Here is a 72,089-nt window from a genome sequence, read left to right as displayed (position 1 = left end):
ATATGAAGGTATTACTGAATATGAAGGTATTACTGAATATGAAGGTCTACTGAATATGAAGGTATTACTGAATATGAAGGTATTACTGAATATGAAGGTATTACTGAATATGAAGGTCTACTGAATATGAAGGTATTACTGAATATGAAGGTCTACTGAATATGAAGGTATTACTGAATATGAAGGTCTACTGAATATGAAGGTATTACTGAATATGAAGGTATTACTGAATATGAAGGTATTACTGAATATGAAGGTCTACTGAATATGAAGGTATTACTGAATATGAAGGTATTACTGAATATGAAGGTATTACTGAATATGAAGGTATTACTGAATATGAAGGTTTACTGAATATGAAGGTATTACTGAATATGAAGGTATTACTGAATATGAAGGTATTACTGAATATGAAGGTCTACTGAATATGAAGGTATTACTGAATATGAAGGTATTACTGAATATGAAGGTATTACTGAATATGAAGGTATTACTGAATATGAAGGTATTACTGAATATGAAGGTATTACTGAATATGAAGGTATTACTGAATATGAAGGTCTACTGAATATGAAGGTATTACTGAATATGAAGGTATTACTGAATATGAAGGTATTACTGAATATGAAGGTCTACTGAATATGAAGGTATTACTGAATATGAAGGTATTACTGAATATGAAGGTATTACTGAATATGAAGGTCTACTGAATATGAAGGTATTACTGAATATGAAGGTCTACTGAATATGAAGGTATTACTGAATATGAAGGTATTACTAAATATAAAGGTATTACTGAATATGAAGGTATTACTGAATATGAAGGTATTACTGAATATGAAGGTCTACTGAATATGAAGGTATTACTGAATATGAAGGTATTACTGAATATGAAGGTATTACTGAATATGAAGGTCTACTGAATATGAAGGTATTACTGAATATGAAGGTATTACTGAATATGAAGGTATTACTGAATATGAAGGTCTACTGAATATGAAGGTATTACTGAATATGAAGGTATTACTGAATATGAAGGTATTACTGAATATGAAGGTATTACTGAATATGAAGGTCTACTGAATATGAAGGTATTACTGAATATGAAGGTCTACTGAATATGAAGGTATTACTGAATATGAAGGTATTACTGAATATGAAGGTATTACTGAATATGAAGGTCTACTGAATATGAAGGTATTACTGAATATGAAGGTCTACTGAATATGAAGGTATTACTGAATATGAAGGTATTACTAAATATAAAGGTATTACTGAATATGAAGGTATTACTGAATATGAAGGTATTACTGAATATGAAGGTCTACTGAATATGAAGGTATTACTGAATATGAAGGTATTACTGAATATGAAGGTATTACTGAATATGAAGGTCTACTGAATATGAAGGTATTACTGAATATGAAGGTATTACTGAATATGAAGGTATTACTGAATATGAAGGTCTACTGAATATGAAGGTATTACTGAATATGAAGGTATTACTGAATATGAAGGTATTACTGAATATGAAGGTCTACTGAATATGAAGGTATTACTGAATATGAAGGTCTACTGAATATGAAGGTATTACTGAATATGAAGGTATTACTGAATATGAAGGTATTACTGAATATGAAGGTCTACTGAATATGAAGGTATTACTGAATATGAAGGTCTACTGAATATGAAGGTATTACTGAATATGAAGGTATTACTGAATATGAAGGTATTACTGAATATGAAGGTATTACTGAATATGAAGGTCTACTGAATATGAAGGTATTACTGAATATGAAGGTATTACTGAATATGAAGGTATTACTGAATATGAAGGTATTACTGAATATGAAGGTCTACTGAATATGAAGGTATTACTGAATATGAAGGTATTACTGAATATGAAGGTATTACTGAATATGAAGGTCTACTGAATATGAAGGTATTACTGAATATGAAGGTATTACTGAATATGAAGGTATTACTGAATATGAAGGTATTACTGAATATGAAGGTCTACTGAATATGAAGGTATTACTGAATATGAAGGTATTACTGAATATGAAGGTATTACTGAATATGAAGGTCTACTGAATATGAATGTTTACCATCGTGAATATGTTGTCCACAATATATTTGTAAGTTAATCAGAGAAAATGCAGATAAGATAAGATACTCCTTTATTGATCCCCTTAGGGACATCCAGGTGTCATAGCAGCATGGGGAGGGGAGAGGGGAGGTACAGGTATGGGCATGGGAGAAAACAGACCATTCTGAATGAAATGGCACCATGTAAAATACGTTATTTGTCAATGGCGATAGTATTTCAAATCAAATCAAATGTATTTGTAAGGCCCGACAACACACGTTAACACTTTCTCTGCCACGCTTATATCCATCAATGTTTGATCACTGCCAGCACTGTAAGTCTATGGAGATGTTTACCTTCTTTGCAGGGCTATAACTTTTTAAATTGTATTGCTAAATTGACATTACTATGGCCTATTCAACATCGATTAGCTATCGTTCAGGATGTAGGAACGTTTTACTTTTTCATTCACACATTCATACGAAAATACCGTCTAGAGTATGAATATGTTTTTTTTTTTTTTTTTTTTTTTTTATATTTTTCCCCCTCTATTTTCCTCCGATTTTTCTCCCATCCCAATGTTAGTCGTATGCCAATTCCCAATCCCCTTCCTGGTCGCTGCGCACTTACCCCCCACAGTCAGATCATCTGGGAGAGTGGAGGCTATCACGTGCTTCCTCCGACACACGTCCAGCCAATCAACCGCTTCTTTTCACCTGGCAGCGCGGATCCTCCCTGAGAGGGCGTAGCGTGTGGAAGGATCACACTATCCCACTCAGGTCCTATCCGCGCTTAGCAGGCGCCCCGACCGAACTGTAGGAGTCGCTGTTTACAACGACCCGGACCCACCCCGCCAGCTTCTCCCACCCTCTAATACAGTATTAGTGTGAGCGGCCAGCCAAGCTGGTGACAACCCCGGAGCTGTGAGCTGGATTCGAACAGGCGAATCCAGCTCACAGCTCCGGGGTTGGTGACGAACGCAATCTCCGCTACGCCACCTAACCGCCCTGTATGAATATGTTTTTATTGTTTTCTGCAGTATTTCCTAGAACGTGAGATATAGGCATAAATGCATATTAGATTATCAAATGCCGTTTCGATACCGATCCACGCTATATTAAAAATGTCAACTGTACATGGTCCTAAACGTTATGACTGATCATGCGCCGGTGAACGGAGGGCGGGGGGGTCGTTTATAATTCCGTGATCGTCGTTAAATGATTTATGTAGTATGGGTGATATATAGATCAGAGCAGTTTGTATGGATAATAATAAATAAAAATGCTGAAACTCACGGCATCCTCCTCTTAGCGTTGGGCGATGATACTGGAGCAAACAGATCCCAGTTATGTGATGGGGATCGAGGCGATCCATTTCTGGTTTGTATAATACGAATACACGGCCAAATCATGACGACTATTGAGTTATGGCAACGATCCATATCCACGGTGTGTGTCTTGAGTCCCGCGACGATATACGAGTGGCCGGACGGATTTGGGAGACGCACCGAGCTCCAACGGGCATATCCGGTTTGGCAACTCGCCGATCAGCCACCAGGTGGCAGTATTGAAGCGTTGCAGAGTTGTGCCGGCTCACACAGCATCAGACAAGGCTCCGTGAGTGAAATATGAATACCATGGCGAAAATATGAAATATGAATAACGTTGTACGCCGTGATCTGGCAGAATTCGCATGAACTTGAAACCCGTTGTATGACGTTTCTGGCGGAGAAAGTGTTAATGTCCCCATGGGCCGGACACATCTTCTTTAAACAGGTCAAGAAGAAACATCACAATAAGTCAAGAACAAAACAAAAACACCATAAAGTCCAAAAATACATACCCCACGTGAAGGTAAGGAAAAACTCACTAAAACCTAGCAATAGGAAAAAATGCACCACGGGCAATGTGGAGGAGAGAAACCTTAGAAGGGCCAATTCAATTCAATAGTATTGATCGTACCTTCTGTCTCTTTCAAGGCCGCTGATCTCCTACCTGAGAAAGTTCTATTACTACGATGCGGAGGAGGAGATGTACCTGTCAATCAAGAGCGTCCGGCCTGCGGAGGCGGTGGTGGCGGAGCAGGAGGCGGGGTCTCAGACGTAGCACTGGACCTCCTCCTTCCGGCTCAAGTGAGGGAACTCCCCGGAACCATCTGGAGTCTTTGTCACATGTCTTTAGACTCCGTCCCGTGTCTTTACACTCCATCCCGTGTCTTTACACTCCATCCCGTGTCTTTACACTCCATCCCGTGTCTTTAGACTCCATCCTGTGTCTTTAGACTCCATCCCGTGTCTTTACACTCCATCCCATGTCTTTAGACTCCATCCCATGTCTTTACACTCCATCCCATGTCTTTAGACTCCATCCCGTGTCTTTAGACTCCATCCCGTGTCTTTACACTCCATCCCGTGTCTTTACACTCCATCCCGTGTCTTTAGACTCCATCCCATGTCTTTACACTCCATCCCTTGTCTTTAGACTCCATCCCGTGTCTTTAGACTCCATCCCATGTCTTTACACTCCATCCCATGTCTTTAGACTCCATCCCGTGTCTTTAGACTCCATCCCATGTCTTTACACTCCATCCCTTGTCTTTAGACTCCATCCTGTGTCTTTAGACTCCATCCCGTGTCTTTACACTCCATCCCGTGTCTTTAGACTCCATCCCTTGTCTTTACACTCCATCCTGTGTCTTTACACTCCATCCTCCATCCCGTGTCTTTACACTCCATCCCGTGTCTTTACACTCCATCCCGTGTCTTTACACTCCATCCCGTGTCTTTACACTCCATCCCGTGTCTTTAGACTCCATCCCGTGTCTTTAGACTCCATCCCGTGTCTTTAGACTCCATCCTGTGTCTTTACACTCCATCCCGTGTCTTTAGACTCCATCCTGTGTCTTTAGACTCCATCCCGTGTCTTTAGACTCATCCTGTGTCTTTAGACTTTTGCTGATACAACAAAGTATTTAGACTTTGTTGTATCAGCAACAAAGCAAGTAACGAATGATAATATTTGCTTTACAAAAGCCAATAATAAAGAAATGCCAGGTACATAATTAAACCAAGGAGCTTTTGTAGCTTGGCAGGGTTCAGGTTGGTGCATGTAGGCCTACATCTAACCCACCTTCCTCGTTCCACTCCAGGTTTCTGTGTGGAGGACTGAACTCTACTGGTCTGTCAGTCTTCCAGCATCAGCCAATCAAAAGTCCTCGAAATCCCAGCATCCGTTGTGGGATTCAGATGACCCCGCCCCCTCTATTGACTTGGACTAACTTGGAGGGGAGGGAAGCAGAGAAGAAGAAAAGAGACGCAGAAGAAGAGACTGGAGACATCCTCTATCCTGCAAACTCACTGGAGGGGGAGAAAACAGAGCTTGAATTCTGAACTGACTTGATTCGCAGTTGGATATTTACCTTCTGAACTGGAGTTTTAAAACACAATGCAATGGTCTATTTCTGAACTGGAGTTTTAAAACACAATGCACTGGTCTATTTCTGAACTGGAGTTTTAAAACACAATGCACTGGTCTATTTCTGAACTGGAGTTTTAAAACACAATGCACTGGTCTATTTCTGAACTGGCGTTTTAAAACACAATGCACTGGTCTATTTCTGAACTGGAGTTTTAAAACACAATGCACCAGTCTATTTCTGAACTGGAGTTTTAAAACACAATGCACCAGTCTATTTCTGAACTGGAGTTTTAAAACACTGGTCTATTTCTGAACTGGAGTTTTAAAACACAATGCACCAGTCTATTTCTGAACTGGCGTTTTAAAACACAATGCACCAGTCTATTTCTGAACTGGAGTTTTAAAACACTGGTCTCTTTCTGAACTGGAGTTTTAAAACACAATGCACTGGTCTATTTCTGAACTGGAGTTTTAAAACACAATGCACTGGTCTATTTCTGAACTGGCGTTTTTAAAACACAATGCACCAGTCTATTTCTGAACTGGAGTTTTAAAACACAATGCACCAGTCTATTTCTGAACTGGAGTTTTAAAACACAATGCAATGGTCTATTTCTGAACTGGAGTTTTAAAACACAATGCACCGGTCTATTTCTGAACTGGCGTTTTAAAACACAATGCAATGGTCTATTTCTGAACTGGAGTTTTAAACACAATGCACCAGTCTATTTCTGAACTGGAGTTTTAAAACACAATGCAATGGTCTATTTCTGAACTGGAATTTTAAACACAATGCACCAGTCTATTTCTGAACTGGAGTTTAAAACACAATGCACCAGTCTATTTCTGAACTGGCGTTTTAAAACACAATGCACCAGTCTATTTCTGAACTGGCGTTTTAAAACACAATGCACTGGTCTATTTCTGAACTGGAGTTTTAAAACACAATGCACTGGTCTATTTCTGAACTGGAGTTTTAAAACACAATGCACTTGTCTATTTGTAACCACTATTGTTTGCGGCCATTTTCTTGTTGGTTTCCCTCCATTCAGTCAAAATGAGGGCTGTTGGACTTGAAAGAGGCTCTCAGGATAGGACAGATACACACAGAGAGGCGGGACATCCAGCCAGGGAAAAGCAGAGATTGTGTTTAGATCCTATAGCAGGGAAGGATGTTTGTACGTTTATTTGATTATTCTTTTTTTTTAGATGGTTAAGGTTAGGGTTAAGGTAAGGGATACATTTATAAACAACTGTTTAGGTGAAGATTATGATGAGTTACGGCTAAGTCAAAAAGTTATGATTCCCATGGAAATGTCCTTCCCAACTATGTGATCTAGACACTACCCCAGAGGCTGGGCACACTGGGCGCTTTCACACCGGCAGGGCTCGGGGTTCAAGCTCCGGCTAGGTTCTGGAGCCTCTGAACCTTGGTGCTTTCTGGCGAACCAGCCCGCATTTACACCTATTTAAGGAGAACCAACGTTCCACCGTCCTCCGTCATCAACGGGGGGGGGGTTACTCAGGCGGAGGTGAACACAACCATAATGAACACGACAGTGGCAAAATGTGCCGTATATAAAACAGCTTCACAGGGTCGGCATTGCACCACGCTGATCCACTCAACAGGTACAGTAGCAATCTCAAAATGAGATTCGATTAAAATGTATTGTCATCATACAGCACAAGTACAATACACCATCCAACCAGAGTGGATAAATAAATGCATAAATTAATTAAATTAAATTAAAAAGTTGTGTAACCGAGAGATTTGAACCTGGGACCATAGGATCCACAGGCAGCCGCCCTAACCAGGTGAGCTAAAGGGTCCGACGTTGACTGTGACCCACTAATCCATCGTTTACACTTGTCAAGAGCCAATTGCGCAGTCGTTCAGTATTGGCATTAATAAATGAGATGTCATGCTAACATGTCATGTTCTACAGTAGGACTTACTACTATGATACCCAAATAAAACAAGTCATTAGAATAATAGAAGCCTACTTTGCTGGAACGATTCATTTTGCATGTATACACAGTACACGTGTGTGTTTGTGCGCTCGCACGCTGAGGCTCACTAAGCCTTTATTTCTGGAGCATTTATTTATCCACTCTGGTTGGATGGTGTATTGTACTTGTGCTGTATAAGAACAATACATTTGAATCTAATCTCGTTTTGAGATCACTCGCAAATCGCTTCCCGTCGAATTACTATATAGGCTACAGTTCAAAAAAGTGTGCAGAGCAATACAATAAATGTATCTAAGACAACTAGACTAGACTAACTCTCGCCCCAAATCCAAAAACTCAAATTTGTTACGTCATCAAGTATAGAGTCTGAAGCTGCATGTAATAATAATAATAATAATAATACACTTTATTTGTATAGCACCTTTCATACAAGAATTGCAGCTCAAAGTGCTTCACAGCAGTAAAAAAAAATGCAAAATTGGCAGATCAAGCGCAATGCATAAAGTGCAGACATAAAATAGATAGGCATAGAACAAATAAGAACACATCGTTTTTCATATTAGGATCTAACATCTTAATAGGCATCTTTGTTTACGGTTTGATTATCACTGATACACATCCTTTTAACTTTAGCTTTTGTGATTTATGATCACAGGGACTCGAACCCACACGGTGGTCTAGTAATTTATACCCCAAAAATGACTTATTATTGCATAACAAAAGATTTCTATGTAAGCTGGAGAGATGGTGAAGAGGACACAGAGGGCACCCAGGACCACACCACAGTAGAATAAAGCTCATTTGGGTTTAAAAAAAGAAAAGACAAACATTCCGTGGGTTTCGACTAAATCAAGTCTCGCCATTAATTTGTCTGCGGAGTGGCTCTAGACTTCGTACCTAATGATATCACAGATTTATAATCTGGCTTCTGGGAGAGAGTAGCTCATGTTCACACATTTAACTTTGAGAGGAGAACAAATTGGAATTGTTAATTTGGGTGGTGGCTCCCTTTAAGGAAGCCTGGTAGCATTGACAGCTTTCATCACTGTCCTAAATGACCAATACTACATACTGTAACAACAACAGACCCTAGACTCACTAAGCCCTCGGCTAACAGGTCAGACCGGCGACCCGGGTTCGATACCTGGCTGCCCCCTGAACAACAACAATACTATGATTCAAAACATTACTACGAAATATAATTTGTTCATTGGTATTCAGCAGTGACAGCATATATAGTAAACAGAAACAGCGACTATAAGAGTCATCTCTTACCTCAACAGGGCTGGGAGCTAGAGACCTTTTCACAACTATAAGAGTCACCATACTGTACTTCAACAGGGCTGGGAGCTAGAGACCTTTTCACAACTGTAAGAGTCACCATACTGTACCTCAACAGGGCTGGGAGCTAGAGACCTTTTCACAACTATAAGAGTCACCATACCATACTGTAACAACTATAAGGGTGTGTTCACACCTGAAAGTCTGTGGATAGTCCGGACTTTCTGGTGGACCAAATGTGAAAATGATACATTGTTTGATTTTGGTCTGCGTTCACACTACCCTCTCACAAACGTAAACAGTTGCCGACAGCGTCTCTTGTGATAAAGCAGAGAGATACTGTCATTACGAGCGTGGTGCAAGTCGACTAGAGAGAGAGAGAGACTGTCCGCGCGCGGCGCCAGTCTAGAGAGACAGAGAGAGGAAGAGAGAGAGGAAGAGAGAGACTGTCCGCGGGACTCCGCGCGCCTGTCATTCATTTGAGTTGGGTCGCGCGACCGCCGCCACTAGGCACCTGTCACTCATTTGCTCTAGATTAGATACTATATAAAGTTCGTTTTGCGTTCACACCAACAGCAAACGAACCATGGTCCACTTTGAAACGAACCGAGTCCCAACTTTTCAAGAGGACCATGGTTCGGTTGTTTGGTCCTCATTATAGTTCGGTTTGCGTTCATACAAACCAAACGGACTATCGATCTAAGGGTAGGTGTGAACGCGCCCTAAGAGTCACCATACTGTACAGTCACCATACTGTACCTCAATGTGACCGATCGTATCGGACTCCTTTGCGCTGTGTTACAGTTTGATGCCCCGAGGGAGTTTCGAACCCGGGTCGGCCGCACCGCGGGCCACAGCACAGACCACTATACCAAGAGGTGAATTCACTCCTTGGTAACGTGTCTTGTGTGTCTTTTAAGAAGGGGAAGTGAGTTTAACTCGCAGTACCGCTTACTGCCACGAGTGCCACGGTCACTTCATCACAACACACGTCCATCGTGACGACTGTGCATATGACTCACGGACCTCCGCTACATCAAAATAGGAGTGGGAGGTAGAGACCTTTTCACAAAGCTTCTATTTTGGCGCCAGATTGTTTGCCGACATGGTCCCCCGGGGGGCCAAGCTGTGCTACCGTCATGGATCCATACAAAGGTATGGGTTCCTACTACTACTACGACTACTACTACACTGTGGTCAATAATATATACAAATCATAAAGTATTCGCATTGGCTCGTTCATTAGGCCTGCCCCACTAAATATTTACATAAACGGTGCATTTACTGTATATAGAGCTTCTATCCAAAGTTATACAAGAAATAATGTGGCTCTCACCAACGCGAGAGACACTGGTATCGAATCCGGCTGTCAGCGTTGCCTCCGGCTTGGCCGACCGTCATACTGGCTCAATTGGCAGAGTCAGCGGGAGGGAAGCCGATGGGTGGTAATCTGGTCATTGTAAACAGCGACTCCTACAGGTCGGTCAGGGCGCCTGCACAGCGAGGAAGGGAGATGGTGAGGGTAGTGTGAGCCTCCCACGCGTTACACCTCACCAATGAGAGTCCGCGCTGGCAGGTGAAAAGAAGTGGCTGGCTGACTCTGCATGTATCGGAGGGGACATGCGATAGTATCTATCAACCCTCCCTAGACCGACCAGTGGGGGGCACATGCGAGCAACGACCAGGAAGGGGAGGGAGGAATTGGCACAACTAAATTGGGATGGGAGAAAAACACAGAAAAACAGGAGGAGAAAAAGTGGAAAAAAATTAAAGAAATAATACATGTGGGGAAATAAAGTAAACATAAATATTTTTCTAAAACACTAGAATAGACAACAAAAAATTTTTAATAAAAAAAACATGGGGACCAAACAAGCTGCTGGGAAATAAACACGGACGCTCGCAGTGAGTGAATGAATGAATGAATGAATGAATGAAAACTTTATTTAACAGATTGCAGAATGGGTACAATACAGTACGGCTCAATACATACAATTGTTAAGGGGATGCAGACCTGAGAAAGACGTTTGTCTTGTTTCCATCAGGGTCCCCCATTTTCAATAAAAAAATGTATTCATTAAATTTTTTTCTTTTTTTTATACAACATTATTATATTTAAGCCAAATAATATTGTGACAAAATACACCTTTCAAGTGTAAACAATAGATACAGCTAGCTACTACTGACATTATCACAATGTCAGTAGCCTAGCTATATCTATTATATTGTGATGAAATATTATAGTAATGCATAATTTATGCACCTTTAGTTTATTTCGTTTATGAAGGACAGTGTGTGCACCAGGGGCGTTTTTAGGGTTAGAAAACATTGGGGGCTTCAGCCCGGGGGGGTGGAGGGGGGCTCCCCCCCCCCCCCCTTTTTTTTTTTTTTTTTTTAAACACAGAAATACGCAATTTTAGAGTAATTAGAGATGAATACTGAAGAACTCGAATCATTAGAGGTTCTCAAAGTGAGGTCCATGTCCATGAGAGGGATCTGGGCAGTTAACCTTTATTTTGCCAGATAAAACATTGATCTGGTCCAAGAGGCCCCAACAGGAGTACAAATATACATATATACACATATATATACATATATATATAATATATATACATATACTGTACATACATACACACATATACACCAATAACAAAATAAAAACAGTTAAGAATCATACACATGAGCAAATAAACAAACAAACAAACAAACATTATGCACAGCCTATGTACAAAAGAAATAAACAGTTCATCTCTAGTCTTTACAGTTTTCTTCAATTGCATAAACACTCAAATCAAAAGTATTACACAATTATCAAAACCTTACACTCAAGGAGCAAAACGTAGGCCCAGATTTGCACCCCTATAAGCACAATGTCAGCCTCACACTTTTTGCAAAACAATACACACAGTGATTTGCAAAACACTAAACACACTTCCATTACATTAGACACAGAATGTCAAATTACCACACATATGAGCCAATTGGTTAAACACAGCCATCAGATGCACAAACACACCATTGCTTAATTGTAGATACACCAATCAGGTTTAAGCACTATAAAAATGCAGCAGGTGAGTTCACCTGTCTTCAACCAAAATGGAAAGAGAGTGAAGTACTGTACACAGAGAACGTGAACATATACAATACATTCACCAAACAACACAAGACAACCAATGATGCAGACTGATGAAAATATACATTTTCTCCCATTTTCCCAAATCAGTCAACATGTCAACATGGAGAATCACAACAAAAAATTATCTTGCCAGATCCATAGGCAAAGAGATAATGTCTAGTATTTTCTGTACTCTATTTAAATGTCTTCAAAATTGTTTTTGTTTTACTGTAATTTTAACCTGTACTGGATACAGTATTTTATGTTTGTCTGATATTTGCTGAGCTTACAGTGTTATGCACATAGTAGCATGAAAACTGGGACATGTTTTGTTGTGATTCTCCATGTTGAAATGTTGACTGATTTGGTTATATGGAGAGAACATTTATATTTTCATCAGTCTGCATCATTGATTTGGGTATATGGAGAGAAAATGTTTTTTTTAGCAGTCTGCATCATTGATTTGGGTATATGTAGATAAATAAAAAAAAAAGTATTACACAAAAAAAAGAAAAAAAAAAAAAAAAAAAAATCTAACCCTAACTAACCATACTGTCATGCACTTGTCCTAATAAACTAACCTACACTGTAGCACTCAACACTTTGATGAACATTGTTACTCAGCTGATAGAGTTGTGCTCTTCCTGATGGCTTGTCGTACAGAACTTGTAAGTCGCTTTGGATAAAAGCGTCAGCTAAATGACTAAATGTAAATGTGAATGTAAATGTAGATAAATAAATTATATTTTCATCAGTCTACTCTACAGCATTGGTCTTGTGTAGTGTTTGGTGAATGTATTGTATATTTGCACATTCTCTGCGTACTTCACTTACAGTACTCTAATCACTGAGAAGTAGAATTGCTAAATGTGTTTTAGGTTAAGCACAGCAGTGTGTGTAACTGGTTCAAACAGAATTGAGTCATATGAAACGTGTGTTTCATATGGTAACAAAATGTAGTTTTTATAAATTAGTGTATGGTTTTGACAAGTGTTTAATTTAGCAAAGGATCTGAGGTGTTCTGATAATTGTGTGTGTGGTTGTGCTAATTGTGTGTTTTGAAACACCGGGCCCCGTTTTCAAAATCATGCTTAAGCAATCGAAAAAAAACTATTGTGTGTTTCATTATAATTATGTTTCAGTCTTCTCATAAAAGAAATATTCGATTTTTGGGTCTTTTCCTGCCTTTGGTCCGCTTTGCATTCACATCTCAAATGAACCGTAGCAGGGTTCACTTGCAAGAGTGAATGAGCTTTCACACCACCAACAAACCAACCGGACTATCCTAGGAAAGCTTATTATAGTTTATCACAGTATCATGAGCATGTCTTTGTCAGTGGACACTGGACATGGGTATGGATGGCTCCAGGTGCTGCTGTGTTAAAGTGCACATCTTCAAGTCCACAAATAGGTGAATGAAAGAATGATATAGGATCAAATGAAAACTACTTACTAAAAATGGATTAAAAGTACTAAAAACCAACAAAAAATACCAAACACTAACAAACATTCAGCACAGACAATGGGGATGCTGACAAAAAAAAAAAAGTAAAGTAAAGTAAAAAAAAAAAAAAAAAAATGTAATTTTTTTTTTTTTTTTTTTTTTGGTCCGGGGCTAGGAGAAAAACATCCGGGGCTAAAGCCCCGGAAGCCCAGGGCTAACGACGCCACTGGTGTGCACTGACAATCATTTGCATTAAACAAATAGATGAGTGCACCAGATTTAGCAAGAAGCTATCATTTCAATCTATAGTCCTATGTACTGTACTGTACATAGCTATTTAATCAGTGATTAGCCTCGCCCTCTAGCTGTATCTATTGTGATCACCAGATATCATCATTATCACACTTTGCATGCTGACAAGGGCTCTGCTACTAGCTGGAAGACAACGGCGATTTTAATGTGATTTGATTGGTCTAGAACTTCTGAGGCAGGCTGGCAGGTAGTGCACAGGCAGTATAGGCCGCTTACAGACTGTAAACCTGATGAACATCATAGCTATTGTAACCGAGGAAGAGTCCGCCTATACTTTTACACTATAGTAATATAAAATCACGGGAGACTTGATAGGTTATCATCAACAAAAGAGGGTTTCCTTTATTTAATTTACAGTTGAATGTGACTTGTGTAATGTTAATTGTGACCCAGTCTAGCGAAAATGCCTACAAGTCTCCATTTTCATTTTCCAGATATTTCCAGATTGTGAAAGTACAGAATGTAAGCTTTCAAATGATGTGTCATACTTTGAAATCTGAGAATGTTTTGAATATTATATATTCATTTAAATATTGTAAAGCAGTCTGTTTTCTAGAACACTCAAGGGGAGAAAATGGCCTGGCAAAGATGTTCACAGTTGAGCTAGTTTGGGCTGAATAGCATTAACATAATTAAGTGCTGTCACAGTAATGACTGTGAAAAGTCTACATGACATTATACAGCAGATAACTATAATCATAATAATAATAATGCAGGACCTGTTGCAGAGGTCTTTATTCGGCATAGTGAGATACTGCGAGAGCACTAACTATAATCATAGTTACATAGTGGTGAGAGCACTAACTATAATCACACAGTCCTCATATCCTTATCCTTTCCAAAGCAAAATTAAAGCACTTTTCATGCATTTTCAAGGTGCCTTTTCAAGCTTTTCCAACATCTAACTATAACTATAATCAAATATATAAATTAGTACTACTGGGTGTAGTGCTAATCAGATGCATGTACAGAGTTGTATCAATATGTACAGTGATACAGTAAAGTATAAAAACAATAGTTTTCTCCATTATTATTAGCCTAGCTTAGCACAATGAATGGAAGCGGATGTGCTGGTTAGCTAGGCGAATAACGCAGCCAGATAGCTTTCTACTGAATCCACAGAGACACACACACACATTTTAATACTTTATTTGGTTCCACAAATTATATTACATAAACAGGGAATCAAATGTATCGGGGCCAAGCAGCACTGAACACTTACGGGTACACATGGCACCTCCTTCTCCACGTGGCTAAGCTGCCAATAATAGCTGAGACAGAGCAATTTTTGGCAATTTGTTTGGCTTTTCTTTTAGACATTGCAGCAATTCTCACACACACACACACACACACACACACACACACACACACACAGCGCGCTCTCTGTGGCTGCCACAGGCTTGCCCCGTGAGAGGATTCTCCGAAGCTGCAGCTGGACCCTACTCAGGCAGACAGAGCCTTTGGGAATCCCTACCCAGAGCCATATCAGATAGATATGCGACTCTAGATAGGCGACTCTTTCGAAGTTGGTTAAGGTTAGAGTTTGGAATCAGGGCTGGTGTTCTATCGCCCTGCTCTAAGACAAACTCTAACCTTAACCAACTTCGAAAGAGTGCCTAAGCTTAACCGGCGAAATAACTTGCCGTCACACGATTGGCTCGCTATGTGTTGGAGTGCGCAATGTGTATGCGCATGCGTGTGGACTGGAGCACGTGAGAGTATAAAGAGTCCATTTTTTGAAACCCGTCCAATCTTTCGCCGTCGACTAAAGATTCACTACTTCAACCATTATCTAAATAAAAAAAATCTAACCCTAACTAACCTTACTGTCATGCACTTGTCCTAATAAACTAACCTACACTGTAGCACTCAACACTTTATGAACATTGTTACTCAGCTGATAGAGTTGTGCCCTTCCTGATGGCTTGTCGTACAGAACTTGTAAGTCGCTTTGGATAAAAGCGTCGGCTAATCATAAATGTCTAGATGTAACATTACTGTCTATGTACCTATGTAAACGAGACGAAAGTTAAGTTTACTCTATTATTTCGCCGTCGACTAAAGACTCACTTCTTCAACCATTATCTGAATAAAAAAAATCTAACCCTAACTAACCTTACTGTCATGCACTTGTCCTAATAAACTAACCTACACTGTAGCACTCAACACTTTATGAACATTGTTACTGAGACGAAAGTTAAGTTTACTCTATTATTACTAGATCTGGTATGTCATAAATGTCTAGATGTAGCAGTACTGTCTATGTACAAGTTTACTCTATTATTACTAGATCTGGTATGTCATAAATGTCTAGATGTAACATTACTGTCTATGTACCTATGTAAACGAGACGAAAGTTAAGTTGAAAATGGGGGAAGGTAAGTTGAAAATGGGGGATCTATGTAAACTAGCATGGCTTTGTCATTATTCCAATGTACCCAACCCCCCCCCCCCCCCCCACCTCCAATGTACAGCCCCACCCAACCCCACCTACCCAACCTCCGAGTTTCTATGTCAAATGTATGTCAGTATTCCAATGTACAGTGTGTGTCCCCCCTACCCAACCCCCCCCCCCCACCTCCAATGTACAGCCCCACCCCACCTACCCAACCTCCTCCAATGCACAGTTTCTATGTCAAATGTATATACACTCTTTTTCTGAATTTTTTTAGTATCACAAACAGTACTGTATTTGAAAATCTGGTATGTCATAAATGTATAGATGTAGCAGTACTGTCTATCTGTATGTCGTGTGTGTCATATGATGAATTGAAAATGGGGGACCCTGATGGAAACAAGACGAAAGTCTTTCTCAGGTCTGCATCCTCTTAACAATTGTATGTATTGAGCTGTACTGTACTGTACCCATTCTGCAATCTGTTAATAAACTTTTCAATCAATCAATCAATCAATCAATCAACGAGACGAAAGTGAAGTTGAAAATGGTGCGCAGTAGTGCAAATACTTGTCCAGACCACTAATACTTGTCCAGACCACGAAGCCCCGCCTCCAACCCGTCCAGCCTGGCTCTGCGGCTCTGCAGATACCCCGAGCAAACCATCCTCAGGGGCGTGGTAACGATAACTTGGCTTGCCCCCTTTGGGAGGAGCGCACAGCCATAACAAGTCCTCTAAAGGCTGCTGTCTCTCATTCAACACTGTTCCTCTCAGGAGTACCAGTAAAGCAGGAAATTGTTATCGTTAGATCGTCATTCTGAAACAGTCGACGAGAGGGAGAAGGTAAGAAACTGTCTCTCATTTTCGTGAACAATATGTTTTACACACTCAACGAATAAGTAGATATATATATCTTTAAAATTTTTTTTTTTTTTACATTTTCAGAAAACATGGGGACCAACCAAGCTGCTGGGAAATAAAACACGGACGCTCGCAGTGAGTAGCTTTACTTCAACTAAGACTACAGGGACACACTTTTCTGATTGATTGATTGAAAACTGTATTAGCAGATTGCAGAATGGCTACAATACAGTACGGCTCAATACACACAACTGCTAAGAGGATGCAGACCAGAGAAATACTTTCGTCTTGTTTACATCAGGGTCCCCCGTTTTCAATTCATCAGGACATTTATGACATACACGACATACAGATAAACAGTACTGTGTAAGACTAGCAGGACTAGCAAAACCTATGCAAAGACATAGAATTGACAGAAGACCAAACATTACATAGCACATTATTACGGCTATATCATTGTCGGAGCATGGCATACTTGTAGCTGTAGAGGAAGGGTAGTTGGTGTCTGTCTCATAACAAGTTGTATCTTTATTTCTTTTAATTGCATGGCGTGTGTCTCTACCGGTCGAGCTGGCTGTGCACATATCTTGCGCAAGAGTCACCATGGTTCTCAGCAAAGGGCTTTTCTATGCAACACGTGTGTCGTAAGCGTCACACCTGTGAGCTCACTCAGAAATGTTGTGTAACTGGTTAACAAGATTGAATTCCATGTGAATTGTTGCTTTCAAACTCAATGTTATTGTCCACGTTTCTGTCGCGCCGCCTCTCTCTCTTGGAAGCAACAGAATCGTCTGTTCGCTCTTTCTTTCTTTTCCAATTTTCGGTTCAAATCCTCTTATAGTTCTTTCTCTGAAGTGGCAGCTTGTCTGTCCTCTGCTGGGTTTGATTTGTCTCTTGCCAAACTCCCTGTTCTTTGGACGATTCTGGTTGTCCAATTTTCCTCCAGAGGTCCGTTCACGGTCCAACCCAACACAGTTTTGACTGCGTATGGACCCTCGTCCACACTCCGTATAACTCGCCAAGGCTCCAATGCCTTGGGAATGTTGGCTCCTATCAACAGGTCAATCTCAGGTATGTAAATGGCCTTGCATCTGTTCCTTTCTCTTTGTGGTGCATGTGAAGTATGCTAGGGTGCCTGAGACTGCATATTTTGCAAAAGAGGCGTTGCCTACATTCTTTACTCATTGTGCCCAATGCACAAACAAGCCAAAACACGCATCATGATCCTTCAAGAAGCCAATCTTCTCGCTATGCACCTTCCTTTCCAATAGAAAGCACATATCCAATGTGTGTCCACCTCCACAAAACCAACAAGACCTTGTACCAGATGAGCTTCTCTCCATCTTTGTTCCAGGTTCCTCTTTCCTTTCAATTGTTGCAATGGTGGTAGCATAGCTACTTTCCTTTGCCCTTGTATATGGTTGATTGCTGGACTTCCTCACATCCTTAGGTGCTGCTGCTGATGGTGTGTCCTGTATATTGCCAAACACTGGATCACTTGCAATTTTCACCTGTGGTTCAATGACGTCAACAATGTCAGGAAATCTAGCTCTATGGCCACGCCTTTCCTGCAGGTCACAGGCCACAGTGCTCCATTTGTCCCTGTGCTTGTAAGGCAATTTTCTAATGATAGCTAGCATGTTGGCAGACATGTCCAACTTGTACATCGTTTCCACTTCTTCCATGGCGTTGCAGCATTTTTCAAATATCTATGTCTGTAGATGATATTTTTGTATGATAGCCCTTCCAGAGTGGTAGCTTTTATCATAACTATCAAGTCATGAAGTATTCCCACCCCCTCAGGAAATCGCATTTCAGATGCTGGTGCATATCCTGCTTTAGACTCACGTAGAGGACATCTGTCAATGTTTCACAATATTGTGTTTGGTATCATTTTAAAGAGCACTATGTACTCTTTCATTCAAGCTAAGATGTGAATCTTTCTGACCAATAGAGAGGTCACTGGAGCTCTTTGAACAGTCAACAACACACATTTCTACACGATTTTCGCCTAAATGATATACTATCTTTTAGCCTTGTGTCATCTAGGAGCGACAGGGACACAAAATACTAAATATACAACACTCTCAGGACCATAAGGATTCAGGAAATGTATAATATGCCTATACTATTTCATTGTTACAGGTCATTGTGAGCCTTAAATTAGAAGAGCAGTATTAGGCTCCTATTAAACTATACAGAACAGCCACTATAGTATAGAATGGAAACATAGGTCCACCTGCATAGGGTGGATTTTTTTTCACCACCTGTTTTTTATTAATCCTTGAAGTGTCTATTGTAAGATTCTGACAGGTAACGGGTTGGAATAATGCCCCATGGGGTTTATTTTTAACCCTTTATTACACCTATCCTGAACCAAAACCTGAAAAATAAGAAAAAGAAAACAGCATCACTTTTGAAGTTAACAACACATGGAGACAAATTAAAAAAAATTCCCAAACAAGTTTGACCCAAGGAATTCAGTACAATTGTTATTTTAAAGATTCAAACACAACTTGATAACATTTCAGGACAGAAAAAGCAAAAACCGCTGAAAAAAACCTATATCACATCTCTATTTCCCCTTTTTACTGAAATGTAGTGCATTGGACGAGATCGATTTAGGTTAATATTGGAAATAATATTGTAATAAAGATTGTCTCCATGCTGGTATGCCCTAAATATTATAGTTTTGCATAAACAATTATATAGAGACAAATTAACACATTTTCCCATGCGATTTTGATCAGTGATTTATTTATTGTTAAGGTTCAAACTATGTTTTCATATGCACTGGATATCATGGACTGGATATCTTCTTTGTTGACACAACATTCAAGTCTTTTTTCTATTTGTATTTTGTACCCTAAACTACTAATCATCATCATCATCATCATCATCACTAAAACTATTGTCAAAGTCTATCTCTTCCTCCGCCTCATCACACTCGTACTCTCCATCCTCCTCATCCATGTTATTTTTTGCGTAATCTGCCTCCTTATCAAGAGCTTCTTGCTCTTCTGACTCCACTTTCTGGGCCAGTACCTCAACAAGAGAAGCAGGGACGTGCACAGGACTTTAGAGGGGCAGGTGCTCAAAGGCGGTAAAAGGGCACTACACTTGTGTGTATATATTAACCGAGCACGTGTAGCGCGCAAGCCCGATTTTTAAGGGCCCTTTTCGGGCGGGGGGCCCCCTTTTTATGCTTTTTGGGGGGTTTTGGTGATAAAATATTGAATATTGAACTATAATAATCAGTGCAGGAGCTCACTTATGCTTGAAAGACACTTTTATCACTGACTTAAAAGGCCCATACATCTCCATGGCGGGGGGAGGGAATAAGTGCTTACCCTACAGACCCCAAGAAGTGCTGTATATTCTGTATTGTTTAATATAAATGCATTTTTTATTCCAATCCCGATTTGTATTTGAGATTCCCAAATCCCATCGGACTTGACTTCTTCGTGTCCCTCAATGAGTGTAATACCAGTATTCAACTGTATGCGCCACAGCGGTTTTCATCATCATCATCATCATCACCACCCACACTAAAATATAAAAATATATAGGTCCGCGGAGAGGCACGGTGAGGAGGCCGTGCAAACTGCAATGGAATATGGGGCATCTCTCTCTCTTTACCTAATATTTTGATTCTATCCTCACATTTTTCAGTTGGAAGGGCAGTCTATATGCGTAACGGTAAAAAATAAATAAAAAATAGTTTTTTTTTCTTTTTTTCAAAAATGGCACTTTTTTGATGAGGCTCAAAAAGGCAGGTGCTCAAGCACCCCTTGGCCTCTATGTGTGCACGTGCCTGAAGAGAAGGACAGAGGATGGGTCCAACCATCCAGACAGGTTCTAACACCTCCTCATCCATTGTTTTTCCCAGTCCATACTTTGATCATAGGCTTTGGGCCTCTTTGAGTATTGGCTGTTCTGCTCTTTTGTAGCAGGCGACTATGAAGTTGGCTCGCTGTACATGTGGGATGAGACAGACCTTGGGGGGAGGCAGGCGTTCAATGTCTACTTTGGAGTTTGCATCCAAGACTTTATCAGCACCCATCATTTTCTGCAGCATCTTGGCTCACACAGCATCAACTGACTTCATCCAACCATGGCCACCCATAATGCATGTGAAGGACTCCATCTCCTGTTGGAGCTCATCTGTTACCAGCAACAATGCGCCAAGCTGACTAAAAGCCTTCTGGAATCTAGGGTTCTTCTGCAGATTATTCAATGGATTCACCCGTCTCTTTCCTTTGAAAGCGCTGGCACAGTCATCTCCAGAAAAGTCATAGTATCCCAGCAGAGTGCTGCAGTACTCGAGTCCAGAGACTCAGCCAGTTCGGACACATGTATTAGCTTGCAGTGCCGTGGTGCAGGTATCTGGAGAGGTTGGTCATGCTGACATGGTAGATGAGGATCATCAGTATATAAAGGTTGGTCATACTGGCATGGTAGATGAGGATCAGCAGTATATAGAAATGTGTGTTGTTGACTGTTCAAAGAGCTCCAGTGACCTCTATATTGGTCAGAAAGATTCACATCTTAGCTTGAATGAAAGAGTACATAGTCCCCTTTAGAATGATACCAAACACAATATTGTGAAACATTGACAGATGTCCTCTACGTGCAGGCCCGGACTGGCCATCGGGAGCACCGGGAGTTTTCCCGGTGGCCTGGCCTGCACAGATTAAAAAAAAAATTTATATAAAAAAAAAAAAAAAAAAAAAATATTATTATTATTATTTTTTTTTGCCAGGCGATTGTTTCTAGTTGTGGCGGCGGCGCAGCGCGATAGTTAGATAACCTAGATGGGTGGGGAACAACCAGGATTTCACTGTCTGCCACAGAGTTGGAGAACTATCTGACTCTCTCTCTCACGGGCCGGCGGATCACACACACACAATGGAGCCGTGCTGCCGCTTGTGATTGGTGGAGGCGGGACCAGGCGATACAACTGATTGACAGCGGAGGCGGCGAATGGAATGGCAGACGGCACTCAGATGCAGAATAACAGCCAGGCAATGAGCCAGGTAGTGAGGGACTCGGGAGAGATACGGTAGAGCGAAAGTCAATTAACGTTGATGTCAAGATGGACAGTGGAAGAAAGAGAGAGGGTGGAGGAGAGAGGGATAAAACAAAGAAAAAGAAAGGCCCTTACAGGAGAAGGCCCTTACAGGAGAGAGTGGTTAACTGTATTATAATAGTAAATAGAAAAATATGTTGTGCTCTTGCTTTTTTCTTTTTGAAGGTGGAGAGAGTAGCATTGCTAGTGCCACAACAGTTTTATTTGAGGTCCATAACAGTACATTGTACTAAGCAATTGTTGGCTCATTAGTTTGTGATTCACATGCACTAAAATTCACCAGAATGCAGGAAATTAAGTCTTTGTAACAAAAAATGTCCTGGTGGGGGACCCCCAGACCCCCCCGCTTAAAAAGTGGCCTGACTGGGGCTATATTTCGCGCTATATCTCCCGGTATGAATTATTTCCCCAGTCCGGCCCTGTCTACGTGAGTCTAAAGCAGGATATGCACCAGCATCTGAAATGCAATTTCCTGAGGGGGTAGGTATACTTCATGACTTGATAATTATGATTAAACTACCACTCTGGAAGGGCTATCATACAAAAATATCATCTACAGACATAGATCTTTGAAAAAATTATATGTACGTTTATTCACCCTGAGTGGCACCGACAAGTGAAATTTTGGCCTCTGGCCCATGGACTAATACCCTCGGTCATGAGCCATATGCTGACAGCTTTTGACAAGCTCATGAGGCTGCCCCCTAGTGAACTGTTCAAGGAAGTACAAGCAGTCCATAGGGTTGTCAGTCTTCTGTTCAATGCTGTGCTCGAATGACCTTATGAAGGTGTAATAATGTAAAGGGTCGCCATCGAAAACTTGAATGTCTCTTTTAGGCAATAATAATAATAATAATGACTTGGATTTATATAGCGCTCTTCATGACACCCAGAGCGCTTCACAGAGTCCATTATTCGTTCATACACAGTCATACCGGTGGTGGTAAGCTACAATTGCAGCCAGAGCTGCCCTGAGGCAGACTCACGGAAGCGTGGCGAATAATCAACGCCTACGGCCCCTCCGACCACCACCAACATTCATTCACATGTATACACATTCATACGAGGCAAGTAGGTTAAGTGTCTTGCCCAAGGACACAACGGCAGTGGGATGGACATGGGCTTGAGCGGGATTCGAACCACCAAGCCTTCGATCATTGGACGACCCGCTCTACCCCTGAGCCACGCCGCCCCACAGGCAAGAATGAAAGAGACTGTTGTTGAACTAGCAAAGCTGTTATTCATTTTGTTTCTCAAACAGTGATTATGTTACTGTTGCTGATTGATTGTTGTGGTGCAGGGTGAATGCTTTGGTGCTGAATCCGTGGCTGTGCTTGAGTGCTCTGTAATGACCTTTGACCCTTGACCCCTGCGTGTCTTGACAATTCGGGTTGTGGTTGTAGATTCTGAGCTGTGTTTGTAGCGGGTAAAAAGGTTTGTGCTTCAGCACTGAGTGTTTGAACATTCCTTTGTCCTTTTCGGAAGTAAGAGCTCATGCCATTAGAATTGACAGACATATTACTCTGCACAATTTAGAGACCGCCAGACCAAAATGGCTTTTATGATGTGTGCTTGGCTGGGGCTGAGGATGCAGAAAAGATTCTTATTGGGGATTGGAACACGGATATGCAACAAAAAGATGCACCGTCTTCAAATCCTTCAATAGGTTTTGTGATCTGCACGGCCTCAGCCAGCTAATCACCCAACCCACACGTGTATGAGAGTCAACTCAGACTACCATTGACCTCATCCTGACCTCGGACAAGTCTAAGATCTCCAATAAAGGGGTTATAGCGTGCGGGTTAAGTGATCATTATATGATATTCTGTACCCGCAAAAAGCTAAAACAAAAGGCTGGCTGTCACAAAACTGTCACATCTAAAGACCTCAAAACCTACTCTAGCGAGGCCTTTAACCTTGAACTGGAGAGCCTGGACTGGTCAGATTAACTCAATGGTACACTGGTTGAAGAAACATGGCTTGGTTTCAAAACCAAATTTTCAACAATACTAAACAACATGGCCCCCCTAAGAACCACCAGGGTAAAAAATCGCTGAGCCGTGGATGCACACTGAAATACTGACCGCTATGAAAACCAGAGACAAAAAATTCTCTGAGTTTCTTAAAAATCAGTCAAAGCTTACCAAAAGCAAGAGCAGTGAACTCCAAGCCCACGCGACTGAACTCAAACTGGAAAGAAACAGACTAAGAAATGACGTAAACTCCATGATCAAAACAGCAAAAAAAATATTCTATCAATGACTAAACTGAGAAACAAAAACAAACCACGTGAACTTTGGAAATTACTCAATAATCAACTAGGCTCAGGGTGCAATCCACGGGGGGAGCTCGGTCCGCTATAGCTCCCCTAGATCAGACATCAGCTCCCCTGGGGGTCTCTAAAGCTCCCCTGGGGGTCTCTAAATTACTGAAAATAAATGCTACTTTTGCCATGCATTTCTAATTTTTCTGTCATTTTCTGTATCATCACTGTGTATAATAATAAACGTATGCTATTTTGGATGTATGATTAATGATTTGCGCACTAATTCACACGTAATATGGCAACATGCATGCTATTCTTGCAATTACCATTCGGAGCGCGGCGGCGCTGCAGCCTGCACGCACGCACGGTACAAATCAAACTTGACCCACTTTGTAACCTGTGGCTGTGAGTGACTTGTTGACACAGTGATCGTTTTGACAGCCAGTAAATAAGGTCACTCAGGAATGCATAATGTCTAAACGAAAACAAGTAAGCCTAACCAATTTTGGTTTCACGAAGACAGTGAAGCTGACAGAGCAGCAGGAGGCGGGCCGCGGGATCATACAGGCGACGCCGTTACAATTACACCTGCTTGGTGCTGCTCCGGTGGGGACTATTATTAGTATTACAACGCCCGGTGACCGTGCCGTGGAAGCCCAGCCCGTCCAGACGGCCGGACCTCAACAAGTGAGTTGTCTAGTATTATGTGTTCTGTAGTTACTGAAACTGATTGAATATATGACAGGATTCAAGAGGTTTATTTGTCACATACATACACAAGGCCTACAGGCTGCGATCACAGTATACTCCAACAGTCCGCGCGCCGCGCACCCCCCCCCCCCCCCCCGCAAAAAAGAATTATCTGGCTCACCCAAAGACCATGCTATGGTTTGCACACTGTCTAGGCTGCAGTAAAAAACTTAAAACCAGATTCTCAAACATAAACATAAAGACGGACAACACGCTCATCACAGACGAGCTGGATGTAGCCAATTACTTAAACATCTTCTTCACAAACATAGCCACAACACTGGTAAACAAACTACCCTCCCACTCAGGGCATTATGGGGTTGAACACATAGTAGCATACTACAAGAACCTAGGGGTCCACAAAGATGACTTCAAACTGGAACAGATGAGGTACTCAAAAAACTGAGCGCCCTCCAACCGAACAAGGCCACTGGCCATGACAACATCCCCTCCAAATTCCTCAGAGACTCAGCACCGCCATCACACACATAATAAACCTCTCCATAAAACAGGGACACGTCCCCAAGGACTTCAAAATTGCGAGAGTAACACCCCTGCACAAAAAGGGCAGTAAATTAGACCCTGGCAACTACCCCCTGTTTCTATCCTTACCTCCATCTCGAAAGTCATGGAAAAAATTTTATACAAACAAGTCGAAAAGTACCTCGCGAAAAAAAATCTAATCTACGAATTCCAATCTGGCTTCAGAACATCCCACTCCACTGACACATGCCTTCTCTATTTAAACGACCACATCAAACACGAGGTGGACGCGGGCAAATACTGCGGCATGGTCATGCTGGACCTACAAAAGGCCTTCGACACTGTCAATCACACCATTCTGTTTGACAAGCTAAAAGCAATTGGTTTTGATAGTCTATCAGTGAGCTGGATGCAATCCTACCTGGAGGGGAGAGAACAGAGGGTGGAGGTAAACGGTACCCTATCCCCCCCCTCACAGTGAGCTGTGGTGTTCCACAAGGAAGCATACTAGGACCGCTACTATTCCTAATTTATGCAAATGACATGTCGTCAGCTTGTGACTGCAACTTGGTCCTGTTTGCGGACGACTCAGCCCTGCTGGTCTCTGACAAGAACAAGTTACAGGTTGAAAAAACCCTCAGCTCAGAACTAGGCAAAATCTGCATATGGCTCGCTGATAACAAACTATCATTACACATGGGCAAAACAGAGTCCATTCTCTTCGGTTCAAATAACAAACTCAGCAAGACCGACGGCTTCTCAGTTACAGTGGGTGACAATATTGTCACAATGAAAGAAGAAATTACCTACCTGGGTTCCATCCTAGAGGCAAATCTTTCCTGTGACAAAATGGCATCCAATGTAATAAAAAAAAAGTCAACCAACAAACTCGATTCTTGTACCGGATCTCCTCTCTGGTAAACAAGAATACCCTGAAGACTCTGGCAGGAGCACTCATTCAAGGGTACTACGACTATGCTTGCACCTCATGGTACCAAAGCACCTCAAAGGCGCTAAAAACAAAATTACAAACATCTCAAAACAAATTGGTCAGACTACTGCTTGATCTTACTCCTAGAACCCACCTCACCCCTGTCCACTTTGACAAACTAGGATGGCTTAGAGTAGACGACAGAGTACAGCAACTTGCAATGGGCCTGGTCTACAAGACTGTACTAGTACTACTAGTATGGTTGTCAATATTCCAATGTACAGTTTTGCTTGTTTGTACAGTGTTTCCACCCCCCCCCCATCCAATGTAAATTACCTAGTATGGTTGCCAATATCCCAATGTACAGTTTTGCTTGTACAGTTGTACAGTGTTTCTCCCCCCAACCCCTCCCTACCCAACCCCCCCCCCCCCCCCACACACAACCTCCTCCAATGTACACCCCCCCCCCCACACAACCTCCTCCAATGTACAGCCCCCCCCCCCCCCCCTCCAATGTACAGTTTTTACGTCAAATGTATATACTCCCTTTTCTGGACTCTTTTTGTATCACAAACAGTACCGTATTTGCAAATCTGGTATGTCATAAATGTATAGATGTAGCAGTACTGTCTATCTGTATGTCATGTATGTCATATATGTCCTGATGAATTGAAAATGGGGGACCCTGATGTAAACAAGACTAAAGTCTTTCTCTGGTCTGCATCCCCTTAACAATTGTGTGTATTGAGCCGTACTGTATTGTACCCATTCTGCAATCTGTTAATAAAGTTTTCAATCAATCAATCAATCAAAACTCGCCTTCCACCACCGCCCACTACTCCCCAACCTGTCTTCAATGCACAGTTCCGACGGAGGCAGACGCCGCCACTTGGCGCACCTCGTCAAATCCATCCTCCCACATGAACATGCCATACTTTCCAAACATTCAACCACTGCACGAGCTCCCCTCATTCAAACTAGTTGATTTCAATTTCCCCACCGAAAGTTTACGTCGCTCACGAGCGTCGGCTACCAAACCGTCCGTCTCTCTCGTCAACGAGCCCAGACAGCCTTTCCGTAAACTGTCAACCCGTGAAAAGGAATGAAATTCCATAAGAACACTCCCATTAGCGCACACACACACACACCCCCGTGAGAACGCCCACCACCTAAAGTGACAGTACACCTAATAATACAACACAAAAGATAATACTGAGACCTCCATTACGGCGCCTACAGTAACCTTAACCACACTGTTACCATAAACTAACGCTAACCTCTTACCATAAACTAACCCGCACTTTCTATCTTAACCACAACTGTTAATAGTTAAAAGTGTGAAATAGATTTTGTCACCTGAAAGGGCTATCGACAGGCAACAATTAATTCGATATATATATTGTATTACAAAATATGCACACCCAAGCCACTAGTGGTCGCCAAAGTGCCGGTGGGCAATTCATCCTGAAGAGGGCCCACATAAGGGCCCTTGCAAGGTAAGATGTTTTAAAAACTTTGACCATATAACTATTCTAGTTGAACAGACAACCCCATATATTTTGGTTTTGGGTGACACTTGGCTTGGAGAGAATATTGATAACTCAGATTTGGCTCTTTGTAATTATAATGGACCGTATAGGCAAGGGTGGGGGAGTAGGAATTGATGTCATGTCTAGTCTTCCAGTGACTATTTTAAATGCTGTCTCTCTCCCAAAGTGCTTTGAGTTTCTTGCTTTAACGGTTCAACGTGGTCTTGATTCTATGACTGTGGTAGGAGTGTACCGTCCTCCATCAGCACATCCAGATACTAAGCTGCTTTAGTGAACATGCTTTCTGAATACTCTGTTGATGAGTTGCTTGTAATGGGCGACCTACATTTGAATTGGCTGAGTGATGTTTCTTTGCAGCTGAAAGATTTAATGTGTGGCCTAAACTTAAGCCAATTGATAGTAGCACCAACTAGGCCAAACCTCAAAGATCACTAAGTCCACTCTGATATACCTTATTTTCACTAAGGTTGATAAATATCCTTCTAGTGGTGTTTTTGAGCTAGGTGTAAGGAAGTCAGGGTCTCAAGTGGTGTCAAAGAGGAATTTTTAAAACTTTGATACAGAGAGGTTTATGGGTGACATAAATGTCATGTCTGAGCCTGAGGTTCAGGTGGCCTTGTACTCACGTATAGACTCATTTAATGCTGTAGTAAATAGACACGCTCCATTCAAGAGGGTTCGCATTAAGGACAGAGTCACACCATGGTTCAGCCCTGGGTTCTCTCCAGTGTTTAGGGATAGGAGTGAATGAATGAATGAAACTTTATTTAACAGATTGCAGAATGGGTACAATACAGTACGGCTCAATACACACAATTGTTAAGGGGATGCAGACCTGAGAAAGACGTTTGTCTTGTTTACATCAGGGTCTTGTGCTCGGCGCTCTGGTGACTCAACACTGGCTTGCCTTTCATCTCACTATATGTCTTGTGTGTATTTATGTGATAAATAAACCTCTTGAATCCTTTCGTCAGATTAGGAACAAGTGTACAAATGCTGTAAGAAAATCAAAAACAGACTATTACCTTATTCTAGTTACAAATGCATATTCTAATCCTGCAACATTTTGGAATGCAGTAAATGTAAACAAAAACAAATCTTCCAATTCCCCTCCCACCCATATTTAATTCAACAACCATGAGATCTCTGATAAGAATGCCATCTGTCAGTTATTTAACCAGCATTTTGCTGAGACAGGACTTCTTTTTGGCAGACATATAACTGGGTCTCTTTCAGCTGCTGCAACTGATAGTCAGGGTCAAATGTCTCCTCATTGAAATTTTTCTCTCATCCCATTTACACTTGATGAGGTTTATCACGCAGTAGTAGCATTAGACAACTGGTGAAGATGGCCTGGAGCAGTGGTCACCAACCTTTTTAAGCCCAAGATCACTTTTTTTTTGGTGGAGGCAAGATCTACCTATTGAAGCGTTGAGAGAAAAAGTCAGCCAAGATTGTACTTTAAACTAAATTACTTTTATTTGCCTGTATTCTAATTACATGCAATGCTTTGGTCCAACATTAAAACGTCAAAGTAGAACTGTAATATGTACTTTTTCAGTCAGTGCTAAGTGCAGTCATCTTATGCAGCATCACTTTTCACATCAAAACAAAAGTAGAACTGTAATGTGGACCTTCTCCTATTAACATTGCCAAACATATTTACAATTAGCATTTTATAAAGTAGAACTGTAATATGTACTTTCTCAGTCAGTGCTAAGTGCAGTCCTCTTATGCAGCATCACTTTTCACATCAAAACAAAAGTAGAACTGTAATGTGGACTCATATTATTAACATTAGAACATGCTAATTGTAAATATGTTTGTCAAAGTAGAACTGTAATATGTACTTTCTCAGTCAGTGCTAAGTGCAGTAATCTTATGCAGCATCACTTTTCACATCAAAACAAAAGTAGAACTGTAATGTGGACTCTCGGGGAAAGATAATTTTTCCTTTTCCTTTTTTACTTTTTTTTCCCCGGGAAATATCTACAGGGAAGGTCTCAAAGATCGACCAGTTGATCACGATCGACGGGTTGGTGAATGGTGACCACTGGCCTGGAGGCTTACTTGATCAAACTGGCTGCTCTAGTTATTACTGAGCAGTTGACTTGCATATTTAATATCTCTGTTGCCTCTGGTAAGCTTCCTCCTTGAGTGGAAATCGGCTAGCGTACTCCCACTACATAAGGGCGGTGAGAGAGTTAATTTAGTATAGACCCATCTCTGCCCTTTTTGGCAAAAGTATTGAGTCACTAGTAAACAATCAGTTCAAACATTTTCTTTCAATTAACTCAGTGCTTAGTAGGGGCAGGCACGTGCACACATAGAGGCCAAGGGGTGCTTGAGCACCTGCCTTTTTGAGCCTCATCAAAAAAGTGCCCTTTTTTATTTTTTTTTATTTTTTTTTTTTATCGTTACGCATATAGACTGCCCTTCCAACTGAAAAATGTCAGGATAGAATCAAAATATTAGGTAAAGAGGGAGAGATGCCCCATATTCCATTGCAGTTTGCACGGCCTCCTCAGCGTGCCTCTCCGTGGATCTATATATTTTATGCATAGCGTGGGTGGTGATGATGATGATGATAGAAACCGCTGTGGCGCATACAGTTGAATGCTGGTATTACACTCATTGAGGGACACGAAGAAGTCAAGTCCGATGGGATTTGGGAATCTCAAATACAAATCGGGATTGGAATAAAAAATGCATTTATATTAAACAATACAGAATATACAGCACTATTTGATCACCAAAACCCCCCAAAAAGCATAAAAAGGGGGCCCCCCACCCGAAAAGGGCCCTTAAAAATCGTGCTTGCGCGCTCGGATAATATATACACACAAGTGTAGTGCCCTTTTCAGCCTTTGAGCACCTGCCCCTCTAAAGTCCTGTGCACGTCCCTGAGTAGGGGTGTAACGATTCCACCTCACAACGATTCGATTCGATTACGATTCTTCAGGCAACGATTCAATGCATCATGAAATCTCTTCATTTGATCACGATTCGATTCGATACATTTTCTATCAGTTAATTCCCCAAAACATTTTGAATACACAAATGTGGCTGGGGGAACTGATTCACTAAGCATGAATGGACTATAGGTCAATAAAAACAATACACACAAAAAACCATTAAAAAAAAAAAAATTTTAATTTTGATTAATTTAGATTATAATCGATTCTAACATATTCAAATCGATGCATCGAATCGAACACATTAGAATCGATGCATTTCGATTAATCGATGCATCGTTACATAGTGCTTAGTCCTCATCAGTCTGGTTTTAGAGGGTTAAAAGCCTAATTGTATTTTTTATTTAGTTAATAAATGTCTTGTTGTAATTCCTTATATACCTAATGTAGCGCATCTTCTTGAAGCAGATTCAGCTTTTTTTGCTCTGATTTGACTTCAGTTTAATTGCATTGTTATACTGTTCACATGTGTGGTGCCATCAGTCATATATAAGTAAAGATAAAGTTTGAATGACTTACTGAACTGGTTTAATTTCACACCACACTGCTTGTTTGTTATTTCAGCACCAGGCACTGTCCACCGACTTTTTTCATGTTGAGCAAGCGCTACATTGCACCTCGCTGCCTACCTGTTATTCACTCTCAACACGGATAAAACAAAGTATAATAAGCATTCTTTAGGTTGTGGTAGTTTCTCTATTTGGACATTATAGCTAACATCTAGCCTAGTTGGCCAGAATAATTTTTTATTTAATTCTTTTGAAAATAATCTGAGGGGCCAGATATTATTGCTGGCGGGCCAATTTCGGCCTGCGGGCCGCCTATTGCTGACCTGACTCTAGTGCATCTAGGTTTTGGCAGTAAAGACAATGGTGTAACGGTCAGGAGGACACAGGAATGGATTCCTGAACTGTATTCGTGGTCCAGCAGGATGTATTTGCACAGTTCAATATTCGGTACACATTCCTTTAGCGGTTGTTGAGAGTAAATTAGTTTGATTATGGCCCCTATGATGTCATCTATACCTGCATCACTGTACATATTAATACTATAACTCTTTTAGACTATCACAACTGCAAGCAGGCAGGCTACACAGTATATGACTATATACTGACGGACAATCTATATACTGAAAAGACACTTTTTATGCCACTGTGCATGGGAATTAATATGAAATGCTGATGTGAATGTCTCTTTCCTCTGAATAAAAAAATACTATAACTCTGTACATGCATCTAATTGGCACTATTACTCAGTACAAATTTATATAATATAGACTCAGTTTAATCACCTGTACATTGTATATTACTATTGCACTTTACTGTTATTTTTGCACTCTGGTTGGATGCCAAACGTCTTTTTGTTGTACTGTACTGACGATACATTTTTATCTAAATCTAAATCTCATAGTTAAGCCCCGGGGGGGGGGGGGGTGTACAGGCATGGGCAGGGTAATAGAATGTAGTAAATACATGTAGGCAATAGAATGTAGGCAATAGAATTATAGTACAACTAAAAATAAGCAGTGTAATAAACGGTATAATTAACTCTGAATATGAGAATATGAGCAAGTAAACAGTGTAATCAAAGGTGCAGATGAGGGTCTGTATGCCCTATCTGTTATATTATATGTTATAATAAATAAGGTTGTCATGGGGCATAAGTAGGATGCGTCATTCACACACCACTCTATGTATAATAACATCTTGCTGGCAAAGAATTGTGGATTGTGTTCTCTGAGTTGTAATGGTTGCCCTGGCATTTCATGCTAGCCAAACATTTAGCTTAGGCTTTTGGCATTGTTTGTATCTTACATGCTGGTATGCTGGTAAACCCCATGCACAGCAGACAAACACATTCTGTTGAATAATAACATGTTATGTTTATTTAAATTGTTTAGCAAATACCCTGTTTTGTCTCTGTGCTCACACTTGGTTCATTGTAGAATCTCTGGCTGCCCAACCAGAACTGGGAGAGGCCAAAGCCTTTTCTGGAGGGGGGATCCGGAAGGTACCAAGTGTGGTACAGAGGGGGGTTTTCATAATGAGAAGGGAATAGACTTATGAAGTGCCCTAAACACCTTTAGTGTTTTGTGATGGTAGGTCAGTATGGAGTGATGTATCCATGTTGTACAGAATTATTTAAGGTGTAAAATAATGTCTGTATTGCTTAGGGGTGTAAAGGTACTCGTATCCGTACTAGGGGTGGGGAAAAAAATCGATACGTAGTAGTATCGCGATACTTTGCGTGGCGATACTGTATCGATACAGGGACGCCAAGTATTGATATTTAATTATTTATAAAAAAAATCGTTTTTTTCTTTTTTGTATAAGGAAGTTGCATTCAGATTGGAATATGACTGTAATACAAACAGTTCAGTTTGTCAGGTACATGCCACACAGATTAGTGTTTACATCTGTCTGCTTGAGAAAATACCATGTTCTGCAATAAAAATGATTGAAGTGAGATGAACAGACTGAACTTTATTTGATTAGATAAAACATGTTGACAAAGTTTTACTTTGCAGTTGAAAAAAGGTAATAAATCTCAATATATTAGGGATGTCCGATATTATCGGCCTACCGATATTGGCATTAAAATGTGATATCGGAAAATATCGGTATCGGTTTTCAAACTTTTTTTAAAAACATTTCTATAACCTTTATTTACCCAGGCAAGCAAGTAAGAACAAATTCTGATTTTATTTATTGTCAAAAGTATGCATAATATAATGTTAATGTAATGTTAATTACCTGAAATTATTCAGTTTTTTGGGGGGGGGGGAAACCCTGCATATATCGGTATCGGTTGATATCGGTATCGGAAATTAAGAGTTGGACAATATCGGTATATCGGTTCGGTATCGGTAAAAAAGCCAATATCGAGCATCCCTACAATATGTCGCAATATTAATATCGCAATACTCACCATATCGCAATATAGTTAGTATCGCAATACTATCGTATCGTGAGGCCTCTGGTGATTCCCACCCCTAATCCATACCGAATCCGTTTCAGTGTGTACCGTACCGTACCGAACGGTTGTGTAGTGTACCGAACAAATACAACGGTATGTTAACCACTAACGACTGCCCACTGGGGGCTGTTTTCTTCACAATCTAATATAATTATTATTATATATATATTTTTTACAAGTCTATTATTAATTTCAATATAGAATATTTGTTAACAGCCCTACAAGTACAATTAGTTACGGCACACTACATCACCCGTGAGTGGAACATGGAAAGCCAAACTTTCCCCCCACTGTACCGAAAACCCGTACCGAACCGTGACTGTAAAACATACCGAACAGTGGTTTTTGTGAACCATTACACCCCTAGTATTGCTTAATTGATTGATTGTAATTTTGGTTTGTCTCTGTAGGAGGAGCTTCCAGGATAAAGCCTGGGATAGAAGCTCCTCTCAGGGGGAAGAGAAAGTAGAAGGAGAAGTAGAAGTAGGCTTTGAAGAGAGACACAGCCTTGCTGGAACTAGTTCTCATAGCCAAGGGCCTAGTTGTTGTGTGATATTTAGTTTGTATGTAAAGTTGAATAGTTTTGTATTTTTGCTCTTATTTTCAAATGGAATTTCTTTATATGTAAATGCTATGTTATTGTAATTAGTTTGGCTGCAGCCTGTTTTTCCACTGGTGAACAAAAGGAGAAAATAAAAACAAACCACCGGGTGATGATGACCTTCCTCAGACTCTATTGTTCCACCGCTTGGCCACATCCTAACAATGGTCAATAACAAATAAATATACAGTGATATAAACAGTTACCATCCAACAATCTAAATATACCGTGATATACATTTTATATCCATACCCCCCCCCCCCATATTGTATCACTTGTGCTATAAGCTTTGAATAAACCTTTTTTTTATTTAAATTTTCTTTATATATTTGTACAGAAAGACGACAGACACTGAAGTCAAACGCCTGATGGAAGAAGAAGCTGAGGACAAGGTGGAGGAGAGGAGGACAGAAGAGAGGGATGATAACATGGAAGGTCCTCCTACTAAAGAAAACACGGATGAGTCAGCAGAAGGGTGAGAACGTTCTTTCATCTCAAGATAATCTGTTGATATCCTAGAGTTCCATAGTAAGTACCTTTTTAATTCCTAAAGCACATTTTAAACAAAGTGATGGCACTATAAATAAAACACAGTAAAACATGGTAAAAAAGAAAGCAATACATATACGACAAATACGATTAAACAAGTACGTTTACAAGTAAATATACAACATGAAACCGAGTAGGTGTGAGATCAGACTATCCAGGCTAAAAAAGTCCAGTTTAAGAGCTAAAAGGCCTGGCAAACAGGTCAGACATCAGGTAGGTTTATAACCTGGTAAACAGGTAGGTTATTAACCTGGTAAACAGGTAGGTTTATAACCTGGTAAACAGGTAGGTTTATAACCTGGTAAACATGTAGGTTTATAACCTGGTAAACGGGTAGGTTTATAACCTGGTAAACAGGTAGATTATTAACCTGGTAAACAGGTAGGTTTATAACCTGGTAAAGAGGCAGGTTTATAACCTGGTAAACATGTAGATTATTAACCTGGTAAACAGGTAGGTTATTAACCTGGTAAATAGGTAGGTTTTTAACCTGGTAAACAGGTAGGTTATTAACCTGGTAAACATGTAGGTTATTAACCTGGTAAACGGGTAGGTTTATAACCTGGTAAAGAGGCAGGTTTATAACCTGGTAAACAGGTAGGTTATTAACCTGGTAAACAGGTAGGTTTTTAACCTGGTAAACAGGTAGGTTTATAACCTGGTAAACAGGTAGGTTATTAACCTGGTAAACATGTAGGTTTATAACCTGGTAAACAGGTAGGTTTATAACCTGGTAAACAGGTAGATTATTAACCTGGTAAACAGGTAGGTTTATAGCCTGATAAAGAGGCAGGTTTATAACCTGGTAAACATGTAGATTATTAACCTGGTAAACAGGTAGGTTATTAACCTGGTAAACGGGTAGGTTTATAACCTGGTAAAGAGGCAGGTTTATAACCTGGTAAACAGGTAGGTTATTAACCTGGTAAACAGGTAGGTTTTTAACCTGGTAAACAGGTAGGTGTATAACCTGGTAAACAGGTAGGTTATTAACCTGGTAAACATGTAGGTTTTTAACCTGGTAAACAGGTAGGTTATTAACCTGGTAAACATGTAGGTTATTAACCTGGTAAACGGGTAGGTTTATAACCTGGTAAAGAGGCAGGTTTATAACCTGGTAAACAGGTAGGTTATTAACCTGGTAAACGGGTAGGTTTTTAACCTGGTAAACAGGTAGGTTTATAACCTGGTAAACAGGTAGGTTATTAACCTGGTAAACATGTAGGTTTTTAACCTGGTAAACAGGTAGGTTTATAACCTGGTAAACAGGTAGGTTATTAACCTGGTAAACATGTAGGTTATTAACCTGGTAAACGGGTAGGTTTATAACCTGGTAAAGAGGCAGGTTTATAACCTGGTAAACAGGTAGGTTTATAACCTGGTAAAGAGGTAGTTATATAGTCGTACTGGCGAATCTTGTCTCGCTCTTTTGCCTATCGAGATATACCTCATCTCCAGTACCTACTGTACTACATGAACGAAAACAAAACACCCTTGCACTTGACCAGGCCCCGCCCCAGTGACCTCCCTATAAGTCACCAGGCGTGGTCACACTCGCCCTTCCTCTTTTTCGTTTTCCATCATGGCGGTTGCAATGCACCCTGTGTAACTAGCATTTATGAAGTGTAAAGAGAAATTGAACAATGCCGGAGATTTGCCAGCCCCTGGAATCTTCTCGGCATGTTCCAACGGCGCTCGTATGGGTTCTGCGGTCCTGCAGCTGGATGCATCTCGATGCATCTCTGCGTCGGGCCTGTACTGGGGTTTCCTCGTCTTGTTGACAGCAGACAGAGGGACGTCACGCGATGTGTAGCTATCGGGCTAACTCGCGTCCAGGTAGGATCTGCGCCACTAGGCATAACAATGCTGGCGTTGGTGATGCTGCTCGAGTTGTCCCGGGAGACAACCGAGTTGTGTATTGGCGCAAGGGGCAGGATATCTGGGTAAACGTTGTTGTTTTCCCGGTTATCCTGGAGCACGCGGCTAACGCTATGCTATTTGCTGGGTTACTGTTTCTATTTTGATTCCCCGCTGAGTAGGGATGACCCCCGGACCCCGGTTTTAAACGGGAACCGCTACTATATTAGAAAATACCGGAGTATTTATAAGCTCCAACGTCATCGGTACTGCTATCGATACTCTAGAGAAATTATTATTATTATTATTTAAAAGTTGCGAACTATCTCTCCTTTCTCTGTCTCTGCACGAGAAGCGAGCCGCGGCGAGTCATTATTACACACACACACCCCTCGCGAGTCGCTACACATACGGGTACTTCTTATTATACATACGGGTACTCCTTAGCGTTCCTCCTTAGTGCTGTCCCCGACGCCCGTGCTGAAGCGCGCTGCACACAGACGGCTCTGCCTCTGCATGCACTGAGTCGTGAGCGAAGCGTTCTAAAGTATGGATATACTTTACAAGGGTCAATGCCGACAACGCACGTTGCCACAAGTGCAACAAAACATTTGCCAGTAAGGGTGGCAATACGAGCAATCTATCAAAACATGTGTTGGCAAAACACGATATTAGTGTGCAGAAATGCGCCGTATTTGACTGCCTTGCGCGCACTGTTCCATCTGCATCCACGTCCACTGCAGCCGGTAAGCCAAGATACGGAGTTTCCTAGGCTAATAACGAATTATTACAAATAGGCTAATAAACAAAATAATTGTTTAGCTACAAATACTACAATCTAAAAACGTTTTATAGATCGTCAAGCTGAGGCGTCAGCCACCAATGTGTCCCAGGCCAGTGAGCCCACCACACATCCTCCCTCTACCTCCACCACCCAAAGTCCTTTCTCCCTAGCAGCTAGAGGAATGATGACAGAGGATAGGGTGAACGAGTGTCACAGGGCTGTGACAAAGTTTGTTGTCAAAGGCCTGCACCCATTCTCTACAGTGGAGTCCAAGGGCTTTAGGTAACAACTAATCATTCAGTGTATATTGTTTTTTTTATACATAGTTGTCTAACTTGTCTGTTGTTGTTGTTGTTGTTGTTATAAGTTATTATTGAAGCAGCTATTCCCACCACTCCACACAAATTTACAATAATTCAATCATTTCTAATCTTTACTGTAGGGAGATGACTAATGCTCTCAACTGCAAATATACCCCTCCCTGCAGGAATGTCCTCAGTAACACACTGATTCCTGCCTGGTATAATGTTGAAAAGGCCAATGTTATCACAGAGCTTAAAGATGTGCCAAAGTTAGCCTTTACATCGGATGGGTGGACCAGCTTAACTCAGGACCACTACTACTAAATAAAATAGAAAGTCACAAAATAGTTAATTTATCTGACTGCTTGTATTAATTGATAAAAAAGTTGCCATGTGCAGTAATATAGTTATATAAAAGAATAATAAAGCAATGTCGATTCTGTTCTTAATAATTTTTTTGCTAAATCAAAAAGAACCGATAAGAGTATCGATAAAGTACCGAACCGTTAAGCAGTATCGATAAGAGTAGTAGTATCGATAAAATCCTAACGATACCCATCCCTACCGCTGAGAGATGTCTTTTTAAAAGGTCTTCCCTCCTCTTAACCATTCATGCTGACGGTCAATCGGTGTCTACTGTTGGGAGTATTGCAGGGATTTGTTTATTTTTTTCATGGGTGAATGGGCTGAGGTCTAGGGCTGGTGTGCTTTTTGTGAATATTATGAATGGTATGCGGGACTGGTTTTCTCTGGTCCGCATCCCCTTAACGTTGTGTGTATGGGCTAGCCCATTCTACCGTGTATTGGTGGTGTTTTTAGTTCATTTATTCATTAACCCCTTCATGGGTGCACACCACAGTGGAGGTTGCTGGTTGCAACCACCACTGGTGCTCTGCTCCGTGTTTATGAAGCAGGTGGCATCAGTCTTTTTCCTCTGGCATGTTGAAACAGTGCCCCGCCCGGCCGACGCCATGAGGTGGGTCGGCCCGGCGGATGGCTGGTGGGCTGTTAAGCCTGTACCGCCACGGTATAGAATTAGCAGCGGTTAGTAACTTTGTTCGCATTGCTGTTTATTTCTGTCAAAAATGGTGTCTGGTGGCGGGGCCATGAGGGCCAGCCAACGTCGAAACATCGCGTGAGGTTGTTGACGTTATTAGCTTTGACCTAGCCGCAAGCTATAACCGCAGGGAGGGCTAGGATGCTGTCAATGTTTGTTTACAGACATCTTGGTTGGATTGGTCTCCCTTTGAGGGGGTGAGAAGTTAAAAAGAATGTTTCCCTCCTCACGGCTCCCCTCTCCGCAGAGGATCTTTGGTCTTCCGCTGGAGCGCGGGCGGTATTGGACCTAGGCCCCACACCGCCTCACGCCGCGCAGCCAAAGGTGAGAGCACGGCCTCGCCAGCGGCTGTGGCGAGGCCCTCAACCGGCGGCCATGTTTCCCCCACCGGAGGTACCCTGGGCGTTAAGTCAACAGGTGTCCACAAGGCTGACAGCCTTGGCGGCCGAGGGATCGGCCACATTGGATGAGCACGGCCTGAGAAACCGTCGCCATCCTGCCGTGTGCAGCCCGCTCTCCGATCACTCCCTCCCCCAACACCAGCGGAAAAGGGGCTCTGATTTGTTTTCCTTTGGCTGCGGGCCGCAGGCCTTCAATGAAGCGCATGCGGCCCCACATTTCGCTTCTCATGGGGACAGGGGCTGACACCCAGTTGATGGCTGAGCCTGGGTCTCTCCATGAGAATGTTGTGCTGTCAAGTGGCTCCCATACCATAAGCTGTGTTTGGTTGAGCCTGGTGTTACGTCTGTCAACTACAAGTGTTGTCAGCAGGGGGGCTCGAGACCTTTTTTGAGGCAAACAGTGCAGGCTTCCCCGACCTCGCCTTCGCCCGGCCGGGTATCACGTTGGTGCCACGTTGGTGCATGATTTGGGTGGTAGTAATATCACTGCAGGGCTACGGTGTGTAGGAACCCATGGGGGCCTCACACCTTGCATGTCCAGCTGCAGAACAACTCCTCAGCCTGTTCTGAGGGGTGTTCAGTGGGGGAGCTTTTGTCACCTAGTATGATGTCAGTTGAACACTGTCAGGTGGGGGCCTGGTTCTCCTCCATAGACCTGTAGTATGCGTATTCGCATCTCCCATCCTAGGGCTTACCTACGTTTCCTTTGCAGGGTTTAGCGTATGAGTACCAGAGGCTGCCGTTCGGTTTTTCTCTAGCTCCCTGCATCTTCACCAAGTGGGGGCCTCTGCGTCGTCAGGGGTTACGAAGTGTATTCTGCCCTGACGACGTTCTGGTCCTTGGCGGTCAAGGTGGATTGTCAGGTCTCATACCAGGCAGGTGGTGGAATTCCTCACCAGCCTGGGGTTTGCTGTAGACTGGAAGTAGAGTACTCCTCTTCCCAGTCAACGGGTGGAGTACTATGGGCATCCCTCTCAGAGCATGTTATCGACACGCTCGGGAGGTTCCGTCCTAGGACGGTTACGGCGCTGTCCGTGATACGCCTGCTCGGTATGATGGCATCTGCTCATTCCGTGGTCCCTCTTGGCCTCCTCTTCACCTCATGAGGAGGATACGGAGGTGGTTTTTCCAGTATGGAAATAGACCCGGTGAGAGGCAAGTGGAAGCGGCTAAGGTTCCCGTGTCAGTACTGGGGGACCTCGCCCTCTGGGGAGGGCCTGGGGCCCTCACCAGGGGGGTCCCCATGGGCAGTAGGCTGTCACACGTCACGGTTTTCACCGACGCCTCCCTCACTGGGGACGCGTCGGGCCAACACAGTAGGGGGCAGCTGGCAAGACCATGCTGCCCGGTCTGCGCTACGTTCAATGTGTTGGTATTGAAGGCGGTCATTCTGGTCCTCAAACGGTGTTTGATCAGGACGGACAATACGACGTCAGCGTCGTATATCGACAGACGGGGAGGAGTACGCTCCCCCCGTCTGCACCGGGCGGCTGGCTATGGGCGTTCTCCATCTGCGCATCCTGAGTGCTCTCCACATCCTCGGCAGGGTGAATGTGGGTACAGGTGTGATGTCGCGGGCGGTCCTCACCCTGACTAGTGGGGATTACGTCCGGACATAGTCAGGCAGGTCTGGGACCGATGCCGTGGCCGCCTGGGATTCTTTCCCCCATACATCTGTTAGGTCAGTTGTTGGGGCGGGTACGTTGAGGAGCGCAGGACCTTGATCCTGATTGCGCCGGACTGGGGTGCAGCTGTGTGGTTCCCGGTCCTGATCCAGCTCTTGGTAGCCCCGTCGTGGCCTGTTCCTTGGTCATCGCGGGCCCTCTCTCAAGCGCACGGTGTGTGGGGAGCTTTCACCCTAGACAATGTGAAGACCACACATTATGCATGTCCAGCCGCAGAGCAGGCCATCCCCAGCGGGCTAATCGCTTGGCTAAAATGGGACAATGCTCAGCGGGGGAGCCGCCTCATTCACCAGGAGTGATGACTGCCGTCCCCCCCCCCGTTTCAGACCACCCCTTTCTGTCGGGGTCCCCCCTTTTGGGTGCAATTGCCCCGACCCCAGCCTCGTTGGCAGGGTCAGGGTTCGCAATGCATAGCGGGAGGGACCGGGTTACCTATCTACGCTTCTTAGCGGACCAGCGCCAGTTGGCTGCGAGGCCGCTTGGCGATTTTCACCACGTGTGGCTACAGAAGTGCCACGTGTCTGTGTGGATGGAGAGAATGTTGAGAGCGGGGCTCGTGTTGCAATTTGCACACCCCCACCCTCCGTTTTTTGGGTTCTGAAACACTATTATCAGAGTCCACGGCAGCGACAGCCCTGGCCGACGAGATTCAATCTCTGTTGGCGAAGCAGGCCATCGTTGCGGTCCCATGGGAGGACACAATGAGTGGTGTTTACTCCCGATATTTTCTGGTGCCCAAGAAAACGGGGGTATCAAACCCATACTGGACCTGTCCACGCTTAATCGCTTGATTGCGGTGAAAAGGTTTAGAATGTTGACCGTCAAACACCTGTTATGCGCTGTCAGAGTGGGAGACTGGTTCACCTCCATAGACCTCAAGGATGCGTATTTTCACATTCCGATCTTCCCTCCTCACAGGAAATACCTGCGCTTCCTGTTTCAGGGAATAGCGTATGAGTACCAGAGACTGCCATTCAGCTACTCTCTGGCCCCTCGCACTTTCACCAAGTGCTTGGAGACCGTGCTGGGACCTCTGCGTCGTCAGGGAATACAAATTCTATTCTACCTGGACGACATTCTGGTCCTCAGCCGGTCGGAGGAGGTCGCCAGGTCTCACACCAGGCAGGTGGTCGAACACCTCACCAGCCTCGGTTTTGCTGTGAACTGGGAGAAGAGTACTCCTCTTCCCAGCCAACAGGTGGAGTACTTGGGCTTGATTCTAAGCTCAAGGTCTATGAGGGCAACCCTCTCAGAGCGGCGTCGAGAGGATATTCTCGGTGCGCTCAGGGGGTTCCCTCCTGGCAGGACAGTTGCGGCATGGTTCGTGATGCGCCTGCTCGGCCTGATGGCATCTGCTCACTCTGTGGTCCCGCTGGGCTCTTTATGAGGAGGATACAGGGGTGGTTTTTCAGTATGAAAATAGACCCTGTGAGAGGCAAGTGGAAGCGGCTGAAAGTCCCTGCTTCAGTGCTGGGGAACCTCGACCACTGGGGGGCGGGGGCCCTCACCGGCAGGGTCCCCATGGGCAGCAGGACATCGCACGTGACAGTCAGTGGAAACATTATGAAGAGGAAAGAGAAATTAAAGAACGTTGGACTACCGCCGGAATTCCCCCAGCCCCCGGGTTTTCCCCAGCGCGTCCGGATGGGATTTCGGCCCTACGCTGGACTTTCTTCAGATTCCCGCAGTGGACTGGTGAACGTCGCACGTTTTGCCCAGACATGGTAGAGTGGCACCCCGACCGGAAGCCGACGCCGAGGGGCGAGTCGGCCCGGCAGATGGCTGAGTGGGCTGATGAAGCTTATATCGCCGCAGTACAGAATCTAGCGCCAACAAATAACATTGCTCAGTTAGCTGCTTTTCTGTATAAAAATGGTGTCAGGCGGTGGGGTCTTGGGGCCGGTCGACGCCAAGACCCTCACTCAGGGTTTTGAGGTTATACAGCTTTTAACGCAGCCGCAAGCTATAACCTCAGGGAGGGGGATGACGCTTTCAACATTTATGCACAGATATCTGTGGTTGGAGCAGTCCCCCGTGGAGGAGGAGGGGGGAATTCCCCTCCTCAGGGCCGCCCTCTCCGTGGATGGACGCCGCCCCACACCGCACGACCAGAGGTGCGAGTATTGTCTCATCAGCGGCTGCTGCGAGACCCCCGACCAGTGGCCTTGTGACAACCTGGAAACAGAGAGACAGGCTCTCACGGTCCCGACAGACCCGGGCGGCTGTGGGACCGGGCGAATTAGATGGCCTCGGCTCCCCCCAGGGAGTAGACCGCCGCCATCTCAGTGTCTAGCAGGACATCGCACGTGACAGTCTTCTCCGACGCCTCCCTCACAGGATGGGTGGGGGACATGTCTGACCAAGGCGGTAGGAGGCAGCTGGCCTGCTCAGTCTGCCCTACATATCAATGTGTTGGAATTGAAGGCAGTGCTTTTAGTCCTCAAACGGCTCCGCCCTCATGTGGTGGGCGAGCACGTTCTAATCAGGATGGACAGCACGACGTCAGCGTCATATATCAACAGACAGGAGGGAGTGCGCTCTCGCAATGTGCGCAGCCTGAGGGCTCTCCACATCCCCGGCAAGGAGAATGTGGGTGCAGATTTTATGTCATAGGGAGGTCCCCACCCAGACGAATGGGGACTACATCGAGGCATAGTCAGACAGATCTGGAGCCAATTCAGGGAGGCCGTGGTGGACCTGTTTGCGAGCAGTCAGTCCTACCAGTGCCCCCTGTGGTTCTCAGTCAGTCGGAAGGACAACCCCCCTCTGGGAGTGGATGCTATCTATCTGATAGCCCAGCTGTTGGAGCGGGTACGTCAGGAGTGCAAGACTTTGATCCTGGTTGCGCCGGACAGGGGGTCAGCCGTGTGGTTCCCGGCCTTGATTCAACTCCTGGTGGCCCCGCCGTGGCCTGTCCCCTGGTCGCCAGGGGCGCTCTCTCAGGCACGCAGCACGTTGTTTCGGCCGCCTGTCCTGGGGCAGCCTCTAATGGCGTGGCTGCTGAGAGGTTACATTTAGAGGGGATGCGTCTTAACACTACTGTGATTAACACCATCCAGAACGTGTGCGCTCCGTCCACTATCGCGGTTTACGCAGGGAAGTGGCATATGTTTCAGGAGTGGTGTGAGACTGAGAGCCTGGACCCGGTAGCATGTCCCCTGAACTCTGTTCTGTCCATCCTCCAGTCTATCCTGGATAGGCTGTCGGCCTCGACAGTGAAGGTGTATACCGCGGCTATATCTTCTTGTCATGTGGGCTTTGAGGGCAGAACGCTGTTCAGCCACCCTCTCGTGAGACTGTTCTTGCTGGGTGCCTCAAGCCTGTTGAACGCGCTCTGTCCCCAAGCTGGGACCTCCAACTGGTCCTGGGGGGACTGTCCGTCCGCTGGCACACACAGGACCTCAGGGCTACCAGTCAACTGCTTGTCTGTTACGGTGACCTCAACACGGGTAAGGCGCTGTCCAAGCAACGCCTGTCACATTGGTTACATTTAGTCATTTAGCTGACGCTTTTATCCAAAGCGACTTACAAGTTCTGTACGACAAGACAGCAAGAAAGGTACAACTCTATCAGCTGAGTAACAATGTTTATCAAAGTGTTGCGTGTTACAGTGTAGGTTAGTTTATTAGGACAAGTGCATGACAGTAAGGTTAGTCACGGTTAGATTTTCTTTTTTTATCATTTCAGATAATGGTTGAAGAAGTGAGTCTTTAGTTGACGGCAAAAGGTTGGACGGGATTCGGCTGTCCTAACTGGGATGGGTAGTTCATTCCACCATTGTGGGGCAAGGACTGAGAATAGGCGGCTTCTCTTTGATGACCTTCCGGGAGCTTGGATAGGAGTAGGTCTGAGGCGGCCAGAAGATGCAGAGCGTAGGGGTCTTGAGGGTGTGTAGTTAGAGACCATTGACCGGAGGCAGGCGGGAGCGGTTCCCTTTGCCGCACGGTATGCTAGGTCGAGGGCCTTGAAGCGGATACGTGCAGCAATGGGGAGCCAGTGCAGGTCCCTAAGAAGTGGGGTGACATGGGCCGACTTCGGTAGGTTTGAGATCAGGCGGGCCGCTGCGTTTTGAATGAGTTGAAGAGGCTTGGTGGCAGTGGCCGGGAGGCGTGTATCACTTCCGCAACGGATTTGATTTCTGGGGTTGGCCTGATTGGCCGCGACGGCCACGTGACACGCCGTGGCACGCCCCCGCGGCAGCCGCAGTGGCAAGCGCGCTGCTGCTGGAGTTCACTTCGCCTTTCACATCGCTGCTGTTTAATAATATTGTTGCGTTGGCGAAAGCAGGATGAGAGAGCGTAGATTTCAGTGTGTATCATTTAATCATTTAACATTTGAAAGGCATACATTGTTGTCATACAGAAGTACAGAATACTTTTATCCAAAATGCTTCTTACTGTTAGAGACTGTGCTAGACAAATGAATGACTAATTCGGTCAGAAATAGCGTAACTAATAACGTTAGTAAGCACTGCTTATATGCTTATTATGTCTGCGGGGTACAGTAAACGTTTCTCCCGGTACATTCTGAAGAGCACACCGCTGTATGTTGGAGAACCAGCGGTCTTCCGCTCCTCCTCACTCGAGTGAGAGCAAAGCCGTGCGAGGGGGGCGGCACCTCGGCACAGCTCAGCCCTGTGTGACGCGAGCAGGAAGGAGGAGATGGGAGTCCTTCCAATCGGAATATGTTGTTTCTTTACACATAATGTTGGATTATGAATATGTCTTTATAGCTATGCTGCCAGGCTGGTCCGCGACCCTCCGTGCTGCGATCACCAGCGGGGAGAATATGCTCACGCGAGCGGCATCGCTGAGCTCTCGCGTCCGCTGGAGCAAACCAGAGACTGTTTTATTATGGGGCTTATGCCGAGAAGCAGTAACACAACATTGCAACTGTTGTGTTACTGCTTTCTGACCGAATTAGTCATTCATTTGTAGCTATAAAGACATATTCATAATCCAACATATGTGTAAAGAATATGCGTGAGGAAGGCTGTGCTTCTCTGGCCTCAGCTCTGGGCTCCAACCCCTCCCACCTGATAGAGCTGGACCTGAGCTTCAATCACCCAGGAGACTTGGGAACAAAGCTGCTCTCCGATAGACTGAACGACCCGAATTGTACACTGGAGAAACTCAAGTTAGTGCAGTGCACATACTGTTATGCATGGGGAATTATTACTTTGAGCAATATTATTAATCTAGTTACTTTCATAGCCACGCTGAAGGTCCCTGGTTCAACATCTGTTCTTCTCTCTCCACAGTTTGGACCATGATGAGGAGCACTGGATCAACCCACAGCTGCTGAAGAAATGTAAGGATTTGACATGTTTGATCATTTTACTCATCAACATTTTTTATTGTTTTGACAGAACAATGGTGGACCGTATAAAGAGCAGCTACACACATGATCATTTTGGTGGCATGTTGCTGCGCTAGTGCTTGATAATAGGCTTGTTTGAGATGACTGATTGCTCACCGCGAAAATAGCAACACGTTCTCATCAGAAAACGTAAATAAAGTACTAATTTACCACAGGAAAAAAGGTACATGTACATTATGTTATAACCACAAGTAATAAAATAAGTATCGGCGAAAGTCCATAACAAACAACTCGACCAGGAGTCGAACAAACAATGATTATGATCACGGGCGAGTTCTCTCACCACTAGACACCCACGCTGATACAAACACAGCAATACTATGATGAAGATTCATTTGAACCTTTAACGGTTATGCTTAAGATAGAAAATTAGTGTAAAGGTTATGGTTAATTTAAGTTAATAGTGTGGTTATGTTTTTGAATTTTTTATTTTATTCGATTTTATTAGGAAAAAGTATCATACAGGGCTCGAAATTTACTTTTTTACTTGGTAGCACTGGTGCTCCCAACTTCAAAAGGTTTGGAGCACCAGCTAAAATTTAGGAGCACCAGCAAAGATTTAGGACCACCCACCAAAATGTAAGGAGCACCAACAATATAAAATTATATGTAATCAGGGCCTGGAATTAACTTTTTGACTCACCGGCCAGTGGTAGATGGGGAAAATCTACCCGCCAAGTATATTTCTTACCGGCCCAAGAAAAAACACATTTTTGTGTCACATATATATCAAATGTAAAGACTAACTCAAAAGATAACACACATATACTGTACATATGACACATATAACGATATATAATAATAATAATAATAATAATAATAATAATAATAATAATAATAATAATAATAATAATAATAATAATAATAATAATAATAATAATAATAATAATAATAATAATAATAATAATAATAATAATAATAATAATAATAATAATAATAATAATAATAATGCAGGACCTCTTTAGGGGTCTTTATTCGGCATGCAACGAACTGGACATGCAATGGGAGCGGCACACACACACTGGGATACACACACACACACACACATGCATTGTCTTTTTCTCAGTCGCCGATGCGATTGAGTCTCTGCACTTGACCCATCCCGTCTATGTGTACATGTAAGTAAGTACCGATAACTTAATATAACGTTCAGAAACAGCAGCAGTCTTTCAAGTGTATTTAAAGGTATGTGCTTGTTTGTCAGGTATATGTACAGAGATCAGTACAGTACAGGTAGTGCAGGAATACTTGCATGATTGACGGCCTTTATGGTGGTTGTATTCCATTGGATGTCCTTTTCTGTACAGTTGCACATTGCTGTACTCCACCCAGTAGGTATGGGAGTTTTCCGTTATTTGTCATGTTTTCAAACTCTCTTTGGGTGTTTGCAATTCATGGGAAGTATCTAATATCTTGGTACAGTGGGCAGGTTGTTAGAAAGTGTAGCTCTGACATGGCTGTTAGCCTATAGCCACAGAGGTTCTTGAGGAGAGGCGCCGATTTAATCCGGGATACAGAGATGCAGCCAATGTGACAATGGCTCTGTTCATGGTCACGAATGGATTCCAGCTTCATTGATTTACTACCGATGACAAACGTGTTGTTTCTGTTTTTCCTTTTGACATACTTGCGGCACACAGAACAACTCATCACTACAGCCCAGCGTCATACTGTAGCCAGTCTCTTGAAACACCGCTATCTCCAAACTACCACTCCTCTCGAAACTTTCTTTTGTTAGGTGGTCTCGCTCTCGCTGCCGCGGTGGGTTTTATTTTTAGCGTCGGCTTACTCCTTCCATAGTTCCACATATTTGTAACCCATTTAACGTTATAGCAGCCAACGCTAGCTCCTTACAGTGCAAGCAGGCGCCACGGGCAGTCAGGACAGAAGAGTAGCGGATGTGACGTCGGTAAACAAGCCACAAATTAGGCCTGTCGTAAGACCAAAACACACCACAGTTTTAATTATTTTACATTACTATTTTGTTACCCGCCACATGGCGGACAGCAGTGGTGCGTTATTGAAATCAACTGGGATTGCACGCACCTAATGGCGCCACGTGCACGCGCGCTCCTGGCGCGTGCGCGCGATCCCGCGAATGCGCATTTAATGTCCCCTCGCTTGAGCACAGACTACAGACAGTGCCTAATTGCCTCTACGAATGGAATGTAACACATGTCATTCACAACAAGTTAGGTGTGAATGTATCTGAGAACGTATTTAACACACCTGACGACCGGCGCTATTGATATGCAAATAGCGAGTACTTATCTGGGCTTGCACGTAGTGCACCCCCGTCCCATGAAGAACGCATGCCTGGCGGACAGACCACGAAAGGGAGTGATTGAAGGCTAATCTTAACTAATCTAAAATCAGCATTAAAGGTAAGAACGTCAAGCTCATGTTTGATTGGTTAGAATGGTCACTGTCAACTCACAAGGCACATACTGAGTGTACAAACTAGCAAATGTACAGAGAAAGGGACGTTCGGGGAGGGGGGGAGGAGGTCGCACCAGAACAATTATTTGCACTCGCACAAATGCTCCCAATTATTATCTTAGTCTGACATAATCGTAATAGTCTTGTTGTGATTTGTTCTTTTGAACCTGATAAGGGCTCTGTCTCTACTCCTGATGGACTCCAATATCTCCTGAGTAATTTAGTTTGGCAGTGTTCTGCTTTACCCCAATGTGTTTAATTGGAGCCAGTAAATCCAGCACTGATAGAAATGTCTCTTTAAAGAGATTCCATGCCTCATCTTCGTCTTTACTGCTCAGTATGTCAATCCAATTTATCTCACTCAGTGATTCAATAAAGTGGTCTTTTGAATAGTGTTTCATTGTCCTTGTTTTTACATAATCCCTTTGAGCGTGGGGAGCTTTAGTGCGTTTGCGGGTACAATATAACCATATGCTCACTGAGGCCATAGGCTAACACTCCTGACTGGCTAATCTTCTCTGAATCAGATACCACGATCAGATCTAAAGTTGTTCTACTGCTGACACAAATACGCGTTGGTTCTTTTATCAGTTAGGATTAGGGTTAAGTTATAGTTAGTTTAAGGTAACAGTGTGGTTAAGGTAACAGTGTGGTTAGGGTTAAGGTTAGTTTAAGGTAACAGTGTGGTTAAGGTTAGTTTAAGGTAACAGTGTGGTTAGGGTTATGGTTAGTTTACAGTGACAGTGTGGTTAAGGTTAGGGTTTGGGTGAGGCTATCAGAAAAGTGTGTCTCTGTAGTCTTGAGGTAAAGGCATGCGAGTGTCCAGGGTTCATCTTAGTTTCCCGTTGTTCATCTTAGTCTGAAGCCTAGTAAGCCTGATATCTCCCTTAGTCTGAAGCCTAGTAAGCCTGATATCTCCCTTAGTCTGAAGCCTAGTAAGACTAATATCTCCCTTAGTCTGAAGCCTAGTAATCCTGATATCTCCCTTAGTCTGAAGCCTAGTAAGACTAATATCTCCCTTAGTCTGAAGCCTAGTAAGACTAATATCTCCCTTAGTCTGAAGCCTAGTAATCCTGATATCTCCCTTAGTCTGAAGCCTAGTAAGACTAATATCTCCCTTAGTCTGAAGCCTAGTAAGCCTGATATCTCCCTTAGTCTGAAGCCTAGTAATCCTGATATCTCCCTTAGTCTGAAGCCTAGTAAGACTAATATCTCCCTTAGTCTGAAGCCTAATCCTGATATCTCCCTTAGTCTGAAGCCTAGTAAGACTAATATCTCCCTTAGTCTGAAGCCTAGTAAGACTAATATCTGCTTTAGTCTGAAGCCTAGTAAGACTAATATCTCCCTTAGTCTGAAGCCTAGTAAGCCTGATATCTCCCTTAGTCTGAAGCCTAGTAATCCTGATATCTCCCTTAGTCTGAAGCCTAGTAAGCCTGATATCTCCCTTAGTCTGAAGCCTAGTAATCCTGATATCCCTTAGACTGAAGCCTAGTAAGACTAATATCTCCCTTAGTCTGAAGCCTAATCCTGATATCTCCCTTAGTCTGAAGCCTAGTAAGACTAATATATCCCTTAGTCTGAAGCCTAGTAAGCCTGATATCTCCCTTAGTCTGAAGCCTAGTAATCCTGATATCTCCCTTATGCCCGCTCTTAACTGGGAGATATTTTGCATCTTATAAGTTCCTTGCAAGCCACACTGTGCGACACAAATTGAATAATCTTGGGTACGACCATCAATCTGATGCATGTACACTGTGCGATGAGAGTCGTAGGCTACGACGCAGACTACGTAGCGTCATAATAAAGCGTAGCATCATCATAAAGCGTTATCCTGTGTGTCATCAGTGTGCGTCAACCTGACGAGTTGTAAACAAGACGGTCGTGATACGAAGAAGAAGCAGACTGTGAACATGCCAATGTCCAGGAAGCGAACACTTGCCATAGTGGCTTTTATGTGCCTAGAGAGGCCGGCTATATTTAAAAAAAAGAGAAAGAGAACAAAGTCGTGGCTAGGGAAAAGAGGCCAACTGGGAATGCCAGTCCTGCAAATGGAACTTGAGGTAAGTAACGTTATTAACGTCAGCATGCTAACGCTACATGTGTCGTAGCCTCCTAATGAATGTTGAGCTTGTTATCACTGCTAGCTTGTGTTGTTCCCAATGCACTCATTAATGTCTGCCTGTTGTACTTCTAGATACTAACGTCAGCATGCTAACGCTACATGTGTCGTACCCTCCTAATGAATGTTGAGCTTGTTATCACTGCTAGCTTGTGTTGTTCCCAATGCACTCATTAATGTCTGCCTGTTGTACTTCTAGATACTAACGTCAGCATGCTAACGCTACATGTATCGTACCCTCCTAATGAATGTTGAGCTTGTTATCACTGCTAGCTTGTGTTGTTCCCAATGCACTCATTAATGTCTGCCTGTTGTACTTCTAGATACTAACGTCAGCATGCTAACGCTACATGTGTCGTACCCTCCTAATGAATGTTGAGCTTGTTATCACTGCTAGCTTGTGTTGTTCCCAATGCACTCATTAATGTCTGCCTGTTGTACTTCTAGATACTAACGTCAGCATTCTAACGCTACATGTGTCGTACCCTCCTAATGAATGTTGAGCTTGTTTACCTCACTGCTAGCTTGTGTTGTTCTCAATGCACCCATTAAAGTCTGCCTGTTGTACTTCTAGACAGATGATCGAAGTGGATTCAGAAGTCTACTCCGCATGGATGTGGAACAGTTCGATCATCTGCTACAGCTGGTGGCTCCTTATATCTCCAAAGCAGACACCCAGATGAGGAGAGCGATCACTGCCAGAGAGAGACTGTCCATCACACTGCGATACTTAGCAACAGGTAATAATCAGGGGTTGTAGTGGAGGGTAAACCCAAGTGAACTCAGGCTACAGTGTATCCGCGGTGACCAGAATGTAACTATAGAATGTGTCAGTCTAATAGTTCTGATATGCTGCAGTTTGGCACATTTATTTGTCGACGCGCATACATAAATGATATTCTACAATCATTCTCCATGCTGACAGGAGAGTCGTTCACTTCCCTGAGCTTCCAGTACCGTATTGGACAGAGCACTGTTGGTGTGATTGTCAAGGAGACATGCAAGGTGTTGCACCAGGTCCTGAAGAAGGATCACCTGACGGTAAGATCCATTTAGAAGCAGCTAGAATGTAACATATGGGACAATCATACCTAGATCAGATAAATATTGATAGATTCATGTCACTGTTCTGATGCAGTCTGTCTGTCTGTTTGTGTAGACACCGACTACAGAGGCTGAGTGGAGAGCAGTGGCCAGTGGCTTCCAGGAGAATTGGCAATTCCCTCACTGTCTCGGAGCCATAGATGGAAAACACATCACCATCCGCCCACCAGGCAACAGTGGGAGCACCTTCAGGAACTACAAGTCTCGTTTCTCTGTGGTCCTGATGGCTGTTGTAGACGCCAATTATCGTTTCCTCTATGCGAATATTGGAACCCAGGGCAGAGTGTCTGATGGAGGTGTTTATGCCCACTGTGACCTGAAAAAGGCATTGGACAGCAACCAGTTAAATGTCCCGCCAGCCCAAAGTCTGCCAGGTACAGATGTAGTCACCCCTTTCATGTTCATTGCAGACGAGGCTTTTCCGCTCCACACACACCTGATGAAGCCATACCCCTTCAGACAGCTTGACCATGACCAGCGTGTCTACAACTACAGACTGTCAAGAGCGAGGCGTGTTGTAGAGAATGCGTTTGGCATACTTGCCAACAAATGGCGAGTCTTTCTCACCATCATTCCCCTAGAACCAGATACAGTGTCCCAGATAACCCTGGCTGCTCTCTCCCTGCACAACTACCTACGAGCCCAGGCCACAGACACCTACATCCCCCCTGCTCTGGTCGACACGGAGGATGAGGACCACCACATCATCCCTGGGAGCTGGCGCAGTGATGCCGCCCTGGCATCAGTGCCTGCTAGCAGGGATCGGAATGCCAACAGAACTGCAAAGGAGCAGCGCGACACACTGAAACAATACTTTGTCTCACCATCAGGTTCTGTGCATTGGCAGGAAGACATGTTGTAATGTCCTTTTGTACTTTTTTGGTTATAAAGATGGTGTTTGAACACTAGGCCTATACACCATAGCCTAACTGTTGGGCCTAAAATCATTATACATGTCCTAAAAGAAAATAACATATGCCTAGGCCTACTTGTAGGGCCTATCGAGTTCAAATGTAGGCCTACATGTTAAGCTACGTAAATATCCACACGTTAAATACGATAACCATATAGGTAGGCCTACAGGCTAACCTTGTTATTCTGTTTTATTTAAAGGCACATAGGGACATGCATGACATATATAGTACTGTTACATTTGTGACATATACGATATGCAAATATACACTGTTGATGATATGATATAATGTTAATAGACTAGTGTCTCATTCTCCGTTGCTACTTTACTGTTTGTTGGATACCATTCCCCCACATAGAGACGAATGTTGGTTTTTGCCTCTACACTATATATAATATAATAATTATCTCCTATCAGGTTGGTTCTGTCCACCTGTCTCTCTGTCGGCAGCTAACCTCACAAACTACAGGGCAGTTTTATGACAAGCATATAAGTTAATTAATTTCCATCATTGTCCATTGAAATGCATATTCAGTATGAAGTTACAGCTTTTGATTCAGGGCTGACCAGACGTGTGCACCAATCAAGGGGGGGGGGGGGGGGGGGGTCACCTCATCGCCCAGCCGAAGGGCATTGTCTCCGATTAGTACAACGTTGGGGAGAATTAAGAGGGGAGAATGCAAGGGAACAAACAACACACATAGAGTTAGAGTAAACAAAAACAACAGCTCACCAACAACAGGGACAGTGGTCACTAGCTTACTTGTAGATTTACTTGGATGGAAGTAAGACTGCTGGACCTTGACCCTGAAGTTCTACAAAATTGAAATATCAATCTAACACGGGTCATTGATAACCCCGATACAAGTGGTAATTAATCATTTTCTTTGTCTTTATTATAACTGCTTTATTATTCATTTCATTCTATTTCCTTGTTTGTCTGAGAAATGTAAATAAATGAAACTGGAATGGTTTATCAAAGTAATTATTTTTTTATTTGAATAGCAAGTGCTTCAAGATTAGCAAGTGCTTCAAGATATCAAAAAAATTAAGAAATTACAGTATTTCTATACAGTATATACAAATACAATATATATAATAAATATATAAATATATAAATATACGCTCTGCTCCCCCTTTTGATCACAAAAAAAGAATGTAAGAAGGTGCTTCAAGATATCAAAAAAATTTAGAAATTACAGTATATGAACTTACTGTTCACTGCTCAACAGGGGCTAGAAAACTTCAAATAAAGTGCAAAGTATAAGGAAAATAAAACTTACTATAAAAAAAAAAATATTCCTGAGGCAGGCAGCCACGAACCCCAACCACGGAGGACCCGGTGTCCGGCACCCCCGCGGGCCAAAGCATCACGCCTCTTTAATGCCTCGACCCGCAGAGACACCGAACCACGGCCCCCCCCCAGTCAGAGCCCACGGCCGCCAGACCCAGAAAATATACATCATTAAAATTACAAGAAAAAAAACAAGTGGAGGAAAATAAAACGTACTATAAAAAAAAAAAGATTCCTGAGGCAGGCAGCCACGAACCCCAACCACGGAGGACCCGGTGTCCGGCACCCCCGCGGGCCAAAGCATCACGCCTCTTTAATGCCTCGACCCGCAGAGACACCGAACCACGCCCCCCCCCCAGTCAGAGCCCACGGCCGCCAGACCCAGAAAATATACATCATTAAAATTACAAGAAAAAAAACAAGTGGACAATGGCACTCGCTCACTCTGCTCCCCCTTTTGATCACAAAAAAAGAATGTAAAATAAGGTGTTTCAGAATGTAAGAAGGTGCTTCAAGATATCAAAAAAATTTAGAAATTACAGTATATGAACTTACTGTTCACTGCTCAACAGGGGCTAGAAAACTTCAAATAAAGTGCAAAGTATAAGGAAAATAAAACTTACTATAAAAAAAAAAATATTCCTGAGGCAGGCAGCCACGAACCCCAACCACGGAGGACCCGGTGTCCGGCACCCCCGCGGGCCAAAGCATCACGCCTCTTTAATGCCTCGACCCGCAGAGACACCGAACCACGGCCCCCCCCCAGTCAGAGCCCACGGCCGCCAGACCCAGAAAATATACATCATTAAAATTACAAGAAAAAAAACAAGTGGAGGAAAATAAAACGTACTATAAAAAAAAAAAGATTCCTGAGGCAGGCAGCCACGAACCCCAACCACGGAGGACCCGGTGTCCGGCACCCCCGCGGGCCAAAGCATCACGCCTCTTTAATGCCTCGACCCGCAGAGACACCGAACCACGCCCCCCCCCCAGTCAGAGCCCACGGCCGCCAGACCCAGAAAATATACATCATTAAAATTACAAGAAAAAAAACAAGTGGACAATGGCACTCGCTCACTCTGCTCCCCCTTTTGATCACAAAAAAAGAATGTAAAATAAGGTGTTTCAGAATGTAAGAAGGTGCTTCAAGATATCAAAACAATTTAGAAATTACAGTATATGAACTTACTGTTCACTGCTCAACAGGGGCTAGAAAACTTCAAATAAAGTGCAAAGTATAAGGAAAATAAAACTTACTATAAAAAAAAAAATATTCCTGAGGCAGGCAGCCACGAACCCCAACCACGGAGGACCCGGTGTCCGGCACCCCCGCGGGCCAAAGCATCACGCCTCTTTAATGCCTCGACCCGCAGAGACACCGAACCACGGCCCCCCCCCAGTCAGAGCCCACGGCCGCCAGACCCAGAAAATATACATCATTAAAATTACAAGAAAAAAAACAAGTGGAGGAAAATAAAACGTACTATAAAAAAAAAAAGATTCCTGAGGCAGGCAGCCACGAACCCCAACCACGGAGGACCCGGTGTCCGGCACCCCCGCGGGCCAAAGCATCACGCCTCTTTAATGCCTCGACCCGCAGAGACACCGAACCACGGCCCCCCCCCAGTCAGAGCCCACGGCCGCCAGACCCAGAAAATATACATCATTAAAATTACAAGAAAAAAAACAAGTGGACAATGGCACTACCACACTACCAGTTGTACTGATTATCAGTAATCATATTCAGCCTGCGTATCTGAATTTTCACTGAGCATCCCCATGTAGCTACTAGACGGTTGAGAACTGGGAGTGGGAGGAGGCTGGTGGTAGGGTTGAAAGGTTTGCGTTTGCCGCTGGTGTGGTGTGTTGTGTGGGAAGGTGCGATACATCGGCTGATTCGGCTGTGATGCAGGACCCTGCACCTGTTGACGTATTGACATGCTTCTGTCCTGAGATTCATAAATCATCCTCATGATGGACCGCCTTGCTCGCATTTTTTCAACAGGATCCGTTACGTGACGCATCTCACTGCCCACCTGTTTACCAAAAATTACATCTTCATCATCATCATCTCTGTTGTCTGAAACTACTTGCTTGAGGAGGTCAATCTTCTCTCTCTCAAGGTTCAGCCCTCTCTCCCATGGCTTGCTCCGGACCACTTTTGCCTGACCACCCGGTGTGGGTGTGGGTGCGGGTGTGGATGTACGGGTTGGTGGGTCCTGTGCTGATGATTCTGACACCGCTGATTCCCCAAGGTCATCACTCTCTGGATCTTGTTCAGCAGTGTCAGCACAGCTGTCCGTCACTGAATCATCTAGCTGGATGAAGGACATAGGATCAGAATAATCTTTATTGACCAAGTATACACACAATGATTATGCAGGTGACACCATTTGTGAACTGTAGGACACAGTACAAGGTGATAATTAAGCAATAAACCACGAGAGGCAGTGGGTTACAGGGTATTTTACAAAGGCTACTACAGTATATAGTTTGTAGATATATGGAAAATATATAGTTTGGTATAAAATTCCAAATAGAATGGGTTACAGAGAAACGTTCATCCAGTTGATTTTAAACGTGTAATTAAAAGAGAAATTTAAGAAGTCAAGGCCACCACAGACTATAGTATTCATTATTAAGAAATAAACGGTCTGACAACTTTAGTGGTTCAATCCTGATGAATTGAAAATGGGGGACCCTGATGTAAACAAGACGAAAGTCTTTCTCTGGTCTGCATCCCCTTAACAATTGTGTGTATTGAGCTGTACTGTATTGTACCCATTCTGCAATCTGTTAATAAAGTTTTCAATCAATCAATCAAGTATGTACAGTAAGTACGTTATTATTGTCAATTTCCAAATATACACATACCTCCAGGGTGCTGTAGGACTGACGAGGCAATACATGATGCTTTAGGAAGTCCAGGTACTTCAGTATCCATGTCTGTCGCTGGGTTGGGTCTTTAGTCCCACTTCCACTGGGTTTGGGATGTAATAGCTTCCCGTATTGGGTGCGCAGGGACGCTGCATGCGTTACCACCTCTTCGGCTGTGAAGCGCAATAACAACATTACGTTAGTTAATGTACACTGAAAGTGGGCTGACAGAAACAAGACTGTACTTGCATAGTGTGTGTGTGTGTGCTAGCTAGCTAGCCAGCCGCTAGCTAGCCAGCCGCTAGCTAGCTAGCTAGCTAGCCACTAACGTTAAACTCACCCGGGAGCTGCAATTCCTCCGCCATTTCCTTCCATTCTTTGTCCTTCTGTACACGGTCATGGTAACAGCTGGAGGACACATCATACAGGCATGGCTTCTGTTGCCACAACTCGACAAGCCTCTCCTCTTTGATACGACTCCACACAATTGGCGTCCGTTTGCGGGGCGGCATTATTGGATTGTACAGTCACTGTCCCACATAAACGCACATGTGTCGCACTGATCACACGTCATCATGCGGTCGCACTGATCACACGTCATCATGCTGCATTTCTATTGGTTGGTAGCTGACGCTGGTCGTAGAATATCAAGCACTGTCAGATATGTGTCGCAGGCATCTTTGATCGCAAGACTTGCACGTCGGTCATCTTTGAACCTCTCTCACTGTGCGACGTACGACCTGCGTCTTGGAGCCACGATTTCGCCCACGACCACAGATTATGCCACGATTGGTCATCTTTCGTCTGGGACGGCCGAAAATCGCCCAGTTAAGAGCGGGCATTAGTCTGAAGCCTAGTAAGACTAATATCTCCCTTAGTCTGAAGCCTAGTAAGCCTGATATCTCCCTTAGTCTGAAGCCTAGTAATCCTGATATCTCCCTTAGTCTGAAGCCTAGTAAGACTAATATCTCCCTTAGTCTGAAGCCTAGTAAGCCTGATATATCCCTTAGTCTGAAGCCTAATCCTGATATCTCCCTTAGTCTGAAGCCTAGTAAGACTAATATCTCCCTTAGTCTGAAGCCTAGTAAGACTAATATCTCCCTTAGTCTGAAGCCTAGTAAGACTAATATCTCCCTTGGTCTGAAGCCTAATCCTGATATCTCCCTTAGTCTGAAGCCTAGTACGACTAATATCTCCCTTAGTCTGAAGCCTAGTAAGCCTGATGGCTCCCTTAGTCTGAAGCCTAGTAAGACGAATATCTCCCATTAGTCTGAAGCCTAGTAAGACTAATATTTCCCTTAGTCTGAAGCCTAATCCTGATATCTCCCTTAGTCTGAAGCCTAGTAAGCCTGATATCTCCCTTAGTCTGAAGCCTAGTAAGACTAATATCTCCCTTAGTCTGAAGCCTAGTAAGCCTAATATCTCCCTTAGTCTGAAGCCTAGTAAGACTAATATCTCCCTTAGTCTGAAGCCTAGTAAGACTAATATCTCCCTTAGTCTGAAGCCTAGTAAGACTAATATCTCCCTTAGTCTGAAGCCTAATCCTGATATCTCCCTTAGTCTGAAGCCTAGTAAGACTAATATCTCCCTTAGTCTGAAGCCTAGTAAGCCTAATATTTCCCTTAGTCTGAAGCCTAGTAAGACTAATATCTCTGGTTAATAACATCTGGTTGATGTGCGGTTTCCCATGTGGGGGACCAGGTTCAGATCCATGTTGTTACACACAGACCCACAGCATCTGTATGAAGTGTAATATTTCTATCTGATTTAACAGGATTAAAAAAGTAGAGTTTTAGTCACCAAACATGTGTGTGAGCTTGTAAACTTGTGTGGATGAAAACACACAGACTCAAACACTGGATGCTTCACACACACACACACACACACACACACACACACACACACACGCACACGCAAAGAGACTCTCACACCGGATGCTTCACACACACACGCACACACACACACACACACACACACACACACACACACACACACACACGCAAAGAGACTCTCACACCGGAAGCTACCCACATAGACACACCAGATGCTTCACACACACACACACACACACACACACACACACACACACAGACACAGACACAGACACACACAGACACACGCCACACACACACACACACTTTGTTACATGTCTGGCTGTGTGATGTCAACTTGTCAGCATGAAATAACCGCACCAGGATAGCTTAGCAAGTAGATAATCAGACGTTGTCGCTTTTGGAATTTACTCCACACCCATTTATTATTAAAAACATTGAATCAGGGCTATGAAATTACAATGCCTGGTCATACAGCATTCATTCAATGTACATAATCAACAAATAGTTTTCACAGACACAAGCCACATCGTTGAGAAGCATCCAGCTGCACAGCCGGAGAGCAAGGCTCCCAGGGCCGCGCTTTGGGGGCCGCGCTGTGAGGTCCGCGCTGTGGTTGGAGTATTGCGGCTTGGTCTCTGTGCACGAGACTGTGAGGAACGTGCGAAAACAATCGAAAGTAAGTAACGTTAGTGCATAACTAACACTTTAATAACTAAAAAGGAATATAAATATAGGAGAATTTGACAACCAAATTAACTATGATGGCGCAAGGGATTGAGATATAATAATTATTGTGTCTAATGGCACTGACTTCAACGACCGTAGCCTAAGTATTAACCTGCAAAACTAATCGTTAGTCCAACATTAGTTTAACGTTCTGTTATATTTCAATTGCCTTACTTACTTACTGCCTAAATATATGGTAACGGTATACTCTTGCTATACAGTATGTGGATATGATAAGTAAATGTATGATAAGATATGATGAAGTAAATAAGGAATGGTGAATATTACATGTATGTGTATACTGGATATTAACAGCAGTATTATAGGCATACAGCAGTATTGTACAGCAGTATTGTACAGCCAGCAATATTATACATTATTATACATGACTATTCTATGCAAGTAGGCTATGTCTAAGCTATTTTACAGTATTATACACGACCTATGTGCAATATGCATAAGACTATGAGCTATATGTGGGTATGTCCGGTTGTCTTGTGGTCAAAGTTATGTATGTGGAATCGTATAAGAATGTTCAATTTGACCAATTAGGCCCTTTCTTTTTCTAGATGCATATCACCATTAAAAATGGTGAATCTTGATGCACCACATGCTGCCAGCACTTTCATTGCCCTTTCTGCAATACATCCTTATTCAAACGAACAAGGTTGAGAGGTCCATTTTAAGCAGGCAGTTTCCTATGAAGGTAAAGTTGGCCAACATTCTCTGGGAAATGCAAATGGCTTTACAGTAGAGACCATTAGAGAAATTAATCAAAACTAACCCTTCTGTGATGTCTGTGGCAGGTAATAGGTATATGATTCAGATGTTGTAGCATATTCAATTGTCAAATGATCTCTCTCTCTCTCTCTCTCTCTCTCTCTCTCTCTCTCTCTCTCTCTCTCTCTCTCTCTCTCTCTCTCTCTCTCTCTCTCTCTCTCTCTCTCTCTCTCTCTCTCTCTCTCTCTCTCTCTCTCTCTCTCTCTCTCTCTCTCTCTCTCTCTCTCTCTCTCTCTCTCTCTCTCTCTCTCTCTCTCAGGGGAAGGAGTCCAGCTGGCACTGCATAGCTGTTCCTCCATCCATCCACCTATCTATTCTTCCCTACCTCCTTGTCAATAAAAAAAATATAAACAAATAAAGCCGTTCCGTCCTCTAAGCTTTTAAAATTGACAAACTGGTTTAGGCAACTTAGATCACAAGTCAGTTTTGGGAAAGTTATGTGAACACAGAAGAGCTTGTGATAACGGCTGCAGTGGCTACTTTTGTGTTATATTGTTAAGATATTGTGTGAGAAAATAAAAATACATTTTATGAAGTATAGTTAATATAACTATATATTAATTTGAATGTAATGTATTAATGTATACTAACTATACATAATATTTTTAATTAATGTATAGTTAATTTACTCATACAGTATGCACATCCTCTGGCCTGTTTGTAGAACTTCCCTGTGTTGTTGACAAAGCTAAACCCTATTGATATGAAGTCGAATGGGAACATGAGAGGATTCAAGATTCAAGATTGTTTATTGTCATGTGCACAGTTAAACAGACAGTTTGCCATACAATGAAAATCTTACTTTGCTAGTCTCTGTTCAGTATTGCACTACTGAGTTATTTGCTGCTATGTTTCAATATAATAATAAGAAGAAGAAGAAGAATTATAATTAATACTTTTGAGTTTTTATTTGTTAGCATGGAAAAGCAAAGAAACGTGATTGTCAGTTGTGTATACAGAGCTCCAGATTCAGCATTGAAGGACTGCATGGAGGTGTTATTTGCCCAGACTCAGAAGGTTACATTCATCTGCGGGGATAAATCACTGTACATTCTATATTGCTCACTAATAAATACTACCATATCTGAACTACTGTGTGGAGATTTGGGGTAACACTTATAAAAGTAACTTAAAACCATTATGCACACTACAAAAAAGAGCAATTGGGATTATCAATAAGGTAGGATATCTGGAACACACAAACACACTGTTTTTAAAATCACATGCCATGAAACTCAGGGACCTGGCTGAATTTAAGACTGCACAAATCATGTTTAAAGCACGAAACAATTCACTCCCGGGTTACTTTTCGATCGCGTGACATTGTTCAGAAAGTTTGGTGCACTTGACAAATCGCTGTGTGAAAGCAAACCGAACCAAATTAAGAATGCAACCTAACTGCACCCCCCCCCCCCCCCCCCCCCCCCCAGTGACAAACATGGCACTCTGCAACCTAAATAATAATGTAATAAAAACGTGGGTTATATGATCATTAGCAGGGAAAACTGATGTTTGTCAAAATGCCCTTCAATAACCAACTGCACAGCCGGGGTACAAAAGAGTAACAACTGTATTAGATAAAAGCACCAATGATGATCAGATCATAGTTACAGGGGACACGGGGTTAATAATCAGGCACCGTAAAGTGCTTCTGTTATATAAGTAACTGATCACAGTCGATATACAACAATATGGAACACACAATAGTGGATACAATGTAAAATGGGTTAGGGTCATTACAGGGTTAATGCCCAATCGCCTCTACGAGCGGAACGTAACACATTTCATTCACCAGTTTCGCAGAATGTATCTGAGAAGAAGGTATTTGAACACGTGACGACCGGCCGCGTTGTTATGCAAAGTAGTGCGCGTGCAGCGCGTTCCTGTGTGCACGCGCGCGCGCGCACCAATAATGCCCCGCGTGGGGCGTCCCTGCTGCTCCTCCTGACGTCATCACCCGCGCTCACTCGCGTCACAATAACAACACAAATATAATAATGCGCACATGTTGTGTGTGTGACTGTTACAACTTCTGATTAGTCATCATCACTTTTATTTGTTATTTCTTGTTTAGATGACCGTCGACTCACAATGGATCCCAACACAGTAAGTGAGTGGATCTTACTGTCCGAGGGGAACAGAAGAGCGAGGCTGACACATCAGCTGCCGCCATATCCTGATCACCCGGAGAGATTTGACAACAGTCGTGACGTGCTGTGTGGAGAGAGTCTGACTGGACGCTGCTACTGGGAGGTAGAGGTCGGGGGAGGTGATGAGGTAGGAGTGGCGTACGGGAGCATCGACAGGAAAGAAAGGCGAGACCTGAGGGACAGAAGAAACAGCGACAAGCTCTGGTTCTGTGAGATTCATCCTGTCGAGGCTGGTTCTCTCTTTACTTTCTATCACAACCGTGGAGCAGACCCCGTGTTAGTCCCGGGTCCCCCCCTCACCCCCCCCTACAGACTCGGAGTGTATCTGGACTGGCCCGCTGGCCACCTGGCATTCTACCGGGTCTCCGCAGATGACGACACACTGACCCACCTTCACACCTACAACACCACGTTCACTGAACCCCTCTACCCGTGGTTTACCATCTATGGAGAGGTGACCTTGTGCAGAGCATACCAGAGTAATGACGTGAGTATTTCTGTTGGCATCTTCCTGACCTGCATATACACTGTATATATCATTGTCAAATTAAGTGTTGATAGCGTGGATTAATTACCATGAAGAGATGCTATAGCATTGAATGAATGAATGAATGAATGAATGAATGAATGAAAACTTTATTTAACAGATTGCAGAATGGGTACAATACAGTACGGCTCAATACATACAATTGTTAAGGGGATGCAGACCAGAGAAAGGCGTTTGTCTTGTTTACATCAGGGTCCCCCATTTTCAATTCATAGTGTAATAATAATGTGTAATTGTGTAGTGTGTAATTACTGAGAAAGTTGCCATCGTTAATATAGTACGGTACTTTGATTTAAATGTCTCAAGCTATAATCTTCTGTGCAATAATATACATTTCCTTAGTTTTTTTTTTTTTTTACATTTAAAAAAAAAATTATAAACCTTTGGACATTTTCCCCGGAGACAACCGAATGAAACCAATAGATAAGAGGTTGCTGTTACAATGTCATAAAGATAATAAAACTGGGATTGCACTCGCTATTTGCATATCAATAGCGCCGATCGTCAGGTGTGTTAAATACGACCGGCGCTATTGATATGTAAATAGCGAGTACTTATCTGGGCTTGCACTTAGTGCGCCCCCGTCCCATGAAGAACGCATGCCTGGAGACAACCGAATGAAACCAATAGATAAGAGATTGCTGTTACAATGTCATAAAGATAATAAAACCCCACGTTATCAAAATAGATTTGACTGTGACGTATGGGAATTCTAGTTTGGTCAAACTTTAGCACAGTATTGATGTTGGTATCTTTTAGAAAACAACACGTTCTGTTCCTTTTTTGTATTCCAGTCCTGGACGAGCTTCACACCTGACGTGTCAACTGTCTCTACAAGCACCGTATACAAGTAACCACATTTTAATACAGGCTCTTCTGTTTCCCCTGCCCTTCAAGACGTTAACATTTGAATCTGTACAAATTCTAAATAACAATTTACTTTGAATTGCCATACTTGGTTTGAACTTATATGTTATAGAAAGTGGAGTATACACACACAGTAAATTTCGCAGAGTAGATTTTACTCAAACTGAGTACATTTTACTCAAACTGAGTAACATTTTAGTAAGTTTGAGTAGTAGTAGTTGAGTAGTTTGAGTAAAATTTACTCTGCAAAATTTACTCTGTGAAATTTACTGTGCACTAAGCCTAATATCTCCCTTGGTCTGAAGCCTATAAGACTAATCTCCCTTAGGCTGATGCCTAGTAAGACTAATATCTCACTTAGTCTGAAGCCTAGTAAGCCTAAAATCTCACTTAGTCTGAAGCCTAGTAAACCAGACCCACAGCAACTGTATGAAGTGTGATATTTGTATTTGATTTATCAAGATTAAATAAGTAGAGTTTTAGTCACCAAACATGCATGTTGTGAGAGTGTACCTCTCTGCTGTTCCAAGAACTATAGCTATTCAGATGGAGCCCTAATGTTTCATGGCTTTAGAAAGGAACTTAACTTCAATTCGAGCAAAGCTTGGATGTGTTCTCTATTGCACGTGTGCCTATATTGGGACAGAATTATTGGACTGGAGGAACTGAATATATTGCTATCATTATTAAACGTCAGTTTCTGCATCACTGTAGGGAAAACAGACATTAGTATAAATCTGATTCTTTGGTTATAACCTGCATCTGAATCGTTCTGATACAGGTGTTCCTATGGTGTCTCAGGTTCAGGTTATATAAACACACATACTAATAATTATAGAGCCAACGTTATAGTTGTTTGAATCTTTGCCCCAGATTCAGGTTATATAAAAACAGATGGTATATAAAGCCAACATCATGTAATCTTTCTAATACAGCAGTTACTATTGTGTGCCCCAGGTCCAGGTTGCCCAGTGCAGGTGTGTTCGAGTGTGATTCCACAGGGCTGGTGTTTGGAGTGGAGGGGGAGAGGGAGGTGCAGTACGAGACCGTCCCATGGGACGAGAGCCTCCTCCAGTCAGCTGGCATGACTCCTGCAGGTCCTCTGTTCAGGATCCAGTGTCCTCAGGGCTCTGTCTCCCAGCTACAGCTCCCACACTGTTTAACTTCAGATTCAGGTAAGTCAGTGTTTGTTGATGACATATTGCTAATTATTTGCACATTATTAATCTAATAACCTTATGAAACGGTAGCACTTTGGGCGACATTGTTGACATGACATTATACATAGGAAAACTATATAATGCCCCAAGTCTTCATACAGTACACTCACAATATTTGAATAGATGAGATTCAAAACACAATGTTTATTATATATTAATAACAACAACAGTTTGACACAGTGTTAGGATGCATCTCAAATGGATATTCGGGGTCTCAGCTTTCATTGATATTTGGTGATTATTTGAAGAATATAACTGACATTTATTAAATCAATGATTTAATTAATAGATTTTTACCAATGCAAGGAATGCACAGGAATGTGCCTTAAGGCCCTCCCATAGTCGAGCGGACCATACACGGAGCAAACTCCCGCATGCTCAAAGCGGACCGAAAGGGTACTCAAAGCAGACCCACAGCAGAGTCCAAGTGCGAAGCTCCTATTTTCTGACGTGCGGACGTCTGCGGTGCCCACTTGGTGTCACACAAACTGGCGCGAGGCGTAAACTGGCGCGAGACATGTAGGAAATTGGTCCACGGAGATCCGCTCGACTATGAAAGCTCAAAGAGTCCAGTGGACCTCCGCAGAGTCCAGTCCGTGTACAGTCCGCTCGACTATGGGAGCACCTTTAGGGACACTCAGTACACTCAGCACATAGGTCTGCTGTCAAACAATACACTCAGCACATAGGTCTGCTGTCAAACAATACACTCAGCACATAGGTCTGCTGTCAAACAATACACTCAGTACATAGGCCTGGTGTCAAACAATACACAGCACATATCCCTGCTGTCAGACAATACACTCAGCACATAGGCCTGCTGTCAAACAATACACTCAGTACATATCCCTGCTGTCAGACAATACACTCAGCACATATCCCTGCTGTCAGACAATACACTCAGCACATAGCCCTGCTGTCAGACAATACACTCAGTACATACTATAGGCCTGCTGTCACACAATACACTCAGCACATAGGTCTGCTGTCACACAATACACTCAGCACATAGTTCTGCTGTCACACAATACACTCAGCACATAGTTCTGCTGTCAAACAATACACTCAGCACATAGCCCTGCTGTCAGACAATACACTCAGTACATACTATAGGCCTGCTGTCACACAATACACTCAGCACATAGTTCTGCTGTCACACAATACACTCAGCACATAGGCCTGCTGTCACACAATACACTCAGTACATACTATAGGTCTGCTGTCACACAATACACTCAGTACATACTATAGGCCTGCTGTCACACAATACACTCAGTACATACTATAGGCCTGCTGTCACACAATACACTCAGTACATACTATAGGCCTGCTGTCACACAATACACTCAGTACATACTATAGGTCTGCTGTCACACAATACACTCAGTACATACTATAGGCCTGCTGTCACACAATACACTCAGTACATACTATAGGCCTGCTGTCACACAATACACTCAGTACATACTATAGGTCTGCTGTCACACAATACACTCAGCACATACTATAGGTCTGCTGTCACACAATACACTCAGCACATACTATAGGTCTGCTGTCACACAATACACTCAGCACATACTATAGGCCTGCTGTCACACAATACACTCAGCACATAGCCCTGCTGTCACACTATACACTCAGCACAAGGGTCTGTTTGCCCTATCGGTTATATTGTGCGTTACAACAAATATATTATTTGAATCTGAATATATACTATGAGTAAAAGTAAACAGTATACACAAGCACAGCACATAGGTATACAACCAGTATACACAAGGTACCCTAACTGGCATGATATACGTCATACGTTGTAGTCCGTGCAGGTTTTGGTGGTTAAGAGTCAGACATTCCTAGTAATGCATAATACAAAAACAATAGAGAAACAGAGGTATGAAACAACGTACAACATACGTACAGCATACGTGATCACACTGTCCGTCTGCAACACTACTATCACCAACATCTAAGAAGGGAGATCCCCCCTTGAATGGCCCTTCTAAGGTTTCTCTCCTCCACACTGCCTGTGGAGCTTTTTTTCCCCCTATTGTTAGGTTTTAGTGAGTTTTTCCTTACCTTCGCGTGGGGTATGTCTGGGAGTGCTTGCATTCTTTCATTTATTTGCATCCATCTAAAAATGTTTGCACCTTATGGTGTTCTTGTTCTGTTCTTGACTTATTGTTATGTTTTCTTCTTGACTTGTTTAAAGAAGATCTGTACGGCCCATGGGGACATTAACGTGTGTTGTTGGGCCCTATAAATAAATTTGATTTGATTTGATCACAGAGGTATGAAGCAACATTTCTGTTGTCCTCCACAGCGCTGTCCTGCGATTATCTGTCGTTAGCTGTCGTCCACATCACCGATGATGGGTTGATGACCATCTTGGAGCCGCTGAGGATTACCCGGACTCACGTGGTGGTGAACGTACCACACCTCTCCTCCTTTGGTTTGACATGGCGGCTCCCCGATTGGATGAGATCAATGAGCAGCCTGATTCTCCTCCTCGTCCGACCACTAGGGGATGACCGCAAAGTACTGGACGTGTTTCTGCTGCCGAGCAACGTGCTACAGGAAGACGTAAGTTAGGGTCCAGTTAGGGTACCTTGTGTATACTGTTTACTCGTACTCTTAGTATACATTCAGATTCTAATTCTGTATTGCCTATTGTAACATATAATATTACCGGGGAGGGAACGGGGGGAGAGATAGATAGATAGATAGATAGATAGATACTTTATTAATCCCCTTGGGGAAATTCAGGTATCCAGTAGCATCTCAGTCAGTTGACGGACAATAGAGAGCGATAAAAAAGGACAACCAATGCAACAAACAAACAATGAAGGTCGGTGCTGAAATAAAAAGTTCCAATGAATTAAATAAATAAATGGTGAGCTGTCATTCAGGTACGTGATCTATGTCTGGACAATCTACCATTTGATTATGAACAACGATCTAACATCTACCTCTCGGGTGATGCGGGGGATGCGCTATCCTTGCGGAGTGTCGGGGCTGGAGCGGCGGACCTGGCGGCGTCTATATTAATCCCAGCCGAAGAGTGCAAGAGCGCTTCCGCATTCTTCGCCGCGCATGCGCATGAGGTCCTCGCTTAGTTCAGACGCCCCATTCAACACGGTTAATCACAAACTCGAAACTCCGTTAAGCTCCAGAGAGAGAGGCTGAAACCCACAGTTCTTGCCCGACGGATGGGAGCCGAATCGCGGATCCGAGTTTTCTGATGAATAGCCCCAAAACATGGAGGTCGCGAACGGCGCCGGCTTCACTGACCAGAGCTCACAACAGGATACACAACAAGGTGCACTACATATAACCTCATCGCATGCACCTTGTTGTGTATCCTGTTTATTTTTCGTCATTATTATATTCAGAGTTAATTATATTGTTTACACTGTCTTTCTTCTATTATAACCCTGCCCATTCCCAAATCATATTCAGAAAGTATCACAGAGACTTCTATTGACCAAGGAATTAGTTATTATTAGTAAGACACAACATTTCCGTAGTAATTGACCACCAGACTATTTTTCTTAAGGCATTAACTGGGTTAATTAATATAAATGTTATATTGTAACTGTCTAGTTACACATTGGTTCCGAAACATGTATGTTCCAGGCTGCAATTAAAACTTTGAATCTGAGAGAGCTCTGGTCAGCGAAGCCGGCGCCGTTCGCAACCTCCATGTTTTGGGGCTATTCATCAGAAAACTCGGATCCGCGATTCGGCTCCCATCCGTCGGGCAAGAACTGTGGGTTTTCAGCCTCTCTCTCTGGAGCTTAACGGAGTTTCGAGTTTGTGATTAACCGTGTTGAATGGGGCGTTTGAACTAAGCGAGGACCTCATGCGCATGCGCGGCGAAGAATGCGGAAGCGCTCTTGCACTCTTCGGCTGGGATTAATATAGACCTGGCGATGGAGTCGGCCGGGCGGCGCGCCTCCGTGGCGGAGAGCCCGAGCGAGGGCGTGCTGTGTCCGGGCTGCGCACCTGCAACGAGCCTCGGCGTGCGGGGAGGAGCTGGCGGCGGGGGAGCTACCCGAACGAGGACTTCGGCGGCCGTGAGCGTCGGTGGAGGCCCACCCACTGATTCCTCGGGGCAGCGGGGTGACAGCGTCCCGGAGAAAGCTCCGAACACCAAGAGTGACTTCGTAAACACCGCATGTAGTCCTAGTAGGCAAGCACCAGATGTGCCAATCAAACAAAATAGCGCGATAAGTCAACAGCGAATCAAAATGAAGAATAGAACTATAAATCCTGCAATCATCAAACGCAGAAAGCAGGACTTCTTTCAAACTGTCAATCAAGCAAAAATACTATGGGATCCAAGTGCAAAACCGAAGGGGTTACTTGGAGGCCACATAAACATTTGCAGCATCATTGGGAAATGTGAACAAATCCAACATCTCATTAAAGACTCGAATTTGGACTATTTGTGTCTGTCAGAGACCTGGCTACATAAAAACACACTGGGGGAAAAAAGTGCCTAGAAATCTGTGTGAATGGCAATATTACACAGGATGGACCTCAAATTGCAACAAGTTTTAATTCCTATTTTGTAGAGTCGGTGCAGACTCTGCAACAGAGCTCCCCTACTAATCTGAGTGTCTCCAGTGGATCAAAATCAGCCTGTCTTTGAGCTGTGTGAAATCACTGTAACAAAAGTGACAACAATTATAAATTCCTTGAAGAACTCCAAAACCAAGGATGTGTATGGTCTAAACACCATGCTACTAAAAACATTTAATGAATGCTTATCTGGACCAATATCAACTATCATAAATAGATCCTATAGTGAAGGCCGTTTTCCCAGGAGCATGGAAGGAAGCTATAATAACCCCCATCTACAGTACAAAGCAGGTAAATCCTCTGAGGTAGCTAACTATAGGCCAATTAGCATTTTACCTGTTATTTCCAAAATAGCAGAGAAACGCATAGCAGAACAACTAACAAGTCACCTTAGCACCAGCTCTGTTGGACTGCACCCCATGCAGTTTGGTTTTAGGGCAAAACACTCAACAGAGACTGCAATCTGCTTCCTCCTGGAGAATATTAAATCTAAGCTTGATAAGGGGGGAGTTGTTGCAGCCGCATTTTTAGATCTAAAGAAAGCCTTCGACACTGTGGATCATGGTGTCCTGCTCACCAAGCTTTCTTGGTACAACTTCTCCCCTAATACCATCACATACATGAAGTCTTATCTTGAAGGTAGAACTCAGAGAGTATCCTCTGCCCTTAGCTGTGGTTTTGGTGTCCCCGAAGGATCTATATTGGGACCGCTGTTGTTTAGTTTATATATTAATGATCTTCCAGCTGTATGCAATAATACGGTAATTTATGTCCATGCAGAAACCAAGCAGCAAGCTGCAAACAAGTTAACAGCGGTAATGACATCGGTCACTGAATGGTTGACTAACTCATGTCTGCATTTAAACACCAAAAAAACTGTTTGCATGTTTTTTACAAAGAGGCTGATGAATACTGTCTCACCTGATGTCTATGTCAGAGGAGAAAGGTTGACAGTTGTATCCGAATATAGATACCTTGGGATAAAAATGGACTCCAATCTTACATTTAAAAAACAAATCAAATCGGTAGTAAACAATGCAAAGTTTCACTTATCAAACTTCCGTCACATCAGAAACTCTCTGTCAACAAAAGCAGCAGCACTGTATTTTAATGCCATTATTATGTCACACTTAACATACTGTCTGACTAGCTGGACACAAGCCTCCTGTACAACACTACGATCTGTACAGGTAGTTTACCATCAGGCTGTGAAAGTTCTGGACAGGAAAACAAACAGCCACCACCATTGTTATAGCATAGCAAACCAGAACCTACTGAGCTGGGACAATCTTGTCAAATTCAAAGATGCCTGCCTTACCTATAAAATCCTACATGGCTTGGCTCCTCCCCCCCTCTGTACTTTCATAAAACAGAAAGCATCTGCTGACAGATATACCAGGTCTGTAGTCAGAGGGGACTGTGTAGTCCCAAACAGGAGGTCTGCTTTTAGTCAGACAGCCTTTTCCGTGAGAGCAGCCCACACCTGGAACAGTCTGCCAACACGGCTCAGGGAGTATCAAAGTTACATTTAATTTAAAACTAACTTAAAATCATGGTTGAGAGATGGTCAAGTGTGCGACCATTTTAACTGAGGGGTTGTATTGTAAATGTATTTTAATGTATTTATTTGTATGTATTTTAGTGTATTGTAACCTATACTGATGCCCAGGTCATGAGAGAGAGGATACTAGGAAATTTATTTTGTGTTTACTGCAGAGCGGAGGGACTGGGAGACCCATGTTACTCACTGGCTGTCAGAATGTAGAGCTATTATTTTAACATGTAGACCAGTTATTTTAACAAACGAGTGGTACACTTGTTTCTGTGAAGTACAAGCGGACACTTGTCTTGCCAACTCATAGATATAGAATAATGTATCTGAATGAATGCAACCTTCTATTTCTGTGTGCTAACTGAATCAAATTGATTAAATATAAAAAAATGTATACTAAACTATCCGCTCCAATTTTTCTGGTTGAAGGTATACGCAAAGCATAAGGATAGCACAAAAATCACGATCTCAGCCAGTTGTGACCTGATCAGAGGCCAAAAATACAGTCTGAAGTGTGTTCCAGAGCCGTATGAACTGCAACCTGAGGTCAGCATATCCCACACACACA

General features: G+C 43.1%; 3 protein-coding genes across 6 annotated transcripts in view; all 3 read left to right on the top strand.

Annotated features, from left to right (window-relative positions):
- The first annotated feature begins 16,772 nt into the window (after positions 1–16,772).
- On the top strand, positions 16,773–60,957 carry LOC311232047 (uncharacterized protein). Of its 4 annotated transcripts, none has more exons than XR_014619904.1 (7): positions 16,773–16,867; positions 16,970–17,020; positions 34,844–34,981; positions 46,402–46,451; positions 59,607–59,777; positions 60,397–60,533; positions 60,867–60,957. XR_014619904.1 is itself a non-coding variant. In XM_084318713.1 (7 exons), the coding sequence occupies exons 3-6, from the start codon at positions 34,875–34,877 to the stop codon at positions 60,411–60,413; spliced, it is 336 nt and encodes a 111-aa protein (XP_084174839.1). In that variant the 5' UTR covers positions 16,786–16,867; positions 16,970–17,020; positions 34,844–34,874; the 3' UTR covers positions 60,414–60,533; positions 60,867–60,957. The 4 variants fall into 4 exon arrangements, 1 of the variants encoding a protein (XP_084174839.1); XM_084318713.1 differs by having other exon boundaries at positions 16,786–16,867; positions 59,616–59,777; XR_014619905.1 differs by lacking the exon at positions 16,970–17,020 and having other exon boundaries at positions 16,801–16,867.
- LOC311232688 (uncharacterized protein) lies at positions 50,772–53,678 on the top strand. Its single transcript, XM_084319558.1, has 4 exons — positions 50,772–51,019; positions 51,653–51,818; positions 52,004–52,119; positions 52,238–53,678. The coding sequence occupies exons 1-4, from the start codon at positions 50,870–50,872 to the stop codon at positions 53,042–53,044; spliced, it is 1,239 nt and encodes a 412-aa protein (XP_084175684.1). The 5' UTR covers positions 50,772–50,869; the 3' UTR covers positions 53,045–53,678.
- A 1,741-nt stretch (positions 60,958–62,698) lies between the features above and the next one.
- Positions 62,699–72,089, top strand: part of LOC311232585 (uncharacterized protein) — a gene marked incomplete at its 5' end in the record, with an annotated part of 13,152 nt that continues 3,761 nt past the window's right edge. The window contains 5 exons of the mRNA XM_084319446.1: positions 62,699–63,244; positions 64,099–64,154; positions 65,129–65,346; positions 67,709–67,968; positions 71,951–72,067. Of these exons, the coding sequence (XP_084175572.1) occupies positions 62,699–63,244; positions 64,099–64,154; positions 65,129–65,346; positions 67,709–67,968; positions 71,951–72,067 (1,197 nt within the window). The remainder of the gene's footprint in view (positions 63,245–64,098; positions 64,155–65,128; positions 65,347–67,708; positions 67,969–71,950; positions 72,068–72,089) is intronic.

The sequence above is a fragment of the Notolepis coatsorum genome (genome assembly GCF_963971535.1).
Source record: "Notolepis coatsorum genome assembly, chromosome: 7".
NCBI classification, from domain to species: Eukaryota; Metazoa; Chordata; class Actinopteri; order Aulopiformes; family Paralepididae; genus Notolepis; species Notolepis coatsorum.
Note: the sequence above shows the minus strand (reverse complement) of the source record. Positions and strands in the feature narration are given on the sequence as shown.

What these genes read in the sequence shown, in the direction of transcription:
- LOC311232688 (XM_084319558.1), top strand. Translation starts at nt 50,870, where the DNA reads ATGCCAATGTCCAGGAAGCGAACACTTGCCATAGTGGCTTTTATGTGC. An exon ending in ACTGCGATACTTAGCAACAG is followed by an intron (nt 51,819 to 52,003) that starts GTAATAATCAGG and finishes CCATGCTGACAG; the next exon opens with GAGAGTCGTTCACTTCCCTG. An exon ending in TGAAGAAGGATCACCTGACG is followed by an intron (nt 52,120 to 52,237) that starts GTAAGATCCATT and finishes CTGTTTGTGTAG; the next exon opens with ACACCGACTACAGAGGCTGA.
- LOC311232047 (XM_084318713.1), top strand. Translation starts at nt 34,875, where the DNA reads ATGGAAGAAGAAGCTGAGGACAAGGTGGAGGAGAGGAGGACAGAAGAG. An exon ending in ACGGATGAGTCAGCAGAAGG is followed by an intron (nt 34,982 to 46,401) that starts GTGAGAACGTTC and finishes CTCTCTCCACAG; the next exon opens with TTTGGACCATGATGAGGAGC. An exon ending in CCCACAGCTGCTGAAGAAAT is followed by an intron (nt 46,452 to 59,615) that starts GTAAGGATTTGA and finishes TAGTTTTCACAG; the next exon opens with ACACAAGCCACATCGTTGAG.